The sequence below is a fragment of the Leiobunum rupestre genome, chromosome 2 (assembly GCF_980474605.1).
Source record: "Leiobunum rupestre chromosome 2, qqLeiRupe1.1.hap1, whole genome shotgun sequence".
Classification (NCBI taxonomy): domain Eukaryota; kingdom Metazoa; phylum Arthropoda; class Arachnida; order Opiliones; family Sclerosomatidae; genus Leiobunum; species Leiobunum rupestre.
Window position 1 is genome coordinate 74,210,096 of NC_143385.1, and position 72,089 is coordinate 74,282,184.

Below are 72,089 nucleotides of genomic sequence, written 5' to 3' on the forward strand. Positions count from 1 at the left end.
ACGTAGATATAAAATGAGTATAAAACACTTTCTGATTATTAATTTAAGAACAAAAAATACCTTCATCGCATTTTTCTTAAGTGATCACCCTCGATGAAGATATTACTTAAGGCGTAATGACTGATCATCTCGGACTAGCTCTGTTATATAGAATTCACGGATGTTGATACGCTTTGCGCGATGGTGAAATTTGGGGTTATGGATCATTTCATTGCCCCCGGCGTTGTAGATTTAATGGTCTGATTTCATTCTTAAAAATGGCGTAGTAACACTTTTAAAGGTGTGATTTCACTCGAAAAAAGGGCGTATAAACACTTTTAAAGGTGTGATTTCACTCGAAAAAAGGGTGTATTACCACTTTTAAAGGTGTGATTTCACTCGAAAAAAGGGCGTATTAACACTTTTAAAGGTGTGATTTCAGTCTTTAAAAAAAGTGTATTAAAACTTTTTAAAGAGTGCTTAAAACGGGTCTGGGTGTTGGTTAAGGTGTTGAATCTGGGTTCGACTCATCAAAATGAGTGTAAATGGTGTTAGAACGGTGTGCAACGAATCTCAATTTCTTGGAATGTTTATCTTATTTAAACATTTGTATAGTGTTAAGTCACACTATTTTTACACCTTTAAAAAGTAACTCCGTTTTGGAAGTGTAAAAACGGTGTGAACGAGGTGTCAAACTCTTGTAAGACCCAAGGCCCAATCGTGATCGTGATTAATGAGACACTTAAATAAGCTCTCTGCAGCATTAAATGTAAAAATAAATTATAATAGGGAATCTTTGACATTACTATTTTGGATATATTCTTAGCTCTGGTTTTAAATAGATAATTGTTCGCTCTTGTATACAGTGGGTTATGACTAATATCATCGTGAATTGGTTCAGTGTATCAAAGATCGTTATAGGAGCCACTTTATCTAACAGTAGTTACAACGATTCAAACAATTTCTCACAAGAAACCATTCCTAAGGTAGTCTAGGAGTTGCGATGAAAGATGTTTTGGAGTATTTAATCTATTGTCATGGACAATTTGTTGTAATACCCGAAATATGGCTGCCAATTATACCATAAGTATGACCATTAACGAGATTTACAACCAAACTAATTTTCATAGTTATTGCGTAATCAAGATATTTTCTCAGCACAGAGCCCTCTAGTGTCTAAAATATGCGAGACTTCCGCTAAGCCGGTATATCTGGTTTCCGATAGATATGCGGAATATTTAGGCTTAAAGGATATAAATTAAAAAAAGTTTTTCTCGGCGCCACGAGCTCATGTTTTTTTTATCACGCATGACTCACACGCGGGCTTCAAAAAAAGGCCAAAGCCCCTCGTGACTCCAGAACGTGCTCTCCCGATATTAGGATTAAATTTGTATCAAAACGTAGTCATCCAAAATGATAAGTCGCGAGTCCAAGTCATAGCTTGAAGAGAGTATCAGTGCCGAAAAAAGGTTCAGTTAGAAAATTAGCATTAAAGCCATACTTATTTTTATTATGTTACTTATGATTAAACACATATCATATTTTAAAATTTCTACCTTGGCTAGGCTGTTTAAATGCAAGAGTCTTAGGTAGAAGACGAGCAACTAATATCAAATAGTTGATGATGTAATCACAGAACGATTGTTTTTCGTTATCAAGATCGGATAATTAGCTAGAAACTATTATTAGACAATTCCATAATTTTTGTGCTCTTGAGAAATTTCTCTTGCCAAACTTATTTATTGATTTATTTGATCCCTTGACTTCAAATTTTCAAATAAATGTTTTCTCCAAAATAAAATGATATGGTTCTAATCAAGAAATCTATTCGGAAAATGTTGGCTCATAATACACTGAGAGAAATAGCTGTATTTTTTACAGAAAATATTTACAGTTTCGAGCTGTTTTGCGTAATTTACAGTTTTTTCTGTATTATTGAAAAACATTTACCTTGTTTATGTGGGATTATGGTACTTTTATGTTAAAATTACCATGACTTATGTTTTATTTACAAAAATCTGTCAAATAAAAAATTTAATTCTGTAAATAGTAAAATACATTTGTTTTTGGTAGTGGAAGAAAACACAAAATTATGTTCATTATATTATGCGGTAAGTAAATGTTGAATTTACAGGAAATATTTTACCTACGGTAATATGAATTTGAAGAAATACAAATGTTTTAAAATTTCCAAAAAATTAAAATAAAATTTATTATTTTTGGGAAAAACATGTATATGTATACGTGTTTATGTTTATACATATGTACATGTACATACATGTGTATGTTTATACATATGTACATACATGTGTATTCATATGCCCATACATAAGTGTATACATATGCACATACATAAGTGTAGGCATATGCCCATACATCTGTTGACACATTTCCATACACACGCCCATACATATTTGTATTAACGGCGGCCTTAATAACACGTGACCGCGTCGTCTGCTTAAAAGTTAAATTTCTAGTGCGAATTAAAAATTAATTACGGTCGCTAAAAATAAATGAACTGTTTTTAGGATTTATTATACCGTAATCTTCACGAATAAATAGGGTTTATTTTAATTAAATGTAACCTTTAAGTATCGATACAGTAGCGGCGTTGGCGTTTTTATTCGGAATACGATTCGGGCGTAGTTTAAACTTTGGTCAAAAGTATCGCCGCTTACCGACTGAGTTTTAAATCGAATTTGTGAAAGCTGTCTGCTCATTCAATATTATCTCAATATTCAAGATGCATGTTTCAGTTAAAGAACATTCTTCTTCAAAAGTCGTCTGCTATTTCTTCACACATTTAGTTGACATGTATTAAAGTAGATGGCGCTATCTTTTCTAAGCTCGAAGCCTATACATTGCCATAAATGGCCGGCGGCGTCAACCGGCGTCAGAACGACTTTTGGAGCTTCGGCGTCCTGCTTGATACATGCACGGCCAACTTTGACACTCGGGCAATGGCGGCCAGCCCTTTCGTTGATGTTTCTATGCCAACTACGAACAAAAATATATATTTATTGCGCAAGTCGGCCGTGATATATGCCTCGCTTTGAGTCGCTTATGAACAAAGAATATAGACACCTACACCTATATATTCTTTGTTATGGATATCGTATTCCCCCATTTCACATCTCAACGTGATTCTGACGCAAGGTTCAATTAAGAACTGAAGTTCATACAGTAAGGTAAGGATATTAATTTGATTTTTCAATTTGTTTCTTAAATAATGTAATAGAATTTAGAGGAAATCTGATAACCTTAAATTAACATCAGTAATCAACGTGTAGGTTTAACCGGCAGCGGTAAACAATTTAAATAAAGCCTAGGCTTATGGCGCCCAAATTTCTTTTAGAGGCCCGAGGGTTGTAAAAGGCCTAACCAGTAGCGGTAAACAAAGCCTAGGCTCATGGCGCCAAAATTTTATTAAATAAGGTGTAAAGTTTTATCTAAAAGCAATATTATATTGAGTTTCATGAAATTTTCTTAAGCAATAATTGGATATTAAAACTGAGCATCAATGGGTGCAGTGTAAATTGATAATGTACTCAAATTTAATGAATATCATGGCGAATAGATATCACTTTTCTTGTAAATGTATCAAGAACTGCAAAGTAAAGAGACCATTGCATAATTATGTTTACCTACTTAATATTTTACTAATTGCTGAAAAGTAGATCATCCAATACCATTACTGTTTTCCAAAACTGGTATTAAAATATTAAAAATAATCAATTCTAAATTGTTTAATACCCTTATTAGGTAAAAGCATTTTGAAAGCGGTTTTTTAGAAAAGCGCAATTCAAAATCAACAGTTGCTTTTTACAAATTGCCATTCCATGTCAAATTAGAACAATAGTTCCTCAATTTTGATAAAATTTGCGTGGCATGTTGAGGTAGTGAAATTAATTTTTATTCAAGCAATGCTCTACACATGCTTTCATACCAGAGTGCCTTAGCTTGTTCCTGGAAACCTGGACACTAGCCCAGGGCGCATAATTGAACCTTTCGAAAAATAGTTAGCTGAAATTTTCTAGAACTTCCTAGAAGATTGTTATGGTTGAACTGAGGGGCAGATCACTTTGTTACAAATAAGTTGATTTTTAGTTTCTATACACATTTTAGTTCAGAGTTCCAAGGTGGAAAAAGCCAGTGGCCAATAATGATGGTGTTTAATGGCTAATATAATTTTTAATGAAAATAAAAATCATTTTTATCATCTGCATAAGTGTAAAATAGCCAATTTGGGCTATTTTGACAAACATTCCACCTAAAGTTACCAGAATTTGGGCTACTTTGGCGATGTAATGTTTGCGAAGCCTATAGTTTGGGATATTAAACACTGATTTTTACGTAGTTTGGATTTGTCTGCTACCGTCTCAGTTATTATTTCATTCTAGAATGTTTCTTTGATTGTTGTTACGCTTACTAATGAGAAATTACGTTTAATAGTATTAAACTATTTTTCTAATAAAAGTAGGGATGTTAAATATTTTTAAACTAAAATTTATAATTTTTAGACCTTTTGGGGTTGTTAATAGTAATAATACCAAACTATTAATTTTTAACATTTTAAATGCAATATCTCCTAACTAGCCATTATTAACCACTGGCTAGAAGTTTTATTTAAAAAGGTTGTTTTTAGGAACATATTAACTTGGTTTTAGGTAGGCTCCAGCTGCCAGCATGTTTCAATCAACTAGTTAGAAGCGTAATAAGTTGTTATAAGGTTGGCAGGAAAACCTTTTTTCTTTAAGTTTGTAAGTAGTTTGTTTTTTAGTAGTCAGAAAATTAAATGTTGGTTTTAATTAACATTTATTTGGTATTGGTCCCAAATACGAACTTAAAACGAAGTTGAAGTAGTTCCTAGACAACTTATTTTTTGGTAAGAGAATAAGCTACAGATTTTTTTTTAATCCAATCTAATCATGATTTAATCCTACGAGGTTGGCCTAGTTATCATTGGAGTGATCTGCCCCTCGGGTAAAACATATAATCAAACAGTTGTGGCCAATTAGTTCACTTGGAAGGTCAAATATTTAAATCTAAAACCACCAAACGGTATTTAAATCTTCGTTGTTACAATCGCACACCCATATAAAACTATTTTGACCGACATTTGCAATAGCCTATTTTGGTAACAGTGGTGAGTAAATCACGTTAGTTTCAAGAAAATTGCTCTTGGTCCTTGTAAGACTGACAGCCAAAGTACTTTATTCTATCATATTGCTGTCTCTTGGTACTTTCTCCTGACTTGAGCACTAGTTTTTCTCAATTTAAAAACTTCCCAGAAAAAACCTGTCTGAAAATACTTAATTTTTGATAAATTTTTACTCTTTCACCTCTTTTATATCACGTCCTTAAACCGAGATTACGGTCCGGGGGTGGAAAAACTTAATAATTGGCGAAAGTTGTTATTCTAAATACGCAGTTGACTGAGATTATAAATACAGGTTCTGTTTTTGTAATCGGGTTTATACCCCTGATGACGGACCAATAGTGTGTCCGAAACTAGTCATCAAATTAAAAAAAAAGAAAGGGTTGTAAATATTTTTATTTCTTTTAAATAAAACTCCTTGTGCACCTGAAATATCGTTGTATATAAAAAAAAATTTTAAATAGTATATTTGCGCAAGCTAAAGCTTAAAACCATTTTAATAATTTAGCTTTGAATTATTTCAGCCTGGAACACCTCATAGTGACATGGAAAAGAAGCTGCCATCCCATCCGTGTCTAATAATCATAGGTATTTAAAAAAATAAAAACTTTGATAGGAATAGGAATAATAAATATTTTTGAAATAGGTGAAAGTCTAGGAAAGGCAAATCAGTATCTGGTTGCCGTGGACCAAATTATTGTGAATGACCACATTTTCCCTGCTGACTTGTCTATGGGACTGTCATTTTTATTTGGACTTTATTATGTTTTGAACATCCAGTACCCAACTACATCGGCGGTTACAATGGAGTTCTTTCAAAGGTATTTATTTGAACCTGTTAAGAACATCATAACCTAATTTTCAACATATATTCTCAAATCTGTCAATTTTTTTTGATAACCCTTCAGTAATATTAAGGAAAATCCTCAATCGCTAAATTTGTGTTGTTCAGTTTGCCAATGTTTAGTACCCTTTTTATGAATCAATATAAATGGATGGAATTTGTTTTATTTGGTTAAATGGGTTTTAAAGGGCAACAAAAATGGGGTGGTGGAATCTACATGGCATACTCCGCACAAACTGCACAAGGATTCATACCTTGGGCGTTGTTTACAAGCGCCACGGTGGACTGTTTTGAACTAAATCATTCCACAGTTTTGTTAATTCATGCACCTACGTCACGTGTGTCGGCCATAACTTAAAATCTCTTCAGAGTACTTTTTCCAATTTAGACCCTCGAGTATTTTAAAAAAAATCTTATCTCCCAATAGAAGTACTTACATTCCCATCAAATTTCGTAGACTTCTGAACATGTTAAAACTAATTTAGTTGACGTCATGGTGAAGATATGAGTGGACCTAAATTTGATATTGGTACTGTTCTGGATATTTATTAAACTCGAGAGTGAAAAATAATCCACCAGTATATTAAAGAAGCTTAGGGAAAATTAATTTATCTCCTTCTAGCATTTTTTTACTGTAGTGTTTTCCTAAAAGTTATAATGTTTTTAGTCTCAATTTAAATGCTTTTGCTATAGTGGTATTTTTAGTGCGATAGTGTTTATTATTGGCTTACACCCACCTAAATATTTCAAAAGTAAGATCATGTGAAACAGAGCCATAGATTCAGCAGACACTTTTGCTAGATTCTTGTTCTCTAACTATAGACCAGGGAGGGTAGTGTCTTTCCCAAAGTCTTACCCTAATGCAATCTTGTCTCAAATTTTAGTTTATTAAAGGCAGCTTGCAGCCCGGGCTTACCGAGAATATCCAGTATTTATATATCTAATTGAAGACTTCTGTTTCACATAACCTCAGCTTTAGGCAAGATATTATAGTAAATTATTTATGATATTTGAGTTCTTTGGTGAGAGTTTGAAACATAATTTTTGTCCAGGTGCTAAATACCGTCATTGCAGCCCTGTTACCTAAACCTTACTCAAGATATAAACCCTCATATTGCGAGCCTATTAGATGACAATTCTTTTTATTGAAGAAATCGTTAACTAAAAACTGTTCTTTATAGATGCGTTGCGAAAATCCACTCTGAAAATCCTAAAGATGAGGTGAATGTCAAAATTATGTTTTTGATAAATAAACTGTCGCAATACGATTGGCTGTAAATGTGGATTTTCATTAAATGATTTTTATAAATTTTATCTTGTTTTTTCTATGAACTCATCTTATCACATTGTCTTATTTAATATTACAAATTACACGGATAGGCACAATTGGACACTACATACTGTTTGGCATCTTTTTAGTTGGTTTCTTCTGTAAATGGTTTATGATTTTTGTTTGTCTTGCATATTTTGTTGTAAAGTCAGCAATTTCCTCTTTTAAAGAAGTGACCTCTAAATTGTTAAAGCAACTTCTGTTTTTATTATTTAACTTACTGAAATTTATGCAGAAATCTTATGTAAATCATTGAAACAAAATTTCAGTTGTTATTACATAAGACTTCTTTATAAATAACACTAAGTTATGTGAATCGTTAAAACTTGTTTTGTTTTTAATACATAATTTACTGTTATTTATACAGAGGTTTTCTGTTTATAGTTAATACGAATATTTTGTTATTATTACCTAAGAATTTTAATTAATAACAGTAAGTTATGTAAAAGTTTTAATACATAATTTACTGTTATTTATACCAAAGTCTTCTGTATATTGTTAAAACCTATTTTGCGTTTTTAATACATAATTTACTGTTATTTTCACTGAAGTTTTCTGTACATCATTAATACGAATGTTCTGTTTTTATTACAGAAGAATTTAAATAAATAACAGTAAGTTATGTAAAGCTTTTAATCTAATTTTATGTATTTAATACATAATTTACTGTTATTAAGACAGAAGTTTTCTGTATAAAATAAATATGATTCTCTGTTTTTATTACATCACTTCTGTAAATTTTACAATGTAGTATCGGTGATTACACAAATATTATTTTCTTTAGAAAATACAGGTTTGGTCTGCAAACTTGTAATACATACAGACCTGTATAAAATATAGAACATTTCTGGAGTATTTGGACTCCAGAGATTTTCCGTATTTTTAACAGCAAATTTTTCTCTCAGTGTAGTAATGAACCTAATTTTCATGAACTATTTTATATTCTGCTTTAAGAGACTATACTATATAAATTAATATATTAAAAAATAACGAATAAACTATAAAAATGCTACATCTAATAAAAAATAGAGTAGAAAAATTATTTTTCAGAAGAGCAAAGCCTTCACTCTCACAACCGGAAGAAACGCGATCAGACCATAACCATGTGATAGCTTTTCGCGTCTAAGATTGAGCTATCCCATTGGTTCGTGACTTGGAGATAAAATTTCGACAAAATAACAGCGTCGCCGATTACCAGGAATCGCTAAAACGTCTCTGCACCGCGATTTCGATTGCGAGGATCGCAAAATAAACAGCTCGCTAAATCTGAATCGCTAAATTGAGATCCTGTTAAAATTAACGGGAATCGCAAAAGTAGCTGCACCGGGCCCTTAACCTTTAAAGGTTTATTTTTACATCTCCGAGGGGACTATGTCACCTAGGAGGTGTTTTACAATCACCGTGTCTGTAGGTCTGTGGGTCTGTCTGTATGTGAACGCGTTCGCATTTTCGGAGCAAAGTGTAATCGCTGCGTACGCAGTTTCTTAGAATTAGGGAAAAGGTTTTTACAAAAGCGCCCTCTTTTTGTCATTGGTGGTAATATAATGTCCTTTCGCGAATTGTGATTGTACGTGAAGAATCTTTGACATTTGGGACGAACCGAATGTATAGGGTTATGCTAAACGTCTCAACGTCCAAATGGCAGGGTTTCCACCAAATGTTCACGGTATACGTCATAGTAATATTTAGCGATCGCATTGGGCGGGTTTCGAATCCGAGCCCTCCTGCATGACTGGCGAGTTTTCTACCACAGAACCACCGATACATTTTACGGTTTATTGAAAAATATAAGCTCAGCTTAAGCGGAAGAGTATATTAATAGTTTTTAAAGTCTTAAATTTTTTTAAGTATGAGAAAAAGTCAAATCTTATTTTAGCGCAGTCAGCAGAGATAAGAGGGTTAAATGGTAGAACCCGTGGGAGGTCCACTTAGTTAGTTTTTTGTCTATCGGTACTTTTGAAACTTTAAAGGTCATTTATGAATACAATTTAAAGTGGCTTACAACGCGCCTTTTTCGTTTTGCTTACTTTACTCGTAACTTCGTAGTTTACCTTACTTGTTTTATTATCGGCTTGAAATGTGTGATACATTTTCATTAATGTGGTTATGTTGGTTTTATTTATTTTGAGATATGCGCTTTTGTTTTGCCTTCACTATTCAGTTAAGGTTTTTTGTGTGCGTTATAAGCCGGGAATTGTTAACGGTAAGGTGTTTTTGGTTTTTTCTATTACTATTTTCATTACCGTGGGTATTATCACGACCCGTTAACTTTCGGGAGTGATCATCTTGCCACTTTATAACATTTTTTGATTTTCTACCCTCAGTATGGCCATCTAGGGGCCGGCTAAAAATATCATTTTGTATAAATGAATCGCGTCTATTCTGGTAGCCCCGTAATTCGTTTTTTCGAACCCTGAAAAGATAATAGTTTTTTTTATTTCCGTATATAAAGCCAAGTCAGCTTTATTTTTAGACAGTATGAAACAGAATTAGTATGAAAAAGAATTATTAGAAATATTATTGGAAAGATTAATTATTTATTTTTGAGATTATGATGTTTGTCAGATTACAGTTTAATTAATACCTTGTTATAATTTTCATTAACGTTTAGTGTTATTTATCAGGATGTTGCTATTTATTGAGTTATCGAGTTATAGTTTAATGTTTAAATTATGGTGTATTATTCGGGTTAACCAAGGTAATCTTAGTACCGTGTGTCGGACGTTGTGTGTGTTGGCGAATGCCGAGTGACCATCATAATGGTGTTGTGTTTTGTGAAGAAGACTTTGTATATAGAAGGTTGATAAGTACTTTTAATTTATTATTTTGGACGTTAACTGATTCATCCGTATAAATTAAACCAAGTCCTCCAGCCCAAAATTAAACTCTCTTGTAAATATCCGGAAACTCAACTAACCAGAACTGTTTAATTTCAATCTGTTACCGACCCATCGGGCCTTATAGCGACAGCCATATCCTTAAGTGCCTTTGCAATATTCCATACGATGTTACCAAGTACAATAATAAAGAGTTACTATTTTTGCATAACTACTATTGGTTTCATTTACCTACTACGTAACAATAACGACTCTACGGATCCCGAACAAATAAATTCGATACATACGGCACGGGGAAATAGTATTTAAATTTCCCTCGAGTTTAGTGCGTGGGTCAGATTCTCAAGGTTACATTTGGAACTTTTTGAATCTTCCCTCCCTTCCAATCTCCACGACTCCCCTAAAACCCCCCTGAAGTTTACAGTGTCGTAATATCTGGCGCAGTCGGCAGGATTCGTAGGTTAACAGTCATATTGTTACGTGGTCGCATGAATGAAACCAAATAACTATTGTTTGTCATCAGTATTTAAACCTACAGTGGTAATTCGATATAGCATTATACCCCTCAAGTTAAATTTTTTTTTTGTTCGAGGACGAACAGGGTTTTAAGGTGGGGGGAGATATCACGACCCGTTAACTTTCGGGAGTGATCATCTTGCCACTTTATAACATTTTTTGATTTTCTACCCTCAGTATGGCCATCTAGGGGCCGGCTAAAAATATCATTTTGTATAAATGAATCGCGTCTATTCTGGTAGCCCCGTAATTCGTTTTTTCGAACCCTGAAAAGATAATAGTTTTTTTTTATTTCCGTATATAAAGCCAAGTCAGCTTTATTTTTAGACAGTATGAAACAGAATTAGTATGAAAAAGAATTATTAGAAATATTATTGGAAAGATTAATTATTTATTTTTGAGATTATGATGTTTGTCAGATTACAGTTTAATTAATACCTTGTTATAATTTTCATTAACGTTTAGTGTTATTTATCAGGATGTTGCTATTTATTGAGTTATCGAGTTATAGTTTAATGTTTAAATTATGGTGTATTATTCGGGTTAACCAAGGTAATCTTAGTACCGTGTGTCGGACGTTGTGTGTGTTGGCGAATGCCGAGTGACCATCATAATGGTGTTGTGTTTTGTGAAGAAGACTTTGTATATAGAAGGTTGATAAGTACTTTTAATTTATTATTTTGGACGTTAACTGATTCATCCGTATAAATTAAACCAAGTCCTCCAGCCCAAAATTAAACTCTCTTGTAAATATCCGGAAACTCAACTAACCAGAACTGTTTAATTTCAATCTGTTACCGACCCATCGGGCCTTATAGCGACAGCCATATCCTTAAGTGCCTTTGCAATATTCCATACGATGTTACCAAGTACAATAATAAAGAGTTACTATTTTTGCATAACTACTATTGGTTTCATTTACCTACTACGTAACAATAACGACTCTACGGATCCCGAACAAATAAATTCGATACATACGGCACGGGGAAATAGTATTTAAATTTCCCTCGAGTTTAGTGCGTGGGTCAGATTCTCAAGGTTACATTTGGAACTTTTTGAATCTTCCCTCCCTTCCAATCTCCACGACTCCCCTAAAACCCCCCTGAAGTTTACAGTGTCGTAATAGTATATGGATTGACATTTTCTGGATTTCTAAGTATTTGAATTACCTTGTTGTTTGATGGGTTTATTATTATATATTTTTAATGCATATTTCTGCTAATACAATGTTTATTGCTGTGGGTATTTAGATTGACTTTTTCTTGATTCCTAAGTTTTTTAATTAACTTGTTACTTGGTTATTATTATATGTTTTCTTATTGGTTATTTTTCTTGTTTTATTTCGTCTTTCTAAAGTGTTAATAATGTGGGGGATAATTCATGTCTATGATTTTCTATTTGCATTGATTTTTATCGGCTTCGTTGGGTGGTCGTCATGCGTTCACGCAGTTTTTATTAGTACTTTCACTTATAGTTTTGGTTTTCGCTTCAACTTTTGTTTTCCATATAAATTTGATTGTGTAAGACCTATAATACAATAGGTTGGTTTTATCTATAAAATAGTTTCTCGCACGTATATTTTACGTTTCGTGAGCGTTCTAATAATTTAAAATTTTGTATTTTCTATTTCTCATTTTGTTGTTTTGTTAATTTAATACGTTTTGGGTCTAAAGTTGGCTTTTTGTTCTATTGATATTGGAAATTTGTCTAAGGCAATAACATTTATAATATTTATTATAATTATAAAAAAAAATATTCTACTGGTTGGGATAGCCCCGAGATCACGTGTTTTGGAGGACGCGTTGAATATGGTGAAATATCGTTGAGTGTCGTGTCCAGTAGTTAATACGCCCAAGGGAAATACTTCCGAGGAGAGGTATATTTTGGCAAGCTAGTGAACTTGTTTTTTAAGGTATCGTAATAGCCACGATTTTGATGTTCCCCTAGCGTTTGACATTGATAAATATCGGTTAAGGCACGAGCTTCAATATAGACGTTCACTCTGATATGTGTGCCTTGTTTATGTAGAAATTGTAAAAAACGACTTCTTAAGCATTAGTCTTTCATTTTCAGATTATACAACGAAATATCCTTTTTATTTTTAAAGTCATCCGTGGCAATCTTGGTCCATTTTCTCATTAATTAAAATTATTTCCCGAATTAAGATCTCTTGCTTCCAGAGTCATAGTTTTTAGGGTTCATACTGCGATTACGTTAATCACTCACTTTTCAAACGATTAAATACAAAATGTGGAGTAATTCTAGTCGCCTTATCACGAATATAGTGTTATAAACTCATTCCACTTAAAATATTCCTTCTTAAAAGAATATACACATTCAAATATTTCGTAAATATATCTTACAATTTTAAAGTGTATCGTTAAGATTTTTGGATACCTTTAAGGAAGATAGTAGGCAAAAGTTCCGTGACTGCATCGATAAAAATCAAAACGATTTCAGAAAAAGGTCTTCTAAAATATCGTTTACAAGATTGAACAGCGATAATTATTGAAATGAAGATGAAGAAGCCGATTAAAACAGTTAACACCTAAAAATCAAAACAATGGGTTAAATTATAACTAGTAATTAAAGTTGCTTATGTCCTATAAAATACACTTCAAAGCGGTTGTCTACCACGAGTGACCTACCCGCCACCTCAACCTTTAATTGACCATTTTAAGTACCGTCTGTTATCGTGGGTTTGACTCGAAAAATCATCTAAATACCCTTTGCGGACTAAGGTATTAACGGGTTTCTTACTATAGCCAATTGATTTCTTTGTTCAAAATAAAACAAATCGATGTATTTTAGAGTTCAAGTATTATATTTTATCAGTGTTGAAGACTTTGATTAAAAAGAGTTGACCAGATCAATTCTAAAACTACACGAATGTATTTATTAAGATTATATCAATATTTAAACATCTTTATACGATTTGCGGACCTTGGTATTAACGGTTTTTCTAACTATAACCGTTTGATTTCTTTTCTTAAAATAAAAACCAATCATCTTATTTTTCAGTTTTAATGGAATAGAACTGCAGGTATATATAAGGTTTGGAACTCCAACACTTCCAATAGTGGCTTAAGATATTTCTAACGCTAGTTAGTGAATTCTTGCTCCAATTGTTGGGGTTCTTCCTAAACGAAATCGTTGGGGATATATTCCCTTTAAGTAAAAATAGTTGATAAACTCAATTCTACATGACAAATGATATAATAATGATTATATCAATATTTATTATTCATCTCGTAGTCGATTTTATCTTCGAATTCGGAAAATATACTTTAATCTTATGCAAAATAATAATTAGTGTGATCTCGAGACATTGAAAATGGCGAAACGGTTCTATCTCGAAAAAATCTTAATATCAAATAATAACAGCAAAATCGTATTGGAATTTTGAAAACGGTGAAATTTTAAAACTAAGGCATTAGCGGAGATGTTACTATTTATAAAGAATTTTGTGTTAAATTGATGTACTGTAGATAATTTTCATTATATTTTTCCGTTGCTATAAAAATTTCAACTGTTTCTCTCATTAGGTGTTCAAATTATGTCCATGTTTGAAAACTACATACTTTCGCGTGATTAGTTTCCGGATTCAAATATCTCAATAGAAGAAGTTTATAACATTATAGAAGGTTAGTATCCCCAACATCAACAAATTTATTTTCATCACTTACTTCCTTTTAATGTAAAGGGGATCTCAAATTGTTCAATCAGGCCATATTACTCAAAGGGTATTTAAAAGAATTCTGCATTTTTTTTTTCAGTTTTTACATAAAAAAGAATCTCTTTATTTTGTACTTGTCAGAAAATTCCAACATTTGCGGTTTATCCTACACCTTTTTGTTGAAAATTTTCTCTATGACCTACTGGAGTATATTAATTTACAACATTTGTCTTCTTACCTTTAGGCACGACGAATATTTCTTATTAAGAGAATACACAAACCTGATAGTCGATCTTAAACAACTTTGAAACTAGTTTTCTGGGAAAAAGCTTCGGCTGCAGTGAAACGGTAACAACACTTTCCAAATGAAATCCAACCGAGTACTGCACTTCCTGAAAATCGGCATATTCTTGTTGGTGATTCAAAATAACTACGTCATTTCCCTAAATAGCAAAACAATTAACTGACCGCACGTTTTCATTGACATTTTGATCAAATATATCATGCGAAATATTAATACAAATCACAATCTATTTTTACAGAAATCATTTTATTATTCTTAAAGACACTTTCGCACCGTCATACCAAATTTATCTCAATCCTATTGGTCAAAACTGGCATTCACTTAAACTGGAAATAAAACGTCGTGTGACCGTAGTTTTTAGAGTTAACAATTCTGGTAATAGTGCCAGCACTTGTAGGTTTAATCGAAGATAAAATATTGAAATCTTTAACCCCACTTCAACAACAAAATAAATACTAAATGAATTTAAAAAAAATATTAAAAGATTTTGGAAATTTAGTAAATAGAAGAATTCGGGCAAGAAAATGATTTTGTGTCGTCCAAGGCTTCTTTTCGTTTTTATAAAATCGAGATTTTGAAGTAGGTGCGACTAAAACAATGAATTCGTAGTTTTCGGTGTAAAAATAAATATTTTGAATTTTACCTCATTTGTCAGAAGACTAACCAGTTCATCCAATCCTATTACTAAAGAGTCCACCTCTCTTCTAATTATTCTAAAATAATAGTAAATAAACTCTTAAACTCAAAATAGGTCCTACACTTGAAATCAATATCATATGAGAGTAATAAAATTATAGCTTGTTAACATTAAATTAGCAGTTCAGTTATCGGCTCGAATTGTCTTCCCTTGTTTTAGCGGCATAAAAAATCAAATATTCCTATTTTGCCATATTTTGGTTTAAATTATAATTATAGAGATAAAGTTCCTTTAAAGTTTTTAATCCGTTTTAGTGTCGGACAATATCTACAAACTCTTATCTAATATGATTTAAAAGTAATCGCTTTATCTCGAAGGTGGAATAATATCGAGTATATTTGAATACAAACGTTCGGTTGCACTTTTCCAAAAGCCCACATATCAGATCAGTCTGCTGTTTATACACTGCATCGATAACATAATAAATCTAAATGTTCGACAGAAATTAATAATAAATGCTATTAAACTCTTCATTAGGAACATTTAAAGGGTAGCACTCATCATATTTTAAATAATTTAGTGATATTTTGATTTAATATCTTACTCCTATGAATTGTACGTACGAAACATTGCCTGCAACATTTTTTACTTCCATCTATAAATATGAACCAAATTATTTACACTGTAACTAACAAAGGAGACATCCCGAAGTGTAACCCACCGATTTTGTTCGAACTCGGAGGATTGGTAGACCTTCATGTATCATGAAAAATCCTAAAGGGAATTTATTCAATGGGCAACCGTTTTGCCATGGCAACGAAAAAATGTTTTTGACAACACAAAATTTTAAATTTTCCCATTGAAAATCACATGGAATTTTGACCTCAAATTGATCAAAAGTTGATCAACTTTGATTTTTTTGTAAATTTTTATCTATTTTTGGCATTTTCGAAATTTTTTAATTTGTCCAAATATTTTACAGGGGGACCCTAGTAATCGGTCAGAATCCCATGTTATTTCCAATGGGAATATTTAATTTTTTTGTTGTCAAAAATTTTCGTTGCCATGGCAAAATGGTTGCCCATTGAATAAATTCCCTTTAGGATTTTTCATGTGACATGAAGGTCTACCAATCCCCCGAGTTTGAACAAAATCGGTGGGTTACGGGATGTCTACTTGTAAGTGGTTACGTTAATGTTACTTAGAACAAACTCACTTACCATAAAAACCGCGTATTGGTTAATAAGATGGTGTTTTGACAAGTCAATGACACCAATCAGCCGTGACACCGTGTCGCAAATATATCTAAGAATTTAATCGAATTCTTTCCTATAACCTTCTAGATTTTAATCTAAGACCAAAATCATTGTGCGTCATAGTATTCACACGAACGTGAGCATTATATTTTCTAAAGAAAAAGGTTTTTATATACATAGTACACGAATAATATCTTAAGAAGTACTTTACGAAATATATGTCGATTTTCAAATACAATATTGAATTTACCGAATCTAATGGGCATTACTACTTTAAGATTATAGTTTTAAACGACTTGTTTATTTTTTCTTGTTTGGTGAAAATGTACATTAAGCCAATAAACGATATAACATGTATAACTTCAATGGACGGTTACTCAAAGCTTTCTTTGCAAAATTCAACCTCACCGACAAAAGAAAAAAAAATTCAGTTCATATAATGACAATTTGAAATGAAAATAAGAGAGAACGGTATGGCCATCCGGTGAATGAGAATGAAATTCTCATTCACCGGAAGGACATACAGCACATCGCCCCCTGGCTCCCCCATTCATTCTTCTCGTTCACCAGCTCCTTTCCCCCATTGCTTTCATCCCTTCTTAATCACCAGAATTTCTAATCACCAGATTCTCTCTCGTTCGCCAGCTGCTTTCCCCCATCCCCATTCACTGGATAATTTATCTCTCTCGTCCACCAGTTGCTTTCCCCCATCCCCATTCTCCAGAATTTGTTTTCCTCGCGCAGATTTTCTGAAGGATGGAATTTACCCCTCTCTACTCTTTACCCCTCCCTCGTTAACCATAATTTCCACTATCGCTTCCGAACCCCTTAATTTCTAATCTCTAGGCAATAAAAACAAGAAATATGCATTTCCAATTTTATTTTACTTTTAATTACATGGTTGCGTAAAACAGGTTCTAATATTAGACCGACAATATAAATAACGCGTTTAAATCGTATTTTATCAATATAAAAAAATTAACTCGATCTTCGTAAGGGATATAAAAAATTTCATTTAAAGGGTTGAAACGAACTACCTTCTGCAAGTGCAGTTTGTATAAATAATTTAATTAAAAGTTCTACCTCACCACGTCTGACTGGAATAGAGATGAAATCGTCCTCCTCCAGTGCCGCTGACCTTGGTGGTGCCGGGATCTAACATTCTTGCGAAAGGTACTTTTTTCCCGATGGTGAATTATCCCTCGACGGACAGTTTGGAAATAATCTAGCATGTTCCCATTCTGGTACGTCTCCTGATTCCCAGTGTTCTAAGATTCCATGGCATTTGTAACATCGTACGTCATCGCCCCGTTGAATATAGTAGAATCCAGCCTTCGCTAGTTGTTCCTTAGTGACGTGTGAATTTCTCCAGTGACGAAAAGTTTCAAGTCGATACGCTTCGATGTCCATACTGTAAATCTGATAGTTTCTATAAGCTATTGTCAACATTCTTAAGCCTAATTGGTTAAGCCTAAATTTCAATAAATTATGTTTTTCTATTTATTTTGGTTAGACTCTAAGACTATTTACTTAAATTTAAACAAGGCCTAATTTCCCTCTACAGTAAAATAATAAATTCACTTACTTTTACGGAAATCCTTAAGCCTTTGCCTGTAAATAGAGTCGAGAGGGCGACGTACGGAGCGCAAAAATCTACGTGTCTCTTCTCGAGGAGATCCAGGAACTAAAATAATGCTGAGTCGTATATCTAGAGATCAAATAACACTCGAAACTACAAATAAATCCTGATTTCTCATTGGCTGAAACAAATTGACGTCACGGGAGATTGTAAAGCATAACCAAAAATAGAGGTTACTGCTCATCGGTTAGCGATAAAAAATTCGTCACGTGTTAAATTAGGCAAATTAGAATAGCTGAAAATACATTGCGCTTACTTCGCCCTAATTTACTTCTGATACCACTCTGATAAAAATTAATCCTGTTTCGGGGGTCCCATTGGAGGAAATCTTAGAGACTATTAACTCAGGAAATCTTAGAGACTATTAACTCGGCAGAATACACTATTTTAGCAATTGCATATAATCCTGGTTATTGTAATGGTTGATATATACTGAAATGATTATTGTTGGATAGGAAAATAAAAGAATCGTGATAAAAGTTAATTTTTTTATTATAAAATAATAGGGATGGTGAGTAGTATCCTACTGCTATGGATTTCGCCCCCATTGTCCCAGTATAACTGGTACTCTATGACTTGAAGAAGCATCCTTCGACTTCCCTAGGCCTCTCCCGCCTCAAGGCTAACAGAACAATACATAAAATTTTAACTTTAGTACAGTATAAATAATTCGTGAAATTTAATTTATTACCTTATTCTAACTTCAAATTTAATTGACTCGTCGTTAGCGCTTTGTAATATAAACCCCTTGATCTCTTCAATTCTACACGAAGAAAATTAAAATCTTAAATTTTTTTCTCCCAAAAGTTATTTAAATCTTAAAATAATATTTACCGCATTTTGATTTCGTTTTGATTTGCTCCGATCAAAAAAGGTCCGAATAATTTGTTATAATTTTTTAACCCCGTTTTTATACCTTTCTCCCACCCCACCGATTCCTACCCCCTATATCCTATCTCCTTCTTTCCCTTGATGAAATCTAAGTTAGAGAGTGTGGAATCTATTCAGTGTGTAAATAAATAAGTGGGTAAAGTCGGTAAATTTTTCCATGGGTTAAATAGTTTTCGTAGATAATTAATTTCGCGAGACTGGGGATTTCCACCATCTTCCTCTTAGCGTACGTCACGAGAAGATGGTTTAGGTTCGTGCAAAGTCTAACAAATTTACAGATAAGAGTCCGCATTGTAGTACGTTCTTGCAGAGGACTGGTTGACTTAACGAAATTCTGGAAAAAAGGGGTAAGTGATTTTCAATAAAGAGTCTTTATTGTTACGTTTTAAAGTATTTATTAAGAGTGAAAAAAGTTACATAGGAAAAATTGTTTACAATTGTTTTTTCGCGTACATGAGTTTATATTATTAAATAAAATGGCCGAGTCAAATTTCAATCTTTTTTTATCATTACAAGGCCCAAAGCTAACTAAATCTCAGTTAAATTATCTAAGGCCATGTTTTTTTCACCAATCTTATTTTGCGTGTACTAAAGATATTTTGTTAATGACGGGTAGAAAACATCTTTCAATTGTTCAAGACGGTAACAGATTTCAATGACTTTTAGAAAGAACTTTATTGCATTATTCCCGCACGTTCTATTTAATATATTTCTACCAATGTTCTGTTTTCATGCTAGATTGCGTAAACCATCCCGTTGTCCTAACTATTATACCAAATACTTCCTGATTCTATTTGCATGTTTTTTTGTTTTTCGATGGTTTATTTTATTCGAATGTAAATGGTTTGGCGCTCGTAGAAGCGCGCACATGTTTTCGAGAGAGGTCGGGTCATATCTCTAAAAGATACCAGATAGCGTGGGAATATATTGTTTTATCCTCTGGAACCGGATTTTTTCCAGTCAGTCACCATACCTCTCTCTCTAGCTAATGGATTCGCCAAATTCGATGTGATGATTTTTCTAGCATGATTTGCGAAAGATAAAAATATCTTGCGGTCGTTTTTTTCCCAATTTTTGGAAAACTTTTGGAAGTACGTTTTTGTACTCTGTCCTTTAGTTCTATGCAAAATATACATTACGCAATATTCACCGCAAACGTTACTAGTTAGTCCTTGCAATCGTCTTTTACTAAATGTCCACGTCTTACACATTGAATTTAAATATTTTCTGATTGGTGATAAAAACGGGGGAAGCCCCATTGAATCAAAGTAGAATCCTCGTTTTCGGCCATCAACGTAGAGGCAAATCCAATGAGAACCTGTTTCACCCCTTTTATCAAAATTAATGATAAGCGATTGTGGATATTTCGCGATGGGTTTTAAATTATCGGAAGAAAAAACGCCTAAAAAGTTCGGTGTTTTATACAGTGCCTGAGATAAGTCAACGTTTGTCGTAGTCATTTTAATAGTCTCGAATAATGTTCCTATTTTAATCTATCTGTAAACAAGATTGAAATTCGGCGTACACGATAACGACCGTAGAATCTTTTGAAGGGGTACCAAATCCTAAATCTAAACGTAGTTGCCCTCACTTTACGGGGTTCCAAAACGTGACGTCACTGGTCGAATTGTCAGGGGTTAAATCAAAAGCATATAAGGCAAAGCCTAGAGGAAAGTGAGCCAACGCGATGTGGTTTCCCTCGTCTTTGTAGAGTATCCCAGTTCCCGAGAATAGCGAATGATAGGCTAGCGTAAATTGTTTACTATTAAAATTAGGGGTCAACGCTTTCGAAGGGATTTGTTCGTTATCAACGTATAGAGCCAAATAATTTAGGTCGAAATTTTCAAAATTATAAGGATTAGACTTAACGGAGCCCTTATACGCTTTGTTGGTGGCTAAACCAATAATAACTCTGTTGGGCATTGGACCTAAGAATATATTGTCAAAACTATCGTTCTGAATCGAACTAGCCAATGTTTTAGCTTTAATTTCGGTACGAGTAAAGGGATATTTGGCATTGCTACGTAATAATCCTTGCTGATGGGCTAAAAAACTTTTAGGCATAATTTTAACTTTACGTACAATTAGAGCAGCGTCTATAAATTCGACTTTATACGCGTCGACAGTTTCGCTAAAAAGGGTAAAATTATCCCTATTTCTAGTTAGTGAAACCTTAAGTTGTACGCCATTAATTAAATATTTGTTGAAATTAAAAATGTCACAAAAAATGTTCCCGTAAAGTTCAATTTCTTTTGACGTTTTATGAATCCGGCGTTTGTTATCAGATCCATACTTCCAGCCATGTCATTGTACCATCCAGATGTCGCTAGGTGAGTGTTTTTTGCATCGTACCCAAAGTTGAGCAAGGTTTCGATATAGGCCCGATAGGGGTAATTCGCGGCCGATGGTGAAACCGTCGTATCATTGAGTTTCACTTCGCATTGTTTGAATAGCGAATGCAGAGAATTGTTCACGAGCGAAACGTTAGACCCGGCATCCAAGTTGTCACCGTTGGTCATTGCCAAATCTGTGTAAGAGTCTCCCGTACCCGGTACCACGAATTCGATGATAGAACTGCTGTCGATAGATGAAATTGGCTTACACCATACCGTTTGACCTTTTTCAACGCTGAGTTGAGTTGGTAGTTCGTTGAAAATATTTAATTCGCTTTTAAGTACTTAGAGAGCAAAAATATCGCGAACCGTACGCGTGAACTTGCGGCGTTTAACTTAACTCTTTTTCTTTGCGCGGGGGTTCTTCAATGCTTTCTTAGTAGTTTTTCTTCTCTTGCGACGACCCGAACCTTCTTGTGCAGCCATTTCGTCCACAGTTTCTGTCATTCGTTTATTGGCTGACGTTTTTAAGTCCTGACCTTGCAAGCCGTCTCCAAGTACTTTCTTTCCTGTAGAAAGAGCCCTTTTTCCCACGTATTTGGCACACTGTTTTAGGAATGGGAATTCAAACCTATCTAGCCCTGAAAAAAAGCTACCAATTCCGTGTCCTTTTTGTCCCGCAAACCCAGAGAAATAAGGTAAATTTACTCCGCCCCCCGCCTGATTTAAATAATATTGCATTTAGGGACAATTTATATCAACGTACTGATAAGCCATTTTTTACGGAGCTCGTCGTAAATGTACTTTACACGTGAGTCTACCAAACAGAAATGGCACGAATTCACCTAAACTAGTTCTTATATTAATGTCGATACTGTCAAAATAATTTCTACTCAGTTTAAGGTAATGCGGAGAATCGAAAGTTTTTGAAACGGTTGATCCATGGGGCGCGTTTTGGTCTACAACAATTGTTCGCAAAAGGGGGGCTAATGTATCCCCAACCATTTCATTTCCCACCAAATCGGAATACACGAACATAAGATCGTGGACGAATAAGTTTAATTGCATAGGGGTATCTGATCTGATTGCTTGCTTAGGTGAAATATTAGTAAAATTATCTCTAAATCCTAAAATTTTCCTCAACTCTGGCGTTAACTCGAGTTTGCAATAATGTTTACTATAGGAAGTGTATTGTACGTGTCCACTTTCTAAACTATATTCAAATTTTCCTAATGAATCATTATCGAACTCTGAATTAGCGCTTTCCTTTAAATCAAGGTTCAAACTTTTAATACTTTCATTAAGTACAGCCAAAAGTTCATGAGGATTTTTGTAGTAGCCCTGAGGTATCTCGCGGAAGTCATACGGATATTTTTAATCTACTATAGTAATTCCTTAATTTCTATTCCGCACCCCATGGGTTCGCGTACGTTATAAAAACATAAAGGATAAATAATTTCTACCAGGGCAATTTCCCAATCTCCGCGTAAACTAATGGGTTTGGCCAACGTTGTAGAATACGAGGCTAGAGTATTTTCTGAATTGTTTTTATTATTATCTCTAGTATTACTAGGAAGAGTTATGTAAATCCCAGACGTCATCTTGATTAACCCAACTATTAAACGATGGAGGATATCCTAGCCAACTAACGTACAATTGTTTTACTCCGTTTTTAGTTCTCTGTCGTAAAACCTTGTTTAACTTGAACGAACGAGGCGCGCTGACCTTTTGAAGCTCTCGAAAATAGAACGTCCCTTTTATATCGATTTCTGATAAGTCTTTTATTTTATAAACGGGAGGATGTCTTTTAACTATGGCTACGACTTTAAATATTTCTTCGGTATAATTAGCTTCGAAACCCTTTTGAAATATCATTTTAGTTGTATTTATTCTAACCAAATCCCCTACTGGGAATTGCGGTTTCATTTTCAGTTTCTCGGCATAATATTTAGAGTAAATATTATTGTACACACGTAATACGTTATTTTCCGAAACGTCATTAGGGGCCATTTTAATTGAGCTATGGTAAGAGGAATTGTACGCTTCGACCAAGTCCTGTAAGACTTCCAAATATCTATTTGTGGAGTGATGGGTACCATATCTATACATTTTTGTTTTTAACGTTCTATTAAACCTTTTTGCAATAGAGGCTTTTATCTCGTCATTTTCGGAACTAAAAAATTTTACTTTATTCTTTTTGAAATATCCTTGTACTTCTTTATTCCTAAATTCCGTGCCCTTGTCCGATTGGAATTTATCAGGAATTCCGTCTTTTTTAAAAACAATTTTTATATTTTTCAAAACCTCTTTCCCCGATTTAGTTTTAAGAGGTAACCCCCACGCTTTTCTACTAAAACAGTCTATAATTGTTAAAATATATTTGTATCCGTCATTATCAGCCTCTAACGAACGCATATCGTTAATATCCGCCTGGTATTGTTCCCTTATATTACTAATTACTATTTTATTTCGTTTAAACTTTTTATATTTCGGTCTATGCATCGTAAAAGCGTCGATTCCTCTTAACCATTTTTCTACAGTTTCCCTACTTAGACCGTGAGACTTTACAGACTGGAATAACCTTTCAGCGTCTCCGAAAGACGCCGGATGCTTCGGGTCAAAATATATTTTTTCTAAAATAGCTTCTCCCATACTTTCAACTTTCGCGAGCGACTCCTTGTTTGTTTATACGAGTGATGAGAAGAGTCAGTCGTGGAGTGATCTCGGTCGAGGCTACGAGTGGAGCGGGGCTTATCTGTCCTGCGCGCGCGCGCTCTTTGAGGAACCGGATACTCGCGCTTCACATTTGGCTTAACGGGAAAACGTCGTTGTGTTACGCTCGGAGCTAGCGGGGAGGGAAAGCCTGGGATCGCCGGTGAAGAGTTAAATTGGGTTAAATTGTAAATAAACGCGAAATATTCGATAGGTTTTGGGTAGGTTTTAGGATTTAAATACGCTTTGGCAATTTCGCTAATATTGGAACCTTTAATAGGTCGATCGTTTATTACGAGCTCCCCGTTTTCATCCCAACGTATTCTATCAGGTACAGTTTCCAACTGATCCATTATGTTTTGCGCTTTATGGTAATATATCAAAGTCAAATCATCTATCCAGTCCCTACTTAGCGAGTCGAGCGCGGAAGCAATTTCGATTTCTTTAGGAGCCAAGGTCTGTTTACGTTGATTTCCGTGTCTCATTAAAGCTTGTTCGTATAAAATCCATTTCGAGGCGTCGTCTAAATCTTTCATATTTAATATTTGGTCCATCTTTGCGTCTAATTAAGAGACGGTCAGAGCGAGGGGGTGCGAAACGGGTCGGGCTTTAAAACGTCGCTAGGTACGAGAATCATTTTTCTGGCGTGTTTCATTGTTTACTTCCGAATATAGAACCAAGAAGGGTTGAAACGACGGGTAGAAGAAACGAGAAAAATCTGCCCCCAGACTGAACTAACAATTTCTTTTTACTTTTCCAAGCTACACGCTTACTGGCTAGTTTTCTAAGGGTATTTTTTATGACGAGATAACCTGGTTTTTTGGGTATTTGATAGTTTAACGTTAGCAATTAAAGTGTTATGAATACATTCACTGATTGCGTCTATGAGGGATTTGTTGGCTTTAGCTAAAATGGCTTTTCTTTGAACGGGTTTGCAACGACCGAGATATCGGAGAGCGTCTCTCTCGATACGTACTCTACGAGACATGATTCATAACTGATTGAAATTACGAAATGTTAGTTCTATTTATTTGGGGAGATAGGCGTAGCACGTTTCTCCCGGTAAAATATTAGTTAAGACTCTTTGATCTTCGGGACAAGTTTAAGTTAAATTGAATACTAGATAACCGTGAGGTCTCGAAATCGCGTCTTCGTAGGCGTCTACTTCAAAACGCCATTTATCAGGGAACATTTATCTAGCGAGATAAGCCTCTTGCTGGCGGTCTCGGGGACTTTTCAATAAAATTATGTAATGCGAATTCAAGGAAACGGTTCTGCTATCTTTTGATTGATGGAATAAGTTCTGTGTAATAAAAATAACGCTTAGAGAACGGTGATGGGTCCCTTTCACGAATAAATCGCCAATTTGACCTTTACTCTCGCTCATCTGGTCGTCGATAACTAATAATATATGATCTTTTCCGTCATAATCAGATAAAACAGGCAATCCTTCTTTAAAAACTACCCTGTGCTTCATTTTATCGTATCGAGCTTGCCATTCTCCGTAATACCAATGTATTTCTTTGAAACCCGGAACAAACATTTCCTCTTCGTGATTAATTATAGATTCAATTAAATAGCTTTTGCCACTCTGACTCGGGCCTGCCGTTACGCAATTAAACGGATGAATAAATTGCATGGTTTTCTCCCTTCGAGTACTAGCGTACAAATGAAAATGTAAATTAAAATTCGGTTAAATTTATGGGACTCTTCAGCGGAGGAAAAATATAATCGAATAACCTATTTCGTCCCTTACCCCGTATAGGTTTGATATTCACATTAGATTCGCAAGACTATATTCACTTTAGAGTCGTAAGACTGAAACCTATATTCACTTTAGAGTGGTGAGACTAATTTTTAGCGAGAATTAGCGATTGGAGGCCTCTACGTCCCCGTCCTCAGGACCAATTAGATTCGCTTTATAGCCGTAGGGTACCGTAGTGAAGTCGTCCAGTAACCGTACCTTGTCTACGACGGGTCTATAGATTTTAGTACGGTCGACGGAAACGACCGTATGATCGGGTAGACGCAAAATCTGCCTCGGCTGGGGTACGGTTACTGGCTCGTTCGTTTCTCCGTTTACGCCTATCAATCTTTTAAGCGTATCCATATTAACCAAATCTTTAATGCCTTGATTTATACGGAACCCTTTGACCTTTATCTCGTATGAGACTTTACCGGTCGTAGGGTTTAGTACTTTAAAGGCGTAATTCTTGGATGTACGAGCCTTTTCCGTACTTTTCCAACTCATCGGTAATGTCTCCGAGATAGTTTCCAATCTCTATCTCTATCCCATTACGTTCTTTTAGATAAATGCAACTGTCCCTATCATAATAATACGTAAGCTGGCCTAATCTCCTTAAACAAGATCAATATCTTTCAAAAACGCCCACTTGACCACGCAATGCGTTTGACTTAAGGGAATAACCGATTTAACTTCTATGTCGGGGTCTAAGAATAAATCGAAAAACTTTTTGGGATCGCTAATAATAGCCGATTGGTCTTTGCGAGGGTTTAAACCAAAACGGCCCCAAAAAGAGTTAAGACAAAGCTTCGCAATGGTACGAAGTCCAGGGTTCTTTTTAATAATGGTAGGATCAAGTTTTACTCCTTCCTTTTCGTAATATTTGTCAACGTATTTCTTAATCTCTTCATCGGTCTCTATTCCCGGGGGTAAGCCGCTGGATTCCTGTTTGAGTTTAAGAAAAGCGTTGACGTACTCGGAGAAAAGACCACCCTCTTTCGATATCGGGTCGTATTTTACTACATCGTATTCCCAAATTTCGTGAATAGGAATGACCTTGTAACCCATTTCGATTGCCAACTGTACCTCGTCTGCAACCCAAGTACCAGTCATTTCTTGTTCTGAGTCTTCGTGGGGACAATCCTGCTGGTTTCGAGACTCGCTACACTTTTGACAGTTGGCAAACACTAGTTTCGATCCTATTCTTTGAGGTAAAACGGGATGGTAGAGAGATTGAGGCGATAACATTGTGGCTTTTATTAAACCGTTTACGGTAGAAATGTCAGGGAAAGGAGCTTTTACATGTATTTTAGGGTGTCCCACGGGTAACTTGCAATACTTGTTACACCACGGATAGAGTGAACAAATATCAATGTATTTAATTTCCTCCACCTCTTTACACTTGTGATGTAATTTCAAGGCTGACGTACGTCCTCCGAAAAAGGCTTCGCGGGGGCGCATTGGCTCTTTAATTTTTAATTTTTAATTTTGAGTAGAAAGATAGGCGTCGATGGCGGGGTTAGTACTCCTCTCGGCTTGGAAGATACATTCAAATTTCTCATGGACAGTGTATCCCAATTGTTTCAAGCGGTTTGTGGTAGCAACGGTTGACGCGTATCGCGAATTATGAGTCTGTGTGTGGTCGCCGTATAACGCTAAGTTTCTATTGATAGGAAAACACTTTTTACAGCCGTGACAATAACAACCGTGATATTGAAATACTTCGTTGCCGAGAAGTCCGTCCACGTTAATGTTAAGAATTCTAGGTTCAAATCCATTAAAAGCGGACTGTATTTCCTTTCCTCGTAAGTGAGACTCCCATTCAAGCCATTCGATTGCGCCAAAACTGCATACTCCCGCAATCGTTATCGCAGTTAAGAAAGGGTCTATTTCGAATTTATCCATGAAAATAGAACGATAAGATAAACAGCCTTGCAAAAGAATGTTTACGTCCTGGCGGCAGTACCTGATTAAATCTCTTTTATAATCAAAATAATTAAAGTTGGGGTCCAAATTACTGCAAGCTTCTGACAGGGAATCGTTATACCACTGGATAAATTCATCGTAGGCCTTACCGCTTAAACGATTAGGGTCGTACGCTTCCATCGGAGGCATGCCATTATGTAGTACGTAATTGGTTTTGTTCGACCGGGCGGGATCAAATTCATGGTCTACGGTATTAAACAGTAAATGCGGGAAATGTCCCTTATTCAAATTATTATCGAAACCGAATGTGGAAACAAATTGAGAAAGTGCAAAGGGCATAAAATTTAAGGAATCTAAGAATTTTAATTTTTTATACTGTATATTCATGAATTTGGTCCCGTCTGTCAAGACTTTACGTACTATAAATTGTGCGTCGTAACCTTTAGCGTTATGAGCGATACATATTATCTTATCAGCCACTCTGTTAAGCGTACGAAGATACTCCAGAAAGTCGCCGACGGGGTCTATTGAGAGACATATTTTCTCCCGAGGACCTCCACCGAATTTAGCGCATGCGTACCGACTATCTTTTTCATCGAAACAGAATTTACACGCTTTTTGCGAAAAGCATAAAATTGGTTCGTGAATCAAAGCATCGGCGTCAGTACGATTTGTTTGTATGCATTCGAGGTCATAAAAAACAAAGACTTCCGTTTTAGGAGTACTTTTCTTGGTCGGTGGTGATTGTTCATTGCCGGAGTCGTGGACCCGTTTATTATTGCTATTTATTCGAGAACGAGTAGTTTTTTCGGCAGAATCTTTACGGTCGGTCTTTAAAGGTTGCATGTAACATAAATGACCTGCGGGGTTAAACTCACTACACGAAAGGCAATAGGTCTCTCCGCAAACGTGTACTGTCTCACGCTTAAACATACTGACATATTTCCCGCAAAGACTACAAACGTAAATTTTATTACAAAAGGGCTCGGGTCCTGATAAATGATAAGCGTAACAATTTTGATTAGGTAAAACTCTTAAACATGTTTGGCAAGTTATCTTATCTACGTCCTTCCTGCAATCTTGTTTTCTACGACAAGCGTTACAGAAAAGAGAGCATTTATGTTCCGTGAGATTATTATATCCTTTCAAACATTTTTCGCAAAAGTAATTAAACGCGAAAAGGGGTTTGGGGTTAGTAATTACGTTGAAATGTGTGTCAATATTTAGAAGATAAAGACGTTTGCGGAGAGGCCCTTCTAGTTCCCTCTCTTCTTCGACGTCGCCGAAAACAATTACAGGAGTCGGATCACGTAATCGAAAAACGATAATACTGTATTAGGGCAAGATTTCTTGGAACCGAGTTTAAGCGTCCGGACCAGCGCATTCTGTTTATGCAGGGTCCTAGCTTCGCGGGTCTGTAATTGCGTTTCAATATTTTTCCTCTTCACTGTCTTATAGTAGTATATTTTCTTTTAAGTTCTCCATCATTTTTATTATCCATGTATTCTCTATGAGCTTTGGCTACTACAAGAGCGCGTGCTAAACAAATTTTATCCTGGTTATTTATCGTTATCGTGCATTGTTTATAAAAAGAAAACTCTTTTTCGAGGGAAATCCCTAACCTAACTGATCTAGTACCTCCATGGGGTAATCTGACTCGGTTAACGTAACCGTAACTATTCCTTCAATAAAACTACCATCGTTCTCGGATCTATATCTTTTTTCATCGATATACGTCATCAACCATTGCAAGTCTAATTGGTCCCGACGTCGGAAACTGACGTTAATTTGGAAGCCGGGGTTAGTGACGCTCACCAATGAAACCGAAACCATATCTGAAGGCAAACAGTCTTCCAATAGGGTTTACATCAATATATAAATACCATTTTCTATATTATTTTCTAACCGGACATTTAAAGTACGTCCCATTAGTCCAAAATTTGGGAAATTTTGGATATTATTATTCAATATTTTAACAGAACCTGGTAAATTAGGAAAGGACGGAGGCGTTATTGGAACGTCAACTAGCTCACCTCCAACTTGAGGAGGAGACGAAGTGGGGGCTGCCAAATTCGCGTTCTCGAGGTTCGCGTTTTTCTCAGCAGTCTGAGACGGTGGAGGTGAATACTGCGGAGCTCGTGAGGGGCCGGCGACCGCTATGGGGACATTATTACACTGAGGGGAAATATTATAAGGGGGCCTGCTACTACTAGCCGTACGAGCAGCTAACAACGCTTTAGCTTCCTGGAACATTTCGGCTGCCCTTGCGGCTGCAGCGGCAAGTTCCTCCGCGTCCCGTCGGGCAACTTGTACGTTCTCAGCTAAGCGCTGAATGCTGTCCGTACTGGGGGGCGACATGATAAAATTATCTTCCAAAGATAAAGAGTTGCACGTGTCATCTGATTCTAGAAAGGGTGATGGAGCATCCATAGGCGTATACGAAGGCGAATTACGTACTTCGTCAGGTGGGATAGAACTAGGTCTTAAAAGGGGTAAAGGTAAAGGTAAATTCGCGATAGGTAGCGTACTGATTTGACGGGTTAGTTGATATTCGCTAAGATAATCTCGTACCATTGTCATTTCTTTTAAACGTTCCAATTGCGAATCAGTTACTGTAGCTAAGGGACGGGTAGGGTCTTGGGTATCAGTTAAATCTATTTCGATTTCTGGAGAATCGGGTAAAGTAATTATGGGTACTTCAGGGGTCTCGTTATCAGTTATATCAATAATTTCAGGGGAGTCGATTAAAATAATTTCCGGGGTGTCAACTAAAATAACTTCGGGGTATTGTAAACCTTTCATTTTAAAGCCAATTTACTTTGAAAATGAAACCTAATTCTAAAAATTATGAAAAATATATCAAAATAAACGTAGAGAGAGCGCTTCAAAATCCTAGTACTAGACGCACAAAGAACAACAATAGAGTGACGTTCCCCGGTTCTGACACCCCCTTATATAGGGGCGAGGGGGAAGATAGTAAGCTTATCTCTTATTCCCAAAGAACTTGTTCAGTTCTCGAGAATATATTAGGGTTATGCTAAAATTTATACTTATTTACGAAAATATTCCATTTCACTTCATTTCCGATATGAACTCTCAAGTACAAACATCGACCATAATCGCAGTCCTGAAACAACCTTCTAAAATTATAGCCATAGTGATTATTTTTATTACTATTTTCTTATTTGAGTTCATTTTATGGTATTTTGAAAACGTTTCTACCGTAAAATTGTAACTTTTTCACTGTAGTTCGCAAAATGGTATTAATAGTATACTAATTTAATGTAAATTTCTATTAATTGTATTGTTTTCTAGGATATGATTGCATCAAAAGCTCTCGAGAGGAATCTAAATTATTTTTTTTTCTTTTTCAAGTGGGTTAATTATGTGACGTCAACAATGGGTTCCGTTTTAGAATTTAAACTGGGTAAATTATATGAGTCAAACAATGGTTTTTTTTCAAGTGGGTAAAATTATATGACGTCAATGGGAATCATTAGATGCAGTTTCGAGTACGAGTGTCTAGAACTGTTATCACAGAGAGAGAGAGAGACAGCCAATAGAATCAGGGGCGTATTAACCATTAGGCCAAGTAGGAACGTGCCTAGGGCGCCAATACTGTGATAAAGACCCACGGTCGAAGTACGTGGGTTGCCCCTACTTAGCTGACCAACCCATTAGACAATGCCCAGGGGCGGAAAATAATTTTGTGCCTAAAGGCGCCGAAAGGGTTAATCCGCCCCGGAATAGAATTTGAGGGTTATTTATAGTTTAGAGCACGTGATGAATTATTCTCAACAAGATAGGAACTGATTAATCTCCCTCGCGTCATTTCTCTCCGAGACGCTGAACTGAAAAAAAGTGCATCCGCTTTGCTCCCTTCGTCTACCGTAAACATGGAAAAACGATCTATTGGTAAGCATTCTTTTATTAATACTACTACTACTATTTCAATAGACCGAGGCTTAACATTTTCATTTTCTATAGCCGAGACTCATACCGTAGCCAAACGTCGGGCCCAAGAAAGACGTATCAACATAAAAATCACGTTAGGAGGATCAGTGTACATTTCTTTTGGTTTCGACGGTTCCAAGTTACAAGTTCTTTTCTTCAAAAAATCGAACGAAAATATTCTGTTCCTGACATCCGAAGCTTTCAACAATCTACTCTCTCTTTGGAAAGAACTTTTTGAGGCAACGCAAACTGGAGAAACGTCGCTTACCCACAACATCATCGACTATCACGGCGACAACGTATCCATCGTCGCCACGTCGAACACTATCAAATTGAACTCAGCCTACGGCCAGGTTCTGGATCTGGGAGCTCGCGAAATCGGTGAGTTCATTTTATTCGTTTCCAAAAAGATCTTTTAAACGAGCATTAAAATGTAATCGAATGCATGTATTTAGCTATTGTTAAAAACCTTAAAAAAATTCACGAATTACTATATGGTAAACCTTTCGAGGGTTTATTTTTGTACCCCGATCAATTTAATTCGTACCATAAAGTAAAATCTTATTTTGGTTGTTTTAAATCACCCTCGGAAGTACTACAAGATTTTACTAATTTACTCGTAGATAATCAATTAACCTGTAAACTTAGCTACTTTAATTGGTTTTCATTGTGTAATGTACAAGATAACCATCTAATGGAATATCTGATAGTACCTACTAACATGTAAACAAAGTTCTAAAATAAAAAAATTAAATGTAAATAACTTGTTATTATTGATCCTATTCTTGATATTAGAAGCGATTACAATTGCGGGAGGGTGGAAAGGGTGAATGGAGCCAGTGAATGGAGGGTGGACGGAACCAGTGAATGGGGGAAAAGAGCTTTATGTCCTTCCAGTGAATGAGACAATGGGGGTAGAAACGGGGGAAAGCAGCTGGTGAACGAGAAAGAGAGAGAGAGAGCATCCAGTGAACGGGGATGGGGATGGGGGAAAGGAGCTGGTGAACGAGAAGGATGAATGGGGGAGCCAAGGGGGGCGATGTGCTGTATGTCCTTCCGGTGATCGAGAATTTCATTCTCATTCACCGGATGAACATACCTTTCTCTAATAAGCAAGTGGCGGCTCAACGTAAAGTAGCTCTTTTTTCAATAGACGTTGCTAGCGTCGAAATCAAAAAGGCGGTACTTAAAGCTACCCTTCGCGTTGATTGGATCGTTTGTAAATTGGTCAATAACATAAATTACAGCAATTATAAACAATATTTTTACACGGGATATATATTTTAGGTTAAAGTCCACTAAAAAGAGTATAAGTTATCTAACTTTAATACTCTACCATGGCTTTCGGATGACGTTATCATTTGGCTATTTTGAATTTTAGCTTCAATAGATATGGCACCAAGCTCTCCAGTAAAGTCGCCTTTTTCAAACAATTGGATAGATTCATGGCCACTTGGTTTAAATTCAAGTACAATCTTCGAATATTTTCTCTTAGTACCAATTTGAACTTCAATTTTTATAAATAATAATAATAATAATCAGCTAGGCTAATACCCAAGGCACCACCCTAGGCCTAAGTCATCGAGCGACTTTTAAAGCCTTTAATTCAGGTGGCCGGGTTACAATGCGTAGGAGGGTGGTGGAAAGCCCTGCAAGCCAACAGCTCCCTACACTAACTATTACCGTTAACCTCAACAAGTTTTTAATGGAAGGGGAAACCGAAGATCTTGGTGTAAAACCCCTTAAACCTGCTAATTAGATGGTCACCGAACCTTTTGAACTTTTCGGGTGGCGCTAGAGATCGGCGTTTGATAAGAAATTATCCAATTATTTATTTTTATTTATAACCGACAATTATAAAAAAATATCAGAAATTTTTATGATTAATCGAAATTTTGCCGGTTAATTTATTTGTTCTGCCGATCTCTAGACTAGACCACGTAGCTTATAAATCTTATACACGTTATGCCCTGCCTGAATTAAAATCGTGAATTTATCAGCTAAAACATTAGCTACTTACGTTTTTATTTAGTCTACTATGTCGCCTTCCTTACGTAGTAACCAATTTCACAGAGCACTCCTTTTACCGTAAATATATTCATTTCAGAAAAACAACTAGAAAAATTAGAGGGTACGCAAAAATTTATTATCTCAAGTTCATTCTAGTAAATTTGATCATGATTGAACAATATCAACACTAGCGGGGGTATTCTGCAGACTTCCCTAGCATAGTTGTGTCCCGCCTTCTTTCTTTGAACTTTCTTCTTGAGATGTCATTGGGCGTGGCGTCACATGTCGCGTTACGTCAAGAAAGAACGTATAATTGCGACCCCTCGTTCCAATTGGTTCTCGTTACGTCACCGATTGACGTCACACGAGCCTGAAGGTTTTATCGCCATCTATTCGACCCAGAAGGAGCTAGTTAAGTTCATTTCAGCCCAGTTTGTTTTTTCATGTTTAGTTTAGCCTATGTTTAGCCCCAAGAACGTTCACGCCATCTATGTAATGCCAGAGAGTGTTTAGTATAGAGAGGCGTCACTTCCTATTCGCGTAATGTTAAAATTTCGTACACGGTTTATGGACCACAAGGTAATTGAAGAGAAGTTCAGTATCCATTTACGCGATGTCGCTAGTGATAACTTTTCACGAGGGGCTAACCACTCTTAGAAAGTCTGTACACCGGATTACGCTTAGATTAGCACTGCCAAAGGCAGGGACTTCAAAGATTACGCGTAATCCCATTAGTACAGTCAAAGGTACAGCTCTGTACACCGATTACGCGGAGTGATCAGCCCCTCGACTTTTCATTGTATTGAACGTCTGGAAATTGTTTCCTATTAGGATGTTGAATTATTTTGGTAATGAAATAATTAAATGTAAAATTTCTTTGGAAATATAAGAAGTAAGTACAGCAAAGTTTACTAATTTGTAATATTTCAGTGTTGAAAAAATATTTTTTTCCATTATTTCAAGAAATTTGTGGAGAACAGCCTAAAAGACCAAGGCCTAGAGACCAGATGCACAGATGGTAAAATAAAAATTAAATTTGGATGGGAATAAATTATGCAATATAAATATCAAATGTATAAATATTAAGAAAAAAGTTTCAGATCAATTGTTTTTCTTGGTATTTTTAAACTTTTTCTCTCTGATCTTTTCTGTGATTTAATGTAGAATCGTGGTCAATATCTTGTTTTTGGAGGGCACTTTGTATGCAAAACCAATAAAGAAATGTATAATGTTTTCAAAGACCGCTTCAGAATCATGAAACCAGAGTTCTTATCAATTAGCTGCTTGATGCATCCTTGCAATACTCTATTTCGACGGAAAATGGGGAGGGTAAAAGAGGGAAATTCAGCGCAGGACTAATGTTTGGATCAAACGGGTGGCCATATTTGTTATTCTGCAATGTTAAGTCAATGGACGAGTGACCTGGGTAACATTTACAAGTATTTTTTTTTAAATTTAGTAATGGTTTGCTGTAGTTTTGCTGGGTGTAAAAGCAAAAGCAGAGACCCAAATATGAAATTCCACGGAATTCCTCAAGCCCGACTTAGGTTATGGGGTAAAATTATAAACCAAGTAAATTTCAAAGCCACAGTAGATTCCCGGGTATGTAGCAAACACTTTGTGTCGGGTTATCCAGGATGGGAGAAAAGTGATCCGGATGGGATTCCTACTTTAAATATTCCGAAAAATACCAAGTTGTTAACCAGAAGTCAAATCGATTCAGCTATACTGAGAAGTACAAGAGAAAAAAATAGAAGTAAATTAAAGGTAAATCACTATATGTATTAAAATTTGCTTTTTAATAAAATTTTCTAATTAAGCCTTGGTTGTTTTTAATACTAGGAGAAGTTATATGAAGTTTTTTTGGAAAAACACCTGGAGAGGAAAAGATTGATAATATCGATCAAATACCACGATTATGCCAGTACTGATATAAGTATAAAAGAAGCTACGGTTTCCAAGTCTACGACAGACACCTTTTCAGAAACATCAATGACTGACACCAGGAGACATGACTAGGAGTTCACAGCCGGGCGCATTTCCCAACCAGCGCTCTAACTTTTACCCCCCAAACCGTGGTATCTCCAGTCTCGGAGACGGACCCGAGATGAAATATTTTAGTGACGCTCTCTAGCGAGGATTGTGGGAACTACGCTGAAGAAAAAATAGTTCTGACTGGGTTTTAGAGCCGCCTCAGCGTGAGCCCGCGAGAAGGGTTTTTTTCTCCCAGAGGGCACAATGTTGATAGTATAGTATCTCACACGACGGCCGAGAAAAAAAGAAAACGCCAGAGAGAAAATCGAGGGGTGGGTAGAAAGCGGGAATTATTGGAAAAAACGGGATTTGTGTTCACGATGCCGGGGCCCATTCACCGCGGCAGCCGCTGTCAACTTCTAGTCATGTCTCCTGCTGACACTAATTCATTATTGGAAACAATGGCTAATATTGATGTAACAGATCCTTTACCTCACCATTACCAGTTCAGGATAATTTCACACCTTCATTAACTTCATCAGCTGAAGGAAATATTAGTTTGTCAACATCAACGAAGGAGCATTCTGATTGTAAACCAGTGTATTCCCAGGGTACACAAACTGAGTACTTCGATATGGAAGTAGAAAATCGCATGTTAAAGGCAAAAGTGAAAGACCTGGAGGAGCGTATAGCACAGAAGACTTGGGGTGTCCATAAAATTAAAGAAAATGATTCAAAAGCTGAAAGAATGCATTTTTAGAGAGGACAGAAAAAGGAAGGTAAAGACCCAAAAAGAAAGCGTGCATTCAAGGTATCTCTTCTTGATCAGTTCTTTGCGGTGTTAATGCGTCTCAAAGTTGGACTTTTTAACCAAGACATTGCAGATCGCTTTGATATATTACCATCGACGTTCTCAGACATATTTAATACATGGATAAAACTTATGGAACTAGAACTACGAGAAATGTTTCCCTTTCCTAGCAGAGCTCTGGTTGACAAATTTATGCCACAGTGTTTTAAAAAATACCCCAATACTAGGATTATTATTGATTAAAGTGAAATATTTGTGGAACGGTCAACATCATTAGACGTTCAAAATCAAACTTTTTCAACTTACAAATATCACAACACAATGAAGTTTTTAATAGGCATCACACCTTGTGGAGTTATTTCGTTTGTCTCAGATGGTTGGGGAGGCAGAGTTTCTGATAAAGTGATATCTAAAGCAGCGGTTCCCAAAAGGTGTTCCGCGGAACCCTGGGGTTCCGTTAAAGGGTCACAGGGGTTCCGAAAATTCACAGCGTGGCCATCTTTGTTTGTGTCAAAAGTTTAAGATGAGAAAAAAAATGAGTTGAGGTTCCGCCAGAATTAGGTGGAAAATTTAGAGTTCCATAGCAAAATAAAATTGGGAACCGCTGATCTAAAGACTCAAAATTCGTTTTGCTATTAGATAACGGTGATAATGTAATTGCCGGTAAGGGGTTCCTCATAGAGGATTTGTTAAAAGAAAAAAATTCACGTTAAATTTACCACTATTCCTAAAAGATAAAGCGCAGTTCTCAGAACAGGAAATAATTGAAACTCGTAGAATTGCAGAAGTTAGAATCCACGTAGAAAGAGCTATTGCTAGAATTAAAATATTTCATATTTTTGACGGAACAATGCCAATTAGCATGGTCCGAATGAGTAGTAGCATGTTCGCAGTCTGCGAATATTTGACAAATATGTATGAACCATTAATTTGAATTTGTTGGATGTTTATATAAAAATAACAGCTATTAAATTTTAACCTTAAATTTTAATTCATTTGCAAAATACTTTAAATTTTAAAGCTATGTATATCACCCGTTGCATAAATTCATGTGACAACTAGGAACTTTGAATAAGGAAAGGTACTATATATGTTTTAAAAAATTTAACTAATTTTGGAAGAAGTAGTTCATTCCAATATTTTTCATCAAACCAAATCCTTTTTCTGAAAAGGAAATCATTCTTTGCTTCTGTAAAAATTACAAAATCTGCCCACTTTAAGTTTTTTACCCCCATTTCTCCTTGAACCTGGCAGTAATAATGTGATTTTCTATCTAACTGGATTTTTCCATATTGTTTTTTCCAACAAAAACTTTTGAAGTTTTCCACAATGGTAGCGATTTCCATTTTGGTTATGTCAGTCCCTTTAATGGAGCTTGGTACCTTTATTTCTAGAACCCCTATAGTTTCTTCTGCTGGGTTAGAAATGAGTCCATCGCCACTTGCCCCAATGAAAGAATAATCTTTCATTATAAAAAAACCACTGGCCTCAACTTCCACCTTAAATAGTTCCTCATAACATTTCCGTGCTACAGACTCGAGCTTTCTTCCTCGTTGGATTGCTGGAGGTAATCTCGCATAACTATAATTAAAATGAAATACATTAAATTAATAATAGTTTGCAAATACAAATATTAATTCAAACTTACCCATCTAGTTTTGTAGGATTCAATATATTATCAATTAGGGAAGTTGGAAATGTTCTTTCTCTATATCCAAATATCTGACCGAACATGGAACTTGACGGTCGGCCAACTTTCAGGGTTTTCCACCAAGTATTTTCTGATTGAGTAAGAGTCGGCCTCTCAATAAAATCAATAACATCTTGTGATGTGTGTTGCTTTTGAACAAAATCCTCTCGTACGATTTCATCTACTTCCTTGAATGTCAAAGCTGCCAATACACATTAATATTTAAAATTTTGATGAAATCAGTCTAGGAGCAGTGCCGTAACTAGGCAGGTGCGGCCGCACAGAGCCCACGACCCAGATCGGGGCCCATAAATTGACTCCCTGTGATTTCTATATAATGGGGGAATCACGTCCTTGCACAGGGCCCATGAAAGGCTAGTTACGGCACTGGCTAGGGGTGTACAAGTACTCGATCAAGTCTCGAGTCAAGTACAATTCTAGACTCGATAATGAAAATTTAGAAACTTGAGAACGATTTAGAGTCCTAAAACATCTGGCCTCCGGACTCGAGGCTAGGGTTAGTGATTGCTCAAGTCCATTTTTTACCTTACCGTCAGTAACCAGAAATTGGTAATACAGAGTGTGTCCTCTTCTGAGGCTTAGAACGTATATCGCCCAACTTCTGATAACTAACATTTCTAGGACTTGAGACTCTACCCGATACCTTAAATATTGGACTCGGACAGGCCAAAAAATTACCGCCCATTTCCAAAGAGTGAGTCACACTTACAAGGCTTGTAAATCAATTCCACGGCTCTAGTTTTCAGTAGTTTAGTTTAATCTTCAATAAATGAAGCCTCCGTAATGGCAGACACTTGATCTTGAATATCAACAAAATATGATGGTGCTGGAGTTGAAATTGAAATATTTTCAGAGTCATTGTCCAAATTCCCAAAAATGTTGAGCACCAGTTTTCGGGTATATATCTCTAAGGTCCACTTTAGCTTGTTTAATGCGTTTCTTGTCTGGTGACCGATCATCTTGATGTCTTGGATCAAACTTTGAATAGTTAAAATGATCTCTATCGGAACTCTTTTTACTGCCACATAATTTTGGCTTATTCCAACATATTTCAGTCAAGGGCGTGCACTCAACTTTCCTCAGCTTGGGCGCGCTCCATGAGCATGACATCGATGTGCAAGAGATCTCAAAATCTTCATCATCTACATCAGTGTATTTTTCCAAAAAAAAGAAGCAAAGCTCCAACTTGACTACACGTCTCTGATTTTCTAAAAAACAAAAAATATGATTTATAGGAAATCTTTTGATTTATGCAAAAGACTAATGACCAACCCTATAATACATTCGCAAGCTCCTCCACAAATGTGCCTGTCAACATAATCTAATACAACCACAACTCTGTAACTTTCAGCTTTCATTGATGGATAACAGCTGGATTTAACATATAATAATTGATCACAGACCTGAATTGGAACCATAATTATTAATTGTTCTTTATAAAAATACCTTTTTCATTTTACAAGGCTAATTTCAATCCCATTAATCATGTCTTTCGCAAAAAGATGGGCCATCGATTTATTGAAGCCTTTTAAATGCTTTGCGCTAACATTATCAATCAATGATTTTCTCTGTACGAGGTAATCATAGACGTCAAGGACTGTTATCTTAGGAATAGTTGAAGGAAGTGGATTTTTTTTTCAATTAGTCACTTCGTCTGGCTGTGGGGCTTCTTGTCCACATAGTTCTGTAAAGTAAAGCTCTTTCAGATCCAGAATTAAGCCAACAAGTGTATAATATACTTACCCTGAAAGAACTTATTAGTTCCTAAACTAAGGAACTTGATTTTCGGAGTGGATGTTTTAGGAACTGATTCACCGTTATATACACAATAACAATCAGAAAAACCGTTTTACAAGGCGTATCAACTTTTTTAAGATTGTAATCTGTGGAGGCAAGAGCGGCGACTCCGAGAATCTCAGGTAGAACAAGGCTTAACACGTTTTCATTCGCAACAACTTTGTTTTCTCTGTTTTCTTAATTTTTTTCGATATCTACAATAAATTCTTTTTTCTTCCATTTACTTTTAAATTTAATACCTAGATTAAAACATAGAACTTTTAATTTGGGAATATTTAAACGTACTAGCGAGTCTTTATGATTTTCCTGTTGCATTTTGTCAATCGGCTGCTACTCAGAATCCAAACGTGTTATAGCGCATGCGCGAGATTCGAATCGAAAGAGTATTCCCTTTACCGTTTGTCACGCAAGGGAGCCCTTCGCTGTGTTTTGACCTTTAAAGTAACTGAGCACTTTTGTAGGATCAATAATTGATTTCTCCTATTTGATTTGACTTAGACCAAAACATTGATGGTTTAAAAAGCGCAAGTGGATTAGATATCGTGATATATAGCTATATATTGTATTTATTAATTTCCAGAATATATTAAGAAGCAATTTTAAATGCTTCTGGAATTGTTTTTTACCTTCATTAACGTAAATAATTGTTGGCACAGCTGAATATGTTGTTCACTTACTTTTAGTTTTTTAAGTTTCATAGAACATTCATTGGTGAAATAGAGTATATTCGAAGATTAACATATGTATTCTGTTGATTTATTTTTGAATTTTTCGATTTTTATATTTTTCAGCCACAAAATGTGATTAAAAATGTTAAGTTAAAAACTTAAAATAGGTCTTAACAAAAGCGCTCTTGGTCTTAATAATAAAAACCGTATTCACCGATTAGAAACTTTAAAAAAGAAAACGAGAGTTTTGGTTTTTACATGCATTTGTCGAAATATTTCTGGCTGAACAAAACGATCCAGGCAAATTTTAACAATTTTACAAATGAAATAAATTGTCAAAATATCAAATGCAAACAAGAATGTATTGAAGTTACTAAGAATATTGGACCACAGGATTCTGATTCCCATCCTCGCAGCCTTTGTAGCTTAAATTCGTCTGCTTTCCCATTCAAGTTTGCTATATGGTATGACCTTGAATGCGCCTTAAATGCAGACGAACTTTCTCCACAAAAGCTGCGAGGATGGTACCAGGGGTTAATCCTATGCTGAAATATTCTTAGTAACATCAATACATTCTTGATGCAAACTGGTTTGTTTTTGCGTCGTCCTCCACCAGTGTTGAAACGCGCGCTGTACTATACACTCTCTGATAATGCTGACGAAGCGATTTCGATTCTACTTGGCATATTCACGTTACGTGAATTTTATTTGTAGCTGCATAAACGCAGTCGCCATCGAACAAAAATATATTGTTAAATTATTGTTGTCATATACACCAATATTACAATATATTTTCTTTTCCTAACCTTTTAATTAACGTTATTTAGAATAAAAATTTAACTGAAATTTCTTAGGCTTTAATCTATTAATTATTTAATTTGGGAAATAAATAAAATAGGTTTAATTTACATTATAATTGTAACGGTGAAAACAAATGCAAGGATGTAAGTGTATATTTAAAATCTATGTCTATAGCAAATCCTTTGTTAATTTATTTTTCATAAATGCATGTTTTTGTAAATTTCATTGAATTAATTGTTAATATTTATTTCAATAAAGTATATTTAAAAATATCACTTTGAGCCATTTTTTTTAAATATTATGGCAAACAATAAACGTTCCAGGCGGGTCGATGACAAATTAGATGTGCTAATGGCCACTATGTAAAGTTAAGTTTACGATGATGTAAGACTACCCTATAAGGAAGCTCACTTACTAAAACACACCATAGGAAGTGGTTTTCTACTACTGAAATAGAAAATCCCACGGGCTGAAATAACGGAAGTTTAGTGGATGTTAGGAAGAAGTTCATTGTTTTAAAACCTAACGCCAGGAAAGTCAAAGTTTCGTGTTTTTTTTTAAAAAAGAGTCAAAGCATTGCAACGGGATGGATACCTCCCTACTTGCAAAGAGACGACCCGACGTGATTATGACTAATTATGATTTGATCAAATATAATAAATATTTTTAACAAATATTAAGTAATTATTCAAGTTTAATAAAGTTTCATCAATTTTGATAATTTTTTTTGCAAATGTAATCAAATTTGATCAGATTTAACCTATTTTATCAATTTAAAAAATATAATTTTTTTCCAAAACTTTTCCGATATAATAATAATAATAATAATTATATGCTTTTCTTTATTTTCACTAATATTTTTTTAGTTTTATTAACTTTGATTCCTTTTGATCCTCCTAACGATCAACTTTGATCAAAACTTTAAAATCCGGTTTAAATTTGGTAAAATTTGGCCGATTTTATAATTTTTGAAAAACAAAAATATTTAAAATAAAGATTGATATTTGTTTTTGTTACTTTAGCTCTTTGTATCCATTTCCTTTTTTATTTTGAATACATTTTACCGATTTTCATCAAAATTTATCCAAGTTCATTATGATTTGATCAAATATATTAATTTCATAAATATTTTCACCCTATATTAAGTAATTATTAAAATTTAATAAAAAATTTATTGGTAAAAATATAATCTAAATTGATTGGGTTTAACCTATTTTATCAATTTTCTAAATTAAAATTGTTTAAAAAAATATGTTTGTTCGACAATTATACCATTTTCTTAATTTTTTCTAATATTTAAGATATTTTCAAATTTTTAACCAAATTTAATCCAAATTATAAACATTTTCAAATTTTATAAGTTGTTTAAAATATAATTTTATTTACAAAAAGGATAGAATATATAGCCAATTACAGGCATTTTTATTAATTTTTTCTGATATTTTTCATTTTAAACTCATTCTGATCACATTTGAACAAATAAATTAAATTAATCAATTTTCACCCGATTTAAATAAGTAATCAAGTTTAATCTATTTTATCAAATTGAAGAAATTTTTATCAAAGGTTTTTATTTCTGATAAAAATTGATCAATTTTTATTTTTTTCTCAATTTTGAAAAATATTTCCAATTATTGTCCATTTTCTAATTTTTGTATTTTTTCATTTTTACTGAATTTGGTAATTTTTTACTCATTTTGATCAAATTGACCAAATTGCATATTAACTTGATGAAATTTAATTTTTTAAATCAATTTTAATGTAATTTTAACGTTTTTGAAATTTTCAAAATTTGTCATTTTTTACACCAGGCTAATATTACAATTTTCTTATGTTCATATTTGGAAACTAATGCACCACAACAGTAATAAACTATGATGCGACGATTAATTTTTTTTGAAGAATATCGTGAGTGGTAATAAAGGCTAAAAACTAACAACAAGTGTTTAAAGTTTTGACTGTTATGAGGACATTAACTATTCAGTTACTCACACAGAAGCAGATACAATAATTATTTGCCATGCGAATGTATATAGTCATTAACCTAGATCAAATTCAGTTGAAAATTATTAGTTCAGTCCCCTGTTGTTACTTTTAGTGCATTTTCAAATGATAGTATCTACTCATGTGTGGTTCTTCACTGGAAAAATAATGCCCATGCAAGATATTAAGCTCTTCATTCGTATCCACAAGCTATATGGTATTATAGGACCTTCGTTAGGTTCCATATTGCCCTAATGCCATTATTAGGTAGGTAAAAAGAAAGTTCAGCAAGTAGCTCAAAGGTTAACAGATGCACAAATACTGATTTCAAATAAGCTACCCGAGATTCTAACTGATGAAAATATCATAGAAATAGTCAGTACTTTTGTATCAATGTTAAATGAAAATACAAAACCTCGAAACTATGGGTGTAATGTTTGTTCAGGACCTAAAACGAGACACAGGTATTGATAAAATGCTGCCACCAGCACCAGCATTTTACAATATTTGAAAAGAGATGCTTGGCAATCAAACGAATAGAGCAACGGACATAAAACTATGGTTCCACTTAAGGGTCCTCTAGAATATGGCTGGGAACTATGCGATGTTTCTTTAAGTTTCAAGTATTTTTAAGGTCCAAGGAGTCTTGAACTGTTTCATAACATTTTGGTAATTGTCGTGCTAAATCTTTCTGTAGCAAGAGATGTCATTGTAAGAAGAATAATAGTGATTGCTGTGAATTGTGTAGTTGCTCTGAGATAGATGAACAATTGAAAAAAAAAGTTGATATTTCGTAAAATAAATCTGTTGAAATTTAACTGATACATAATTACACTATTATGTCTCTCATTTCTCTAATTATAAAGATAGACACTACGAGGATTGGTGAGAAAAATTTAGATAAATTGTATTATATTGGTAATGAGAAAAACTTGAAAAATCAATTGTAATTGATCAATTTTTCAATTTTAAGACCCAGTAAATTGCAAAATAATAATCTCACGTGGTTGAAACCTTTCCCAAATTTTTCGTCATGTTTTTTTTGAATAATTGTCATAAAACATACAACAGGTTTACTGAAAATCAACTAAAAATTTGTATACCAATTTATAAATACGCGCGGATTTTGGTAGTTTTTTTAACAAACTTTTCATGTATTCTTTCTAATTAAACAGGTTTCAGTCGGTCGTCAAATATTTGCTGGTCATTTGCCAAAATCGGCTTCAATTTCTTCACCTATTAGCTAACTTATGGCCCGAAGACAGGCCTGAATGCAATTTTGCGTTATGAATGGATAACCCTTTTAAAAAAACCTGCCTTTATTTCCTTTTAATGGCTGGTGAAGAAAATAATTAATTTTTCCCTATATTATGCGCCTCATTATTGCAAAAATTAACATTACCTCTGCTTCAACAAACAGGTCAACCAGGATTTCCTTTAGGAAACCGCGATTACTTCTGTAGTCATGCGGTGCTCATCGGCAATTCAACGAATAACAGTCTCAAGCTGAACTGTAAGTATAAAATGTTTTAGAATATATAATAGTTAAATAATTAAATAAAATCTTTTTACCCGGTGCAACAGTATAAGGAACTTTTCGATCAAAGACAGAAGTTATGAGAACAACAGCAACGTTATGACAACAACTTTATCTCATTGCCAACATAAAGCCTCTTCTGTTGTATAGAGACATCCTAGCCTGGATTTCAAAATGCCATTGACCCTTCCTTTGATTTAAAATAATATCTTTAATAAACTATTAACGGTTAAGCAATTATATAGTAGTCACTGCAAAGTTGATCTTGTTTACCTCTTTTATCGCGATTATTAAATTTTAACTCTTTGGGAGTACTATGGTTCAGGATTGGAATTAAAAGCCAGGGCTACAATCAATATCCATTATTCCCTAATATATAACTAGTTGGCATATATCCACCTTCAAAACTCTGGTATAACCCACAGCGACACCAAATAAAAGAATCCAAGCCAAATTTCATGATCGGAAAAATATTAATGAATTTGTTTCCATTCTATGTTTATATTCTAGCCTAATTAAAGTACCAATTCAACATTCTAGGCTGTTGACCTTTGATTTCTACTTATTAATGTGCGTGTAGTTTAAAGCCCCAAGTAATATTTTATAGTTTCCACCACCTCAGAAATGATGTCTGAAAATATGCAGAATTGTATAATATTGTCCATGCATACACATTTCATAAAAAATACCTTTGAAATCTGTACAATCTTATCTTGTAATGGATACGAAATTAAGTATCGAAACATTTGATTGATAGCGGTTGCCACACGTTCTATCGCTCGACTCACAGAATGCTGGCTCTTACCATTTTCATATTTGGATGCCACAACTCTTCGTAATGCTCCAGAGCCATAGGAAAGAAAAAAAAAACAGTCAAAACTTCTTGTTCTACAGTGACTATCGGACATGTCAAATGTATCACAGCGAGTTCTTTTATAAATTTCTTCTCCAATTCCAATATCTTGATTTCGTTGATGAGGTTCAGCTTTGTTTTCCAGCGGGTTTTTGGTTGAGTTAAATTTTGGCTTTTGCCTGACAAGGCTTATCTTTTTGTTTTTACTTTTTCTTTCTTCTCTGCTCTTTTAATGAAAGGGGCGGTTGATCAGTGGGAAATTATAAAAAAAATATAACAGGTGACAACAATTTCGCCAATTCATCGACGACAGCTTTATTAACAGACACTGCCGGATTTCCGTTAAGGAGAAGCGACTTACTTTTCACTATGCCGGCTATGCCAAGTTATTCCCTATTGTTCGAGAAAGGATACGTATGATTATCAATCTAAAAATTTTAGGAATGGGTTTTCTGATAATTCAAACCCAGACACTGGACCAGCAATCAAAGCTTATCTCATTCAAAACTCTAGCTGGGGTCACAGCTAAACCACGACTAGCGGGTGAACCTCGTAATCGGGGATCTCGAGGAATCATCAGTGGTATTGCACTAGGAATTCCCGACGATGCTCTTAAAGAAGACATTCTAGAATTTGGAGAACAAATCACGGATTTCCGTAGACAAACAATTATGTAAGCGTTTTAACTTTTCAACCAGAGATTGGACGACTAACAGTCCAACCTTACGAACGTCGAGCTCGCTTTTGTAAAGGGTGCAAAACCTTTGGCCACCAAAAAAATTGAATTGTTATTCTTATTCCTATCTTTGTAAATATCTTTGGTTACTATAGTGCTCTCAATTTTATTATGTATAGCGATTTTTGTAAACCGACTTTAATATCTAATTAAGCTGTATTTTCTAAAATAAAGCTAGTATTTTTGAAAACAAAAAAACTCTCATAATAACCCTGATGACTGGAATGACGGAATAATTATCCCATTCCCCAAACCAGGAAAATGCCCCACATTATCGGGAACCCACTGACTAATAACTCTGATATACTGCCTGAAAATCTCTTTGAAAAATAATAGACAATCGCCTGAAATATTCTTTAGGATCTTCCCATTTAATAGGCTATGACCAAACTGGTTTCCGCAAAGGGCGCACATCACTGGATCATCCTATTATAGCAACCATTGACGACCTTGGTTACGATTTTCCGGCGTCACTACAAAAGGTAAACACGCCGATGATGTCACCCTTTAGACAACTCGAAATACAAACAGAGAAATGGAGGAAATGTTACAAATCGGACTCAACCATACTGCTTTCTACGTCAAAAGCCGTAAATTACACCTACAAAATGTCAAATGTGATATATAAATTAACTAAATTTACTTTCAAGTGGCGAACCCAAGAAGATATAACTATCCATATTGATGGAACACCTCTCACTGAAGTACAGCAGTGCAAATACCTAGGACTGTGGTTCGAAAAAAAAAATCATTCGGATATACCATATCCTGCGATTGATCACGATATGTCGAAAATGACTCAATCTTTTAAAAGCCATCAAAGGACAGACATGGGGGGCCACCAACAAGGCAGGCCTTCTAATATACACCCAAGTCATTAGAAGCAAAATGGATTATGGAGCTATACTATACTCTACAGCAAGTGCTTCAAACAATAAACCACTAAAATAATCTAGAATGTTGCCTTACGTATAATTCTTGGACTCCCAAAATCAACTACCATTGACACTATGCACGCCGAAGCGGCACTTCTCCCTTTCACAGATCGGTTTCAAGAACTCCTAGTGACTCCTTTATGCACCGGTATTATTTCTGATAGAAGTATTTTTCAAACCTACCGCATGCGTAGACTAAAAACATTAAGTCGTCAACCATTAGCTTTTTGCTTAGAACATTTTAGACATGTGCCTACAAGATGTCATTTTGACAACGGAATCTAAATATAATCTTACTAAGGAGGAAACTCATCCGTGGCATATCACTTCGTTTCAAGTCATGACTCTTGGCTTACACGAGCGAAAGCTGATTACCCGAACATCGAACTTCAACAGCTGTTTTATACAAAACTTAACGAAATCATAATAAACAACCAAAAACCGCTTATACTTTTTACCGACACCACACTAAAGTGAATTTTCTGGTACTAGCTTCGGTTTATACTCCGCTCTAAATTGGGAAAAACTATGGTTTTTAATCCATACCATGCTTTTTCTTGAGTGGAACTCTTTGGTATCGTCGATGCTCTTCGAGAAGTAACCAAGCACTATCTCCACAATTATGACAAAGTTATAATTTGAACCGACTTAATTTCGGCTCTTGCTATGTTAAATTCACACATCCTTTACTGACCACAGTCAAAATGGAACCCAATCACTTGGATAAAGACTTATACTAACTTCGGTGTACAGTCCATTGCCGGATTCTGTAGCAGGATTTTATATGTTTGGAATAAGAGGAGGATAATTAGTATGAATTTGCACAGATCCCATTAACAAATTATTTTTGTCCCGGACACTCGCATAACTGTCAATATTGGGGTTAGCGAGATATTTACTTATAATTGGCTCATAAATTATTAGGGATGTGTTTCGACTTAAATTCTTAGTTAATGAACTATTTACTCATTGATAATTACCACATGTAGATAAGTTTAATATTGATTTCAAGAATTGATCTGTAATTTTATACAACACAAGAAATGACGTAAAGGCCTTAATAAAGTTATCAAACTACTAAATTAAAAGGGAGACCGGAGGTCTAGTTCAAATCTAAACCAGAGGTTTAATGCCAGAGGCATATCGAAAAGGTTATTAATTATTTCGTTAAAAAGTTGACCAGAAGGGTCAATTACTATATTACATTAACAATGTTCTACACCTGAAACCTGAAAGTCATTGAAAGTTGACCAGAAGGGTCATTTACTTTATTTATATTAACAAGGCCATTGAAAGTGTTTGGTACCTTAGTACTAGTTGAATAAAATTCTTCACGCACAGTTCACCATAGTTAGTGGTTAGTGTAAAAGTAGCGACGAATCGCCTTTAAAGGTGGATATATTAAAATGATACTTAAGTGACGCAGTTGTCATCCTGGAGTGATGTTCGTGGGATCACGCTATCACGAACCGCACATACGGAGTATTGGTAAAGAGGAACCGTTAACGAAAGAACCGGAGACTTCTTCTTAGCTTTGATCACCCGAGCTGTAAGCTCAGTCTCACAAGGGCTGAGACCTCGGAAATAAGATAGCCCAAAAACCTTTGTCTTCTGGTTTAAACCACAGGGGCACGTGACCTTTTTCAGTACACTTTCATTGGAAGTTGTTAAGTCCCGCACACCAAGGTCAGAGACTATAAATAATATCATTAACTTTGACACATTCAATTAATAAAAGCAATACAACTAAAATATTTTCTAACATGAAAGCATCGTTAGCGATGCTTTATTTTACACATTACTGGTTTTATGGCAATTTTCAATATTTGGAATATGAGTTCAAATGAATAAATAAGATAAGGAACTTTATGGGACTAACATTAGTGAACGGGTGGCTTATAACACAGCGCCAAAAGAAAAAGGGCGAGCGAAAGGGTTGAGCCTATCGGACTAAGGACAAAGACGGGGTCGGGGAATAGAGACTATGCGCACTAGCCTTCTGAACCAATTTGGGGACGACTTTGCTACAGTGCCTGGGAATAATATAACAATCGTCAGAGGGAACGGCCAGCATACAAACGCAACGAAAGGTATTTTAAAAGAAACTTAAGTATAGGAGCATGAAAGAGATAATTATGGCTGAGATAACTTAACGAAAGAGCAATACCTTCCAAGATTTAATATTTGGGCATTACAATTGAAGAAAATGAATATGCAGATGCGATTGATTCCCGTAGGTTTTCATCCAATCCGTTCATTGTTGAAAAATGCCAACCACACACGACTCCCGACGCTTGAACGTTTATGTAAGCAACGATTAAAAAAAAACATTACACCGAAGTCTGGTCAACATCAACGGAAGGACGAAAACAGCAGGACTATCGTAAAAATCCTTTACAAACCGTCATTAGAAACCTCTGCCTACACAAATAGCTCGTCTCCATTGTCGTCGTCTGCAAAACCGGCGGAATACTACATAAATATGTAGATACGCAAATACCGGATCACTAATAATTTTGTTACGAAATTGACAACCTTACTCACGCCATTTTTTTTGTAATAAATATTGCCAACAGAGGGAGCATCTGCAGAAAACTCTAAACTTGCCGGGACTAGTAGTCCTGTAATCGCAAGCGTCTGGGAGGCAGAAAAATGAGGACGGCTTTGTGAGGACGATCAACAATCTTCCGACGGGTGGTTGTCATGCTTCCCTATCCCAAGTATCCCTCCGATAGCGTAGCCTTTACGCATGTTTCACCCCTGGACTGAATTATCCCATCTACTCTAAACAAAAACCTCTAAACTTCTCGCTCAACATAATTTCACTTCTCCGTGCTACTACAGCGGGCGGCATTACGGTTATCCACTCATTTTTTAAGTTTTGGAACGCTTATCTTTCTATCAAACTCTGGTACCCATACAACCGTCTATCTTGACATCCATTCCGAACAAACTACATTTTCAAAAGCGTTCAAGCTCAGCAACAGCTCCTGACAGCCACTCTAGTTCAACTGCAGGACTGCAGTTATACAGTGCTAACGATCTTATAATTTTTCATCATTCTCAATCCGCGGTACGCATGACTTTGCCATTGCAATACCGGAAGGATACGACGACCATATTGGTGCAAATGTGAATTTACTCGTCCAAGGCCTCCACGGTGGAAGGGGAGTCATTGACTCGTACTATCGTGGCAACATGAAAATAATAATGTTATGATACAAAAACCAGTTCTACGAACTGAAAAAACTGCTATCAAGGGACAGATATTAAAATTATTATGCGAGACTTACTTTACAAAGCAACAATCTCAATAAAATAATAAGATTTTTGGATTATTGCTGTGAGTATTTCTATGGAATTTTTATTTATTAGCCATCAAAATACGTCATAAATATTCAGATAAATAATTAAAAATCTTATTATTTAATTGAGATTGTTGCTTTGTAAAGTAAGTCTCGCATAACAATTTTAATATCTGTCCCTTAATAGCAGTACTATTTAAAAAGAATGAACACTGTTTTTTCAGTTCGCAGAACTGGTTTTTGTATAATACTTGTCCCTATGTAAAATTGGGGCCACGATATTCGTGTCATTCGATCGATATGAATTTGATAAATAACAGTTGAATTAAATCTTTCAACATAATTCTTTTAACGTGACGTGATATTTCTGTCTTTTGAACACATATTTGGTATAGTCAAAATTATTTTAATAGACTTTCTTAAACTTGTTTATGTATTTAGAAAAATACATTGTTATATGAGCCTCAATTGCCTTCCGCCGCATATGGGTATGAAAATCCGAGGCTAAACTAGAATTAAGCACCTTTGTGTTATTTTCTGCCAATTAAGTAACAGACTTTGAACTTTAAGTTTTATTATACGTTTTCCGAAAATCCGTACTTTGAATATATTGATGGTAAAAGGAGTGATCTGTGAAATACCCAAGGCACCACCTCAGGCCCAAGTCATCTAGTGACTTTTAATGCCTTTACAAAAATTAAAACCTTCTTAATTACCAACCAACACAAGGAAGGTGTCGTCAACATATTTGAGCCATAGACGTAATTCCACATAAAGCGGGCTGAAAAAATCTATTTCCAAAGACATCATGAAAATTTTACATAAAATAGGCGACAGCGGTGAGCCCATTGCGAGACCCAGAATTTGTTTGTAAAAGTTTCTACAAAACGAGAAATATAGGGAATTCATAGATAGCATCGTCACATTTAAAAAAAAATTCTACAATTGTCAGAATATTGTTATTTATCAAATTTATTTCTAAGTGGTTCAGCGCTTGTTCTACCTGGAATGCTTGTTAATATTGAGACCACATGAAAAGAAAAAAGTTGATCACCGGGTTGAAATTTTAATTTCTTAATTTGATCCGTAAAATCTACGGTAACATGCACACAACATTGGTGGTTCTTAATTAGTGGACGGAACTGTGAATCTAAATATTTCGACTAGGCATGTTTAGTAATGAGAGCTAACATACATATAAGCAATTAGGGTATCTTAAAATTAATTTTGCGCGTGAAAATACGCTGCCATGTTAGGGTATAAAAGCGGGTAAATAAGTCTGCTATACCTCACAATGTAAAGGTACTGTCACGCGCCAAAAGGTAATTTTTAAATCGGGAAATTTGAGCAATGAGGGCTTGATATAAGCAATTTGATCATTGTTTCTTAATGTTTTAACCGTTTTAATCCGGTTACAGCTGGATTTAACCATACCGGATTTTTCAATTTTAAAAAAGCCGGTTTTTTGCCAACCCTAAAATTAATTGTTAAATCTAAAATTTCGTACATTTGAATTTTATGGAAACGTTTTTTATAAATAAAAATAACTGTATCCGTGGTTCTGCGGTAGAGCGCTCACCTGTCGTTCAAGCGGGCTCTGGTTCGAATCTCGGCCGATTAAAAAATTATACAACACCCAATGACAAAAAGAGGGCGCTTTTGGAAAAACCTTTCTGATTCTAAGAAACTGCGTACGCAGTGATTACCCTTTGCCCCGAAAATGCGAACGCGTTCGCAGGCCTGACAGACAGACAGACACGGTGGTTGTATAACCCCTCCTAGGGTACAAAGTCCCCTCGGAGAGGTAAAAATTTGTGTGTATCTGTGGTCATTAGACTTTTATCGTTTAACAACGGCGGCGTACTTGCCTGTAGCCAAAACATGTAAATACGCTAGACCTTGCGCTGCCTTTTCTTAATGATTTGCAAGATATATTTTAATCATGAAAAAAAAGGCCCCGCAAGGTCTAGCGTATTTGATGTCAAGTAGCGTGATATGCGAGCTTTTCATTGGAAGATTGCTTTTTTTGGAAGGTTGTCAAACCACTATTTGAGCTTCTTTGTTTTTCTTTAAGTGCTCTTGCAACTGCTATGTGGTTTTTCAACGATTCTATTACCTTAATCTTCTTAGTGGGTGTTAAAGCCTCGGTTATTCCAATAATTTCATTGCATTCGTTTCGAACTTTCTCATTAACAGTCGTGTCGACCAAGGAACGTTTAGCGAACTAAAATGCATTTCAATTTCAATAAATGAACCACGGTTTTCAGGATTTTTTGGTAGATTGCCGTTAACTTCAAATTTAACCCCAGATCCTACAAACATAGACACATAATGAATGTGAATACAGATGGTTCCACGAATGAGGTTGTATGGGCACTTTCTTTTCAGTTCCTCCTTTAATTTTTCTAAAATAACTTCGCCAGTCGCGATCAACATGCCACGTACAAAACAGTCTCTTATTGACTAGCTTCATTGTAGATTTTCAGGCAGAATAAAAGGTCTCGATCCTATCAGACATAAATATGTCAGCTTCAATTACACCCACCTTAGTTTTTATATTTTCAGAAAATATCGTCATAGCTTCGGTATAATACTGTTGTTCCAGAATTTAAAATTTCACTCTGGACTTATGTCATTATTATTAAATAGAAATCTTTAACAGATTCCGTATTATCTCCCCCAGATAATTCTTCCTGGGCTTGATAAAGTAACAACGGTGAGTTTTCGCCCTCTGTCTTCATTTCCTCAACCCACGCTGCTACGCTTAAAGCGTCATTTTTGTGTTTCTGAACTTGATGTTTCAGTGCAAAAGATTGCTCGATGTTCGAAAGGTCGTGATATGTAACTAGATGCTTTCGTTCGAATTTATCTTCTGAAATGTTGTGTCTAATTTTATTCGGAACTTTGTCGAATGAGACACCCTGAGAAATGAGTCCAGCGATGACAGCCCTTTCTTCATATGTTAGCCATAAATGTTTTAGTTCAGTTTTGTGTATATAGTGTGCTTGACAAAACTTAGCGGTAAAAGGAAATTCTTCATTTTCTATGACTAGCTTCTCCTTCAGCCTAATGTGTGCAGTGCGCGCGATCATTTATTTTTTTGGATCCTTGGGACTTCAATGCTCGTTTACGGTTATACGTTTCTTTGTAATTTCAACTTCTGGAACATTCGTAGTAATAATATTTTGTACTTTTAATTGTCTTTCTACGACTTGAAACGTAAAACGCTTCAGTTTTCTTTTCAAATTTTAATTTCCAAATTTGAAACTCTTGAAACAAACAAGAATATAAATTGCTATGATTTTTATTTTCAACGAAATTAAGTAATTGCCACTTTTTGCTTTTTGGATTTATTCGTAATGCTACAAATAATAACATAGGATATTAATTTATGTGCAAATTAAAAGTAAAAAGAAAACTTAATCTCTTACTTTTCCATTATTTATAAGCTCCTAAACTGAAAGTTCCAGACCAAATTCAAGATTGTACTAGAAAGTAGAAACAGCTACCACCAAGGCTTAAGAAAACTGAGCGACGTTACCTACTCAATAGTAGTAATTTCCCTTCTATTTTCATGAAAAATATTCATTTATATTCATTGCTGAAAATAAAACTAATTTTTAAGTATCTATTTAAAAATTATACATATAAATAACCTCTTACATTTTTCATTCATGATTTCAAGGATGGATCACCACAAGATTTCAAAAGAAAATAACACTAAAAACCGTCTCTGGCAACTCTGTAAAAACTTTATAATCTGACGTCGTATCTTTTGATACATTCAGGAAATGAGAGGATAGTTCAAGGGAAAAATTATACAATAAAAGAAACGAATTTAATACGATCTTCTTTGGCGCAAATTGATAGTGATATAAATATGAAACACAATTTTGAAAATAACTTGTATTCGAAAAGATATCTCGTTCACCAAGACAAGGGATAAAATGGAAACGAAATGAGCTAGTGCTGCCATCTTTTGTGTTTAGAAATAGTCAGAATGATTTTTAGGTAGTTTATCCAATTTGGTTTGATTTTGAGAGGAAACATTTTACCGCCTTCTAGATTTTACAGAAGCCAAAGATATGAGCGGCTGGCATCGCTTTTTGATAGTGAATAATAATTGAGACTTTCCATAACTGGGGAAGAGTGAGAGGAGGGGATCGGTCGCGGGTTTTTATTTGGAAATGATAGACACGGGAAAGCCAGCGTTAGACGTTTTGGCAGTATTTTGCTGGACTATAGGTCATGTTCATTTCTACACTTTCACCCCCGCTCTTCATATCCGCCAACCAAAATGCGGAGCCTAGACTTACCTCTGCTTTTCCCAGGTTCTGATGGAAACGCGAGGTGGGGGAGGGGGGTAAAAGGGAAACAGAAAAGTATTTTGGAAACTGTTCATAGTGTTCGAATATTTTCGTAACTTTTGAAAGTCAAGAAGTAATACCCTAAGTAATATAAGAACATTAAGTATGACAATTAACACAACTTTCATGAAATACGTTTTAGAGTTACTGCGCAATCAAAGTTTAGCTTAGCACAGAGCCCCAGTTGCGGAGCTAAGTTTAGGGAGAAGTAGGCTATAGCATATCTCTAATTTTGGCGGGGGGACACGTATTTACAAAATAAGGGACTATTAGGAGACAGCAAGGGGTCCGACATTTGCAAATTTTTCGTGCGGGATTTTGAATCTCAAAGTGATTTCCGAAATCAGAAATTTATTTTGAGATTTCAGAGCGCGATTTTCGTGTTGATTTTTGATTTTTAGACTGATTTCGAGATTTTGGAACTGATTTTCGCCCAGATTTCGGGATTTTTAAGTTGATTTCCAGATTTCTAAAATCATTTTTCTATAGAGTGTACGGGATTTGTACGAATGTCGGACCCCTCGGGAGACAGTGGCGTAGTTAGGTTTTTGGTATAACTGGGTGACCCCTATATAACTGATTCACTTACATATTTTTTTATATAGCCATAAATTTCGCCCCTCTTCTCCGTGGTACTAGTCCTGTTGTTTGGAAAATATCTATCAATCTATAAGACAGTTCCTAATGGTTGTCCTGGTTGCTTTGAGAGATTTATTAGATAATAATGAATGGCCTTTTCAGGTTGATACTTTTAGCTGTTGGTTGGGAAAAGACGTTCATCGACTTTTCCCAACCGACGCTTGACGGTTTTAACCAAACTAGGAAATAGTCTGCAGGACTCCCCTACAATAATTATGTCAACATACTGCCATAATACTGGGCAGTCCCTAACTCACTCATACATGTAAGAGCCTATATAAGAGGGGTCTGCGTCCAACGGACTCTCATGAAAATAGTGACTATTTCAGAGTCTGCTTGAAGCCGAGGGGCTGATCACTCCGCGTAATCGGTGTACAGAGCCGTACCTTTGACTGTACTAATGGGATTACGCGTAATCTTTGAGGTCCCTGCCTTTGGCAGTGCTAATCTAAGCGTAATCCGGCGTAATCAATGTACAGACTTTCTACGAGTGTTAAGCCCCTCGCTTGAAGCAGTTAGGACAACAAAGAAGAATCCTCTTCTAGATAGTTCCTCATGATTGTCTTGGCTACTTTTCGAGATTTATCGTCCAATGTCCACGAAAAGCGTAGACAATGGGGGGGATTTCCATGCCCCCCCTTGGGCCTACCTTCGACTGTACTAAATTTCCACCCCCTTCTGAACCCCCTCTTAACATTCACCTACTTTGACGAATTTCTGGGACGGGAGGCAGCGGACAATATTGGAACCCTTGTAGGGCGACAGCAATACCAGAGGTTATATTCCCTTTAATGAACTATAGTCTTCGTTATATTTAAAATTGGTTATTATTTTTTCCGTTTAAGTTATACTTCACGTTGGTAATTACTTATGGTATCAATAGGCCTATATATAGAATGCTATAAAAAAATTACTTTTTCCAGGCTCCATTTTCCAATCTGAAATTAGAGCCCAATTTGTTAGCTACGCCACTTCTATTCAGTGTTGTAAATTAACCATTTATTAATGTGTATATCATTTCCATCGAAAAAAGTTAATAAAAATTAATTTTGAATTAAAATTGGTCAACAATTAAGGGAATCATAAAATTATTCGAAAAGAAGTTATGCAAATGGTATAATTGGAGTAATCGTAATATTTTCTCAGTTTTTACTTAATGAAATATAGGTCTATACTTTTATAGTTTTTTTCGAACGGTCTTTATTTAACATTGGGTTATGGTAAATTTAACGTGAGCATTCTTATAATTATAAAATCCCGTAAATTAACAAAATTTTTACGGTATTTCATTATGTTTTAATACGATTCTGAAGAATATGAGAAATGATAAAGGTAATTTTAATTTTTAGTATAGTAATTTTATATAATTGGATTTAATTTATTTAAATATGGGAAAAAATAATAGTGGAGGCCCGAGGGTAAAATGGGTAGATTAACGCGTTGGCTAAATAGGATGAATAGAGTGACATGAGTGCAACTTCCAACTTCCAAGCCACAGAGATGAGTCAGCTCAGTCAGTTAGAAATCGAGACTAAAACCATAGTTGTAGTTTCTATGCTAAAACTGTAACAGCCGTTCGCCCGAAGGAGTCCCAGCCTCGGATATCCCGGAGACAAAATCAGTTCAGTTGTCGTTTTCTATAGGAGACGTTCGTCGCTTAGGCGCGCCGTGTTTACTTCTTAAACTTTACTGTTTATTTAAAAATTTAGTGATCAACGGTTCGAATAAATTTGAAAACAATCTGAAAGTCAGACGTGCTATTGTTTTTCTGGCGATTTACCAATAAGAATAAAACGGAAGAATTAACAAAACTGGATAACTTGGTGTAAGTTGGGTCTTGGAGTCATAGTAATTTTACGAAATAATCGAAAGTACGCATTCACCAAATTGAAATAAAGGTATAAAGTTTTATTTTCTATCCATTAATCAATAATCAATAACTACTGAACTCACTTACATCGTAAAAAATGACTTTAACCAGGGTTTTTAAAATGACACTGAGTGACAAACTGCATTAGATGCTTGCAAATTGCAATCGTGGAATTCGTGGTTTGTGGATTCGGATCGGCGTCTTTGCCTCTTTGGCGATGGCATTCAATAATTCAAGCGTCAATATTTTTCACGAAATGATGAATTCAAAGAAACAAGATAGTAAATCGGAACTGTCACCAAGCATGTCAATAGAATCGATACCAACTCAAGTTAAACAGTCCCTGAATTCAAAAAGACGTTTTCAGAATGAACCAATACTTGAACCACTAAATGCTTCAGAAATATTAGCAGCAGGTGATGGAGTTCGGGTCAAGGAGATATGGAGTAACGAGATTTTTTTGGATAAAACTAGACAATTGGAATCTGAAGAAGATTTTGAGTGCCTCGGTGAAGTTAGCCAACCTAGTCAATATCATGATGAGACCCGTTGCAGTGAATCTAGTGAATCTCAAGATTTTTCAGAAGTTAACGTGATGTCAAGTGGTGAAATTTTAGATAAAGGGGTTACTCAGAAATATCAACGTCGTTCAATATCGAGATCTGGCGCAGCTAAGCAAACTGAGAAAATTGTTGCCTAACAAGAATACAGTAAAAATTTACAATCGACTACTCTTGGGAAAAAGTTCCAAAATCATTTTGAGTACCGTGGCCATGTGTTGGATGAAAAGAACAAGATCAAGAAGTTAGTTTTAACTTGTAAATATTGCAACAACGATTACCGTTCCAGTGCTAAGAATACCATCAACAATTTTCAACGTCACATTGAGGTATTTTTTTCGAAAAACCAATGTTAATATATTCATATTTAAAAATTGCTGTTTTTCAGACCCAGCATCCAGACGAGACGTGGATTGTGAAACGTAAAGTGAAAGATTCAGTGTCAATTAAAAACTTCATGCTTTCAAAAGTTCCTAAATTCAGTCATAATGATGTTTTTCAAAAACGGTATAGAAATTCTGTCCTCGACTTCATTGCTCTTGATAATTTGCCACTGAGTGTAACAGAGGGAAAATGATTCCAAATGGTAGTTAACGTATTAAACCCATCCATAAATACCCTTTCAAGATCAGCTATTAGTCGTGATTTGGAAAGTGAATTCCAAGAAAAGATTTTTCCTAGTTTGAAGAAATCATTTGATGGTATTGAAGATGCTGGAATTCACCTGACCTTGGATATTTGGACTTCCCGGATGAGAGAAGGAATTTTGGGTGTACGGGCCCATTTTATTAACCATGGCTGGTTACTTGTTAAGAAAACGATTGGATTTAGCCTTTTCAATGAGAAACACAGTAATGACAACATAAGAGCTAAAGTTGTTAAAATTATTGAAGATGTTGGCTTAAAACACTCAAGAGTTAGTATTTCTAGGTTTTCTCTTATATTCTACATGCATATTTTATGCAATTTATTTATTTAGATTGGAAAAATTGTTGCTGACAACGCATCCAACATCACAAAAGCATTAAGTTAACGATGACTTTCAAGCACAATTTGAAGAAATTTGATTTTGTGATGAAGAAGCTGATGTTGCTGAAGAACACAAAGAAGAGATTGATGATGATGATTGTAAAATTATTGCAAAAATATTTCAATTTTGCCAGAGTTAATTATTTATTTTATAGATTTTAACGATTTTGAACCTGATTTGTCAAGTTAATCTTGAAATCGAATTAGATGTTCAGCACATACTTTACAGCTAGCCGTAAATAAGGCTTTGAAAACTGACAAACGTGCAGATGAGCTTGTGAAGTATATTAACAAAATCATAATTTTTTTTAGTAATTCTCCAAAATTCACAGGTTACTTAAATATAACTTACGTAGGATTTTTTCAATTCCTTATTAATAATGTATAATATATTTCAGTCGAGCTTGTTGCAAGAGCCAAGCTAGATCTGAAATTACCAGTAAATACAAGATGGAACTCTGTACTTTTTGCCTTAGAAAGATTTCAAAACGTATGAAATCAAATTTTAACCGATAGAACTTGAAAGGATAAAAAAAAATCATTTTTTACCCTCAATTTCTTTAGGATGAAGTCTTCTTCGCAGCTCAACAAATTATGGTGGGAGCGTTGGTTGAAAGGAAACTAACTGTACAGCCACCCGAAAACATTAACAAGTTAATAAATATATCTTAATTCTCTTTAAATTTATTTCTTTCACTTTTTTACATTTTAGGGCTCTTGTAGAAGACCAAATAAAAATCCTTAAACCGCCCCAACTCGCAACTGATCATCTACAAGGAGATGGTGTTACATCACATTTGCTTATTCCAGTATGGGTCTATACCATCAACAAAGTTTAAACCTCTTCTACGCTGTACCACCAAACTATTAAAGAAGCACTTGCTGAACAACTGAAAATTAGGTTTAAAAATGAGCTAGGGGACAAATCATATAAGATTGCAACCATTTTGCCCCCGAGGCAAAAAGTAGCACTTTTTGATTGCAAGTATAAAATTATTCGTTTTTAGAATTTTATTCTAAGCCTTTTCATTAATTCGTTGATATGGCGAAATCACTTCCCCTTAAAACTAAAGTGGAAGCCAATCAAATCCTCAAAGACACACCGGACTCATTTGACACTCTTAACCAACAAGTGGCAGTGCCCTCTTCAACTAGCGTATCTATTTCAAGTCTCCACTCAAGAATCTTGTAGATTAATCTTGAGGGCCGGACTGGACATCGTTACAGGGCAACTAAAGAAAATGATTACCCTAAGTATATAATGTAAACTAATTTTAATCTACTAAATAAAACAGACTTCTTTTTTAGGCTTTCAAGATTGGCAAAGATCTACTTGGCCTTTCCCGCAAGCTCAGGAGATATAGAGAGGTTATTTTCCATTGCGGGATATATAAAACGTGCTAGAAAAGCTAGATTATCATCAAAGAAGTTACAGCAAATTATTTTTTTACAGGGAGCACAGGCTCAGTGAATTAAGATTGGAGAAACTATAATTGTCTACTAAATGTATAGGTTTTTATCTTGCATTATCCTTTTATTCTTAATCTAGAAATTATTATCAAACCAAGCCAGGTTTAATATCCACTATTTCATGGAATGTTATGATTTCATTTTTTGTAGTGTTTATGACCAGTCATATTCACAAGTTTGTGAATACATAAATATTTTTTGCCATAATAATTTGTGTTTATTCATTATGAACTAGAAGTCGGTTCTAATTTTCTAATACTTAAAATTAATTTCATTTCAATATTAAATTTACATTAACAAATAAATCTGACAATCATTAGTATTATTTTATGTTAAATTTTGGAATTGAATGAGTGTTATCATAAGTAACATAATAGTTTATGACTTTTGAAAAGTAGCATAAGACCCACTTATGCTTCTTGTGATTTCATATTTGAATTGGATTAAATATATTTTATTTAAATTATTAATAAAAATAATTTTGAAATTTAGTAACCAAAATTTTGATACGAAAACATTTTAATAAATAATAATTTGAGATGAATTGAAATATTCATTGCGGTAACAAAAAAAATGAGATGAAAACATTTAAAAAAAATAATAAGATGATATTGTAGCCATGTCTAGCCCTTGTGGGAGTAGTTTCCCGGCCTGGCAGCTCTGCTGCGGAGGGGGGTGTTATCGTAAAGGCGGGAAAGGTTAGTCAGTAGAAGGAACGTAGTTGCCAGATGGGCGGTTTTCCGCACAAATTTGGCTGCTTTGAGCATGCTATTGCGGGAAAGAAATCTTTGGGCGGGAAGCGCTTTATTGGGCTGGTTTCAAAAATTCGAGGCGAAGTAACGCCGTACCCATTTTTTCCACTTCGACGCCCTTTATTAGTATTAATTTCACAATACACTCTGTTAAGCGCGTCTTTCTCTCATTATTTCCTTCACAGGCAGTGGATATGGAGATTGAGGCATTAGGGCGGAAATTGAACAATGCACATGGACGCACCCAGCAAAATACCGCGAAATAGAGTGGACTGTGGATACCCACTTGAAATATTCCGGGGGAAAGTGTTCTTGAATGGAGCCCCCACCCTTTACTTCCATTGTGGGAATTTGGAATTTTACTCAAAACTCCGCTACTTCTACTATAACCCCTCTTCTGGGAATTATTTTGCGGAAATTGGGGATATTTCTTTATCCGACACCTGCGGTCTTTTCTTTGGAAATGGTCAAATTGTTCAGCTTGTGGTCATTTCTTTCCTTTCCAAGTTTCCATTATCTCTTATCACTAATCTGTTTACTGTCGACGTCGATTTAAGCTCTATTGTGACTTCTTTGATTTGAGTCTTTGATTCACATTTGCTGACGCTCAATTTATCATTCTGATTTCGGCGAGACATCACTTCTCTCAGCCACAGTGACTTTATGTGTATACTCTTTACCGTGAATTCGTGATAAACTAATTATAGTTATTATACCCACTTATATTTCTTACGTATATGTACCGTATTTATAAATATGGGAAAATGGGCTCAGTACAAAAAGAAATTTCAAGCGAAATGGTTGAAGGATCCAATTTTAAAAGGTAAAACTATCTTAACTATTATACTGTTTTAAATGTATTTGAAATAATAAATAAGTTACTTCATCTAGATTTCATATCTGCTAAGGAAGGGGATGAATCGGCCAAATGTCTATGGTGCCGTACCGTCATTCTGTGCCACTACAACGACTTAGTGGAGCATTCCAAAACTCTAAAACACAAAAGAATTGACCCATCCGAAGACACCAATCAGGACAAGATCTTGAATCTAAAGAAGAGAATGGAGGTACGCATAGCCACCCTTACCAAAATTAAAACTGTAAAAAAGACTGCCACATTCCCAAATACATCCTTAGGTCAGACGTAATTCGTACATTCTTTTATACTAAATTTAGATTTATTTTCGGTTGCACGATAGATATCAATTTAAGTATTATATAAGTTTGTATAAACAAACTTCGCTAAGACGTTTTTAAATCTGCCCCATTCCCAAGTACATCCTTAATTAAGTTTTTATTAAGTCGTAGATTTAAAATTCAATTATTTGTGAATACCTTTACCAAAAGCGAAGTTGTAATTTTAAGTATAAAAACAGACTCCTTTTAAGTTGCCCCGGTCCCAAATACATCCTGGTTTCAGAGTTAATTCATTCTTATTTGGAGTGAAAATCGAGACTTATTTAAGATTGCTATATTTTGGTTTGTTTAAGTTTCAAACAAGTTAGCAAAAAAAAACTTGTGTAAGACTTTTTAGAAACTGCCACATACAACCTTATTTAAGATTTACTTCAGCTCTGGGAGACTCCTAATAACGGTTAATTTCAGTTTAATTTAAGTCTGATATTCCTCCTCTAAATTTAGTCTTGTTTAAAATGAAAAAGAAGGCTGGTTTAAGATTAAATTTAAGCGTATATAACAAGAGTTATTTTAAACTTATTACTAGCTGCAAATATAATATTAATTTTATTCTAGATTTTATGCAAAATAATGCATATGTTAGTCTCAATTTAAACTGCAAAAATAATGCATATGTTAGTCTCAATTTAAACTGCAAAAATAATGCATATGTTAGTCTCAATTTAAACGGCAAAAATAATGCATATGGTAGTCTCAACTTAAACTGCAAAAACAATGCGTATGTTAGTGTCAATTTAGACTGCATAAATAATGCACATCGTAATCTCAAATTTAACTGAAAAACTAACGCATATTTAAGTCTCAATTAACATTGCAAGAATGACATCAAATCTGGCCTTCATTTAAACAATTGTTTTTAATATCTTTCAAGATATTAGCTTCAAATCTATAAATACGTGTTTTGATAGCTTGAGAGCACATTTATTTCCTACAATACTCATTTAGAATTTAACTGACACTGGACGTATAGCCAATGAAACCACACTCTTGAAGCCGTTGATCTTCTTATTTGGCGAGAAACCTAAAGGAAACAATACTAATATTTTGGTTTCGAATTCCTAAGTATAAAATAAAAACAAATTGGATTTTATACCAAATTTTGTATGGGTCGCCGTTTATATGAATGAACATTCAAATAATAATTTCTTGAAATTAATTGATTTTCTAGGAAGGAACTAACAAAGTAAGTTACGCGATTTAAAGCTAATTTATACCAATAAGAAATTGTTAAGTCGATTATGAAATTTTTTATAGGTTATTCAAAAACCGTTTCGGTTTTACAATTTTTGCGTTTAAATAATAAATCATAAATGGTTTGAATTTACCCACAAAACGGTTTACGCAATTGCAATAAATGTAAAGGCTCAGAGGTGTCGAGAAGGGGATGAATATTAAGTTAAGGCAAAGGTACGCCCAAAGGGGGTTGGAACACGGAAGCCCCCTTGTCTACGCCGCTAGAGCTTCACGGCAGTGGCGTAGCTGAGAACTCAGAGCCCCCCCCCCCGCAAAAATCTCTATGAGCCCCCCCCCCCTCCTTCTTAATTTTTTTATGGTTAGCGCCCCCCCCCCCCCCCCCCACCCACCGGAGCTCGAGGCCCACCCGCACCGCGGGCCCTGTGGACCATCAGCTACGCCACTGCTTCACGGAAATTTTAAGGCCCAAAATGAAGAACAATTTCTGTAACTAACAAATTTTGTTGAAAGTGCCAAGAGAAACATTTTGTTAAATTCATTAATTGAGCGTCAAAGTTAGTTTTATAAATAATGTACTGCCAATCTAATATAAAGAATATTTCAAAGTTTAAATAAGGATATTTTACATGGCATATTTTTATTTCATTTATGTTATTAAGGCTGTATTTTTAAATCTAATTCAAGACCCTTTCATATCTTATCTTTTGAGATTTATGTTAGTCTTATTTTACATTGCATTTATTTTTAAAAACGCTGTAATGCCAATCTTATTTTAAGACTACTTTAAGTTTAAAACAAGGATATTTTACACTGTATATATTTCTTTCATCTAGAACCATAAGTTTACTTTTAAAACGAATTCAAGATTTTTTTGGTGTTCATTTTTGAGATTTATGTTTTCCTAAAATACTCATCTTACAGTGTTATACAAGTCTTATTTTACACTTGATTTAAACGGACATTTAGCTGAAAACAACAGTCGTATTAAAGAGCTAATAAAATCTTTTTGAGTGTCAAAATTGGTATTTAAAAATATAACTTGTTGAAGACTTAAATAAACCTAATTTAACGTATATTTAAATATTACAAAAAATTATTTCTTAAATAAGATTAAATCCCAATTGATCATTATTACAGCCTAAAAGAAATCTCCTATTTGGTAAGCGGAACCTTGCAACATTATCGAAGGGAATTAAAGTTAATACAAGATGGTTTTGACGAAGAATTTAAATATTCAAATTCAAATTTTATTATTATAATTAGACGTAGTACATGGAGCTAAGGGCTAAGTCAACTCTGTGACTTGGAAGCCCTGATATTTTTATAACTTAAAAGAGAAAAAAATATACAAGAGAAAAGAAAATAAAAGAAAACATTTTTAAATTAAAGTACATAATTATTATTCATTATTAAAAAATAGAACTTTTAGTTTCTTTTAAACACTGGTGCTTTCATAGTAATACTAATATTGTGTACAGCAATGTTTAATAACTTAACACCACTATACATTAGCGAAATTAATTTTTTAGTGGTTTTACATAGGGGTAGTTAAAATATAACCGTAAATCTTGTTTTACTCTTTTTTTCATTTTCAACAACAATTTGTTTAGCACCGTGATAGTCATTATAAAGGAATAGGGTCGTCAAATAATTATACAATGGTTTTATAGTCATAATTCTATCTTTAGAAAAGAGCTCATTAGTGTGTGATAAATATGCGATGTTCGATTCTAACAACCAACAGTATTAATATTGTTTAAGACCAATTTATTTTATATTTTATCGTGTATCGTAATTTGAGACTGTACTAAGGTTAAAATAAGAATAAGTTACACCGCGTATTTTAGTTTTCATCTAGGGTAATTAAACCTTTTTAACTTAATTCAAGACTCGTTTTAAGCCTAACTTTTCAGATTTATTTTATACTGAATGGGCTTTTACTACAGCACTATTTTCAATCTTATTTAAGACTTGAGTAAAACCGAATGTGCACTTAAACGTCAGACACATTGAATAATACAACAAGTCTTATTTGAGCCTTAAATTAAATAATAGAAACGCTGTATTGCAAAACTATTTTAGGGTTCAAATAAGGAAAAATTTACACTGCGTATTTTAGTTTTCAAATAGGGTATTTAGACTATTTTAAACCTAATTTAAGACTTTTTTAAGCTAAACCTTTCTGATTTATTTAATACTGAATATACTTTTATGACAGTATTATTTTAAATGTTATTTAGGACTTGAGTAAAACGGGATGTTTCTTAAAAATCAGGCTTATTTAAGAATGAAATAGGTCATATTTGAACCTCAAATTTTATTCTAAATAAGGATAACTTACACTGCACATTTTAGGTTTTAACTAGGGTATTTACACCTTTATTCAATAGAATTAAAGGCAGTGGTTGCGCAGTGGGTAGGTTCGGCAGGCTATAACTTATTTTAATTTCACTAGGGGCCCACAAATCGACTTTAGGGACCCCGAATCCGAAATTGGTAATGACACTTTATTATTATTACATCATCGATCTGATAATTTAACTTTAGTGGTTGATTGAGGATCAAATTTATAAATTTGTTGGGGATTATATTATTGCCTTTAAAACATAAAAGGGGCCCCATAATTGACAAAAATTATTAACCTACCCCTAAAAACGTCCTGGCTCCACCACTGATTAAAGTTTTTTTAAACTTAATGTTTCAGATATATATATATATATATATATATATATATATATATATATATATATATTATATTGAATTTACTTTATTTAAAACTTATTAAGACTTCATTGAAACATAATTTTAATTGGAAAAATCAAACAAATATAAGAGTTCAATTAGTGTTATTTGAGCCGCAAATTTAGTTATGAAAACTTTGTATTGTCAATGCTATTTTAAAACTATTTTATATTTAAAATGATAATATTATACCCAGTATTTGTTTACTTTTTAGTGGTTAATAAGGCTGAAGTATTAAACATAATTGAAGAGTCTTCATGTTTTTAATTTTAAAGCTGTATTTATCCTTAAAATTACGTTTATTGTAGTCTTAAATCAACCATTTACTTTCAATTTCATCTGAACGAAATTGATGCTGTCAAATAAGTCTTATTTGAGTGTGAAATTTACTCCCAAAACTTTAAATTTATTAGGTTAACATAAGTCTTGATTAAGTTATATTTAAATGTAACAAATAAAATTTGGTTACGATATTTTTGGCCGACTTATTTATTTGTTAAATAAGACGTAATCCTAATGCATCCTGATTTCATTCTTAAACAAGACTCCAATTTTGGTATGGACACGTACGTTGCTTCGAATACTTCAATTATGGCAGTTGACGAGCTAGGAGAAATATTGTCGGACGAGTTTGGATCTACCAAATTTAAAATGAACCGAACGAAATGTTCGGCGCTTATAAAAAACGTGTTGTCCCCTTACTTTAAAAAAGAGCTTTTGAACGACATTCGTGATTCCCCTTATTCCCTTCTTATTGACGAGTCAACTGACATAAGTACCGAAAAGCTTTTATGTCTTTCCATTAAGTATTTTAGCTTCAGTCAACTCAAGTTCATTTTCACATTTTTGGCTCTCATCTCAGTAAAAGATGGTTCGTCTGTAGCACTGTGCAATCATATTATCGATTTTTTAAAAGATAATGGTTTAGAAGTTAAAAAGCTAGTAGGCATCGGTACCGATGGTGCTAATACTTTATGTGGCGCTAACTTTTCTGTGTTTACCCATTTAAGAAAGGAATGCCCCGATTTAATTTTGGTAAAATGTGTATGTCATTCATTAGATATTCTTGCGAAAAAAGCATTCGAAGCTATGCCCGCCTCCTTAGAATATTTGATTAAAAGTACGTACAATTGGTTTTCACATAGTTCTAATCGACAAATACAATACAAAGAGGCTTACGCTACTATTAATGATGGGCTAACTCCACTTAAATTATTGTCCTTGTCAACCACCCGTTGGTTAGTTATGGCAGATTGCGTCGAACGCATTTTATCTCAATACGATTCTTTGCATTGTCATTTCAATATTGTTAACCAAAGAGAAAAATGTTATGAGGCCAGAATTCTTTATGAAATGTATTCTGATCCTGTGAATCACCTTTATTTAGAATTTTTATGCCCCATTTTAAAAGAGCTCAGGTGGATGACGAAATTATTTGAGTTAGAGAACGGGGATCTTTCCAAAATATTTTTGGAATTCGAGCAGTTTTTTGAAATGGTAATTGGGAGAATTTTGCAGCCTGGGGTCAATAAAACCAATAAAGACGGGAAGACTTTAATATCGTTAGATATAGAAACAATGAAAACTATATTTTTACCTATGGATCACGTCGATTTTGGGTTAGCTTTTAGCGACAAGTTAGAGAAAAGTAATTTATCAGAAGATAAAAAAAAAGAAATTCAGCAAAGATGATTCATGTATTTCAAGGAGATTTGCACCCAATGTCAAAAACGTTTACCAAGTAATTCCAATTAAGTTAGGAAATTGAAAAGCATATCTCCTGATAACATACTTATAAAAGGTCCTCTCTGTGTAAAAGAATTTCCGAAAGAGTTTTTTTAAAAACTGTACCTTATCAGATCTTGAAAGTCAGGCTAGAATTATTAATTGCCTAGTCTGGAATAATAAAACTGACGCGGCAGAGTTTTGGAAAGAAGTTTACATGTTTAAAGATTCTTCTGGAGAACATATTTTGAGCGGAATTTCACAAGGGGCCCTTCATATGCTACATGTATGTTTACCAATTTCAAATGCTCATGTTGAAAGGGTGTTTTCACAGGTTAATATTGTAAAAGATGAGCATAGAAATCGAATGGGGCTAGCCCAATTAGATAGCATTTTCTATATTTGATTTGGATTGTCCAGAATGGGTGTAACGTCCTCCAAATTAATTCCACCAAAAGAATTGGTAAACTCTTTTAATAGCAATATGTACGAAAAATAAATAATATCTCTTTTAAACTGATTTTCTTATGTTGATGTATAATGCTTCTGATACCTGAATGTTTTCAATAAATTAGTATCTTTACTGAATAACGTGTCTAAAATTATTTTCAAAAAACGCGCCAATTCAAATTCCGTAGCAGGCTACGTAAATTTTTCTTGGGCGGGAATTGGGGCTATTTTGGTTTTTTGGCTTGGGCGGGAATTTGAGCTTGTTTTCTAGGTGGTTTGTGGGAGATCCAAAACAGTAATCTGGCAACAGGACGGGACGAGACATGGCCACTCGCCCGACTACTATAAGGGATTCCACGTTCGCAATACCGGAGGTTTGAATTATTTCTTTTACTATCTTAGGCCTAGAGTGAGGCCTAAGCTTGGTTTGTTCTTTATTATTTATGGTGTAAGCGTTATCCACCCCCGAAGGCCCACTAGTTTCCAGTATTTAAAGGATACGCTACAATATTTGAAATATTCATTGTGGTAACAAAACAAAATTGATACGAAAATATTTTAAACCTAAATTATATTAATTAATTTTGAAGTATAACTAATGACTTATTTTCAAAAGTATGAAATGGAGAAAATAATTTGAAATGATCAATAATTGGGGCTTTTCAAGTAATGAATTATACGTTTCAGACCCCTGACAAAAATAAATAAATAAGCTGAAAGCCCAGAGAAATTCTATCTAACTTGAAAAAGCGCGAAAACTTTCCAACCTGAAAACTTTTAAAAATTATGATACGTAATGATTGTTCTGCCATCTGTAATTCAGATGACAAAAATGAAATGATATTAGAAAATTCTAGCCATGAAAAAAAGGAAAAAGATAGAATCGCTGTCGCCATCTCTTAGTAAAGATATGAAAAAGATAGATAGGAAAAAATTTGTGCAACACTGTAGCAGTGTTGTTGTGTTTACGTTTCTAGGCCTACCTGAAATTCAGAGGTTTGACCTTGAAAAAATTACTTAAGCTTTAGGTAAAGCAGGGTACATGAAAATGTAAATTGTGTCTGAACTAAACTCACTTTGTCACATGAAGTCGAGGGTAAGAATTAATTTTTAAAAACTTCATTTTGTATCTTTCGTGCGGCAACGTATATAATTATTAAAGGGATATGCAAGTGATGTTGCATAGGCTTTGTGTCATAATTTTGACCAAATTACCTAAAATCTGAACCGTTTAGAATGTAGTAATAGTCTTGTTTCTAGACTCATTCACACTATCCAACTTTAGTCAGCTGACAAGCTGCCCGATTTTTGTCTGACCGACAAGTCCGGTAATGTGAATGCTTCACCTGATAAGATTTTTGTCGGGGAAGCTTCCGATTTTGAATCGGGAAGAGAGGCGATTAAAATCAGGCAGACTAGCTAGTCAGGAGGCAGCAGCCAATAGAAACCGATAAAAAGTGACTGCAATGCGATCACGTGTGAAATCGCAGTGAGCGGACTAGTTAAATTTAGGCTTTTTTTATAAACTTTTCGACGTATTGATCCTTGTGTGGAGAAAGTTTGATGGTAAAAGAAACCGTAAGTTTTATAACTATTTCTTTCCCTTTTTAATTATAACAGAATTAATCTAATTGTTCGTTCTTTTTTCATCCTTTGTTTATTTACGATCAAAGCGATACCTAATAAAGCAATTTTCTTTTTTTCATCAGACTCCGTATTTACTCTCACTCACAACAATAAATTTAAAAAGGAACAATATTGAGCCAAATCCAACATTCCCAAATCAGAAAAACATTCAGACAGCTTCTACCTAAATTTCCTTTCTCTGATTGGTTAATGATATATAAACGACCTCATGCGTCTAACGTTCGAACTAAACTACCCGACAAAACGCATCCAACACCAAGCTGACGAGTTGGATAGTATGAACGCGAAAGCTGACCTGACTAGTCGGGCTGACCATTATGAGTGCGTTTTAAAAACACGTAAGGTGGGGGCACCTTTTTCGCGTTCAACACTGGGCCCCACGTCAATTCGCTATGCCACTGGCTAACCATTTTACAATTTCTTACCCGACGTCTTGTAGTATTTCAATAATAATATTGAATATTCAAATTATTCAGCTAAATAAAAATAATATTGAATATGTATTCAAATTATTCAGCTAAATAGCTAAAGTGGGAGTTATGACAAGCTTTTATTATTATATCAGAATGTATATTAAATAAAAAATCGTAAATAATATTTTAAATTCAAACGTGACGAAGCCAAGGTACAAGCGGCACTATAAGGTTGGCGCATATAAAAGTTTATATAAAACTAGTTTTCGGCAACCGCGCGGTTAGAATAAAACGAAACAAGACTCAGCGGGAAATGATATTGGTTATAGCAACACTGCGCAGGCGCCAAAGTAAAAAAGGGAAAATTCCAGCTACAGGTCTTTCAACTTATCGTTATAGTAGCCCAATTTGGCTATATACAACAAAACATTGAATTTTTATTTACGTTATAATACTTGGTATTTAACAGCATTACTTTGTTCGTTGTTCGTATTTTCGAAAAATGCCTATATCATTCTGTATTTTTAATCAGATTAATTTAAGGTAGTAGAGCGAAACTTTTATTTTAATTTATTTCATTTTCTTTGGCGGTATTTATCATAAACGGCATTGGGCCTAGTTCATGGTTATTATCCGAGATAAATCTGTTCGTTTCGTTTATGATTCTCTACCAAACACGTGGCCTCGTTTCCTGTTAAAATTGTGCATTTTGTAAGTAATGTTTTAATTTACAATTAATTTTTTATTATACTACGGAAATCTTTAACTTTTTTTTCAAAACGTATATATTTCCATATCAATGCTGTATAAGATTTAATACTTAGAATATATATATATATATATATATATATATTGAAATATTTAAAAATACTTCATTAATGTACTAAGAACGTAATAAACGCCAAGTTAAGGTGTTTTTGTAGTATTGTTCCACCTATATTTGCGTATTGAAATATATTCTAACGTAATGAACGTAGAGTATTTTCCGACCTTTATTTATACATTGGAAAGTTAATTTATCGTATTAAAGTTGAATAAAGAGTTTTTATAGAATCTTTCTGACTAAATTTGTGTATAAGAATTGAACTTTACCGTATTTAAAATATAAATAAGTGGTTTTTAGCGTATTTAATACCTATATATTTTTTTAATTTTATTTTGCTTATTTACAACACTA

At 34.6% G+C, this 72,089-nt stretch overlaps 1 long non-coding RNA gene across 1 annotated transcript; it reads left to right on the top strand.

The window, feature by feature from the left end:
- The first annotated feature begins 21,320 nt into the window (after positions 1-21,320).
- On the top strand, positions 21,321-45,124 carry LOC149959002 (uncharacterized). The gene is made up of 3 exons (XR_016478361.1): positions 21,321-21,397; positions 44,912-45,004; positions 45,082-45,124. It is a non-coding gene; the product is annotated as an uncharacterized LOC149959002 (long non-coding RNA).
- The last annotated feature ends 26,965 nt before the right edge of the window (positions 45,125-72,089 follow it).